Source organism: Rosa rugosa, chromosome 2 (genome assembly GCF_958449725.1).
Source record: "Rosa rugosa chromosome 2, drRosRugo1.1, whole genome shotgun sequence".
NCBI lineage: Eukaryota > Viridiplantae > Streptophyta > Magnoliopsida > Rosales > Rosaceae > Rosa > Rosa rugosa.
In genome coordinates, this window is record NC_084821.1 from 68,050,983 (window position 1) to 68,121,205 (window position 70,223).

The 70,223-nt window shown below is 39.2% G+C and overlaps 9 protein-coding genes and 1 non-coding gene across 10 annotated transcripts; 6 read left to right on the plus strand and 4 right to left on the minus strand.

Annotated features, from left to right (window-relative positions):
* Positions 1-659: 659 nt before the first annotated feature.
* LOC133729611 (UDP-glycosyltransferase 76B1-like) lies at positions 660-3,285 on the minus strand. The gene is made up of 2 exons (XM_062157168.1): positions 2,736-3,285; positions 660-1,815 (listed from the first exon to the last, which is right to left on the minus strand). Exons 1-2 carry the CDS (start codon positions 3,202-3,204, stop codon positions 932-934), a joined length of 1,353 nt encoding a protein of 450 aa, XP_062013152.1. The 5' UTR covers positions 3,205-3,285; the 3' UTR covers positions 660-931.
* Positions 3,286-12,078: 8,793 nt separating this feature from the next.
* On the plus strand, positions 12,079-14,986 carry LOC133729612 (large ribosomal subunit protein bL21m). The gene is made up of 5 exons (XM_062157169.1): positions 12,079-12,579; positions 12,676-12,756; positions 13,886-13,987; positions 14,394-14,468; positions 14,555-14,986. Exons 1-5 carry the CDS (start codon positions 12,163-12,165, stop codon positions 14,672-14,674), a joined length of 795 nt encoding a protein of 264 aa, XP_062013153.1. The 5' UTR covers positions 12,079-12,162; the 3' UTR covers positions 14,675-14,986.
* A 5,268-nt stretch (positions 14,987-20,254) lies between these two features.
* Positions 20,255-26,625, plus strand: LOC133729613 (probable ubiquitin-conjugating enzyme E2 24). Its single transcript, XM_062157170.1, has 10 exons — positions 20,255-20,708; positions 21,548-22,523; positions 22,648-22,749; positions 22,923-24,391; positions 24,518-24,649; positions 24,763-25,200; positions 25,303-25,366; positions 25,476-25,615; positions 25,710-26,021; positions 26,113-26,625. Exons 4-10 carry the CDS (start codon positions 22,934-22,936, stop codon positions 26,350-26,352), a joined length of 2,784 nt encoding a protein of 927 aa, XP_062013154.1. The 5' UTR covers positions 20,255-20,708; positions 21,548-22,523; positions 22,648-22,749; positions 22,923-22,933; the 3' UTR covers positions 26,353-26,625.
* Positions 26,626-27,978: 1,353 nt separating this feature from the next.
* LOC133731368 (uncharacterized) lies at positions 27,979-30,264 on the plus strand. The gene has a single exon (XM_062158757.1). It carries the CDS (start codon positions 27,979-27,981, stop codon positions 30,262-30,264), a length of 2,286 nt encoding a protein of 761 aa, XP_062014741.1.
* Positions 30,265-31,096: 832 nt separating this feature from the next.
* Positions 31,097-34,080, plus strand: LOC133729615 (uncharacterized). The gene has a single exon (XM_062157172.1). It carries the CDS (start codon positions 31,138-31,140, stop codon positions 33,994-33,996), a length of 2,859 nt encoding a protein of 952 aa, XP_062013156.1. The 5' UTR covers positions 31,097-31,137; the 3' UTR covers positions 33,997-34,080.
* Positions 34,081-34,293: 213 nt separating this feature from the next.
* On the minus strand, positions 34,294-40,728 carry LOC133729614 (callose synthase 11-like). The gene is made up of 3 exons (XM_062157171.1): positions 35,227-40,728; positions 34,662-34,724; positions 34,294-34,570 (listed from the first exon to the last, which is right to left on the minus strand). Exon 1 carries the CDS (start codon positions 40,532-40,534, stop codon positions 35,240-35,242), a length of 5,295 nt encoding a protein of 1,764 aa, XP_062013155.1. The 5' UTR covers positions 40,535-40,728; the 3' UTR covers positions 34,294-34,570; positions 34,662-34,724; positions 35,227-35,239.
* Positions 37,511-37,590, minus strand: LOC133734917 (small nucleolar RNA J33). The gene has a single exon (XR_009858662.1). It is a non-coding gene; the product is annotated as a small nucleolar RNA J33 (small nucleolar RNA).
* Positions 40,729-44,517: 3,789 nt separating the features above from the next.
* On the minus strand, positions 44,518-46,986 carry LOC133729616 (pentatricopeptide repeat-containing protein At2g33760). The gene has a single exon (XM_062157173.1). It carries the CDS (start codon positions 46,965-46,967, stop codon positions 45,216-45,218), a length of 1,752 nt encoding a protein of 583 aa, XP_062013157.1. The 5' UTR covers positions 46,968-46,986; the 3' UTR covers positions 44,518-45,215.
* Positions 46,987-47,820: 834 nt separating this feature from the next.
* LOC133733321 (3-deoxy-manno-octulosonate cytidylyltransferase, mitochondrial-like) lies at positions 47,821-50,372 on the plus strand. Its single transcript, XM_062160966.1, has 8 exons — positions 47,821-48,138; positions 48,878-48,923; positions 49,021-49,107; positions 49,186-49,310; positions 49,417-49,556; positions 49,646-49,697; positions 49,802-49,912; positions 50,113-50,372. Exons 1-8 carry the CDS (start codon positions 47,914-47,916, stop codon positions 50,203-50,205), a joined length of 879 nt encoding a protein of 292 aa, XP_062016950.1. The 5' UTR covers positions 47,821-47,913; the 3' UTR covers positions 50,206-50,372.
* A 6,643-nt stretch (positions 50,373-57,015) lies between these two features.
* LOC133731369 (uncharacterized) lies at positions 57,016-58,320 on the plus strand. Its single transcript, XM_062158758.1, has 3 exons — positions 57,016-57,024; positions 57,199-57,331; positions 58,037-58,320. The coding sequence occupies exons 1-3, from the start codon at positions 57,016-57,018 to the stop codon at positions 58,318-58,320; spliced, it is 426 nt and encodes a 141-aa protein (XP_062014742.1).
* The last annotated feature ends 11,903 nt before the right edge of the window (positions 58,321-70,223 follow it).

Here is a 70,223-nt window from a genome sequence, read left to right on the forward strand (position 1 = left end):
AAGGTCTGGTGTTGTGCAAATGGTTAAGCTGGCTGAGAAAGAAAGATATGCCTTGGAGGAGAAAGAAAGAGATGCCTTGGAGGTATGTATGTGCAGCATTGATAGCCTAGCTTTTAATATGATTCCGTGTGGGTGTTTTAAGAATGGGAGAAGCTTTTGTTTAACAGAGAAGGAAGGAGCTTTGAGGCCATGTTTGTTTCCCAGAATCTGGGTATTGGGAAAGGAAAGTGTTTCCTTTCCTGCGTTTGGAACAGCCAAGGAAGGGAAATTGGTTTCCAAATGAAAGGAAAAAGTGGAGGAAATTGGTTCCTCCCCCCTCCCCTCAGGATTCACTTTCCCAATGGAAAGGAAAATGATTCCTTTCCTTTCCACCAACCAAACAGGGCCTGAATGTAAAGCCTTTTATGCGGGTCCAGAACAACACAGCCCAAAAGGGCCCAAACACCTGATCATCTCTGCTTTTGCCTTCTGTATGATGCAAACCCTCCAATGAGGCGTAGACATGTGTCATGCAAAGATTACATGTGGAAGTGTACCAATGGCTAGTCGCAGAAATTGAATATAAACATTTTTTTTTAAATAAATAATTTGATGACTCAACTCTGAAATAAGTTTATGTAATAGTGTTTACATTATTGGCTTGAAGAGGAAGACATAGATAATGAATCAAAGTTTTTGTTTATTTGATCAAACGCTTGAATATGGAGAAATTCTATATAGAGTATAGATTAACATTGCACAAAAACAACCACCAATTTCTATATCTGGAGATTGTAGAGATTTGTCGGCATTGCTTGATGCAAGTGTCTTTACAATTTCGGTAGGAATAATTCGACAACAAATCATATTCTTTTAAAAACAAAAAATAAAATAAAAACTTTCTAAAACCAACTTGGGACTTGCTATCTGTGAGTTAATTTTGGAGAACAAATTATTCAAATGATAAAATATGTTTGACCAAGTCATCCAAGCATTGGCATGAAGATCCACCTGGTTTGAAGCAAACATTTGCTTTCTCCATTAGCTTCAAGCTTCTGTCTCTGATTTCTTCTCCTTCTTTCTCCTCCATTAATTTCCTAATTGTGCCTTCAATCTCACCTCTCTCAATTCCATTCTCAAACTGCAACCCAATTTTCCAAACCTCACTCACATACCTTGCAAGCACCAGTTGATCATTGAAACAAGGCATACAAATCATGGGGACACCTTCACAAACACTCTCCAATGTAGAATTCCAACCATTGTGAGTCCAAAAAGCTCCAATTGATGGATGTGCCAACACTTCTTTTTGGGGTGCCCATTTCACAATGTGACCCCTCCCATTCAAATTCTCAAGAAACCCACTAGGCAATTGTTCGAGCCAATTATCCGACCCGTGGACTAATCCGGGTCGAACCACCCACAAGAAAGGTTGGTTGCTATTGGCTAGTCCCCAAGCTATCTCCCAAAACTGAGCTTCAGTTATTGCTGCAATGGTCCCAAAGCTAACATAGATAACAGAGTTTGGTGCTCGGGTGTTCAGCCAAGAAATGCAACTTTGGTCGCTAATTGAAGAAGAGGCTTCCTCAGGGACACACTTGTGAAATGGGCCTATTGGGAAAACTAGAAGATTAGGGTATTGTTTGTGCAATGTTGCCAGTCCTTGCTCTTCAAGGTCTCTAAAAGTGTTAAAAATGACTCCATCAGAGGCTGCAATTTTGGTAACGATAACTACACATAGTTCAAAATATTTCTCCGGGTCACCTTTTGGGGTCACCGGAAGGTCTTTGATTCTGAGAGGTGGAAGCTCCGTCACCACCTTTTCTAGTTGAGAATCTAATGTCAACAATGATAGTACTATTAGGGTTCTCAAATTTGAATACCAAAACACGAGTGATAGTGTCTCATTTATTTTAAGGTCAAATCCAAATTTTAGTGATTTCTAATAATATGCAACCAATACATGAAACCCTGATAGGATCCGGCTCCTCTAAAATGAGCAAGTCATGATGTTCATGAATTTCATAAAATCTCCGACCTCCATTTAATTTAATGGCCCAAAAAATTTTCACGTCAATTAACAAGATTTTAGAAATTTCTTTTCCATATTAACTTTTATTCTATTTTTTTTCTCTTTTTTTCTTTATTCAGTCTTCACCTTCATAATTCTCTGCTTCAAAAACCCAGGCTTTCATGGATCTCTTAGAAAAACAAAGTTGCGAAGATTCATGTGGTGCATGCATGAGTGCTTCAGTCCTTCATAATCCATATAAATAAGATTATTACAGTTCATGAACGATTGAGATTTACTCCAACGAATTTATAAACCAAAAGCTAGAAAATAGCCAATTGGAAACCCATCATCTCCAGTAATCAATATAGGATATAAATTACAAAGCCCAAAAATGAATGGTAGAGGAAACTGCAAAATCTCTTTAGCTAAGAAAATTAGCATCAAGTTTAAACTTATGAATTCAGATATGAAAATTCGTTTGATCCTAGTTTCATGAAGATAGGCAACATTTTTTTTTTTTTCCTATTGTTAGAGAAAAACATGACTTATATATAAATAAATAAATAAATAATTCAAATAGTTGGTATTTTTTAACATGGATATGTTTGAGCCATTAGATTAAATAGAGATAAATAACTTGCTCACTTTAGAGGAGCCGGATCCACCGCGATATTACTTGGTAAACAAATTTGATACGCAAAACTGAAATCCGTAGAAGAAAAAGTTAAGGAAGAAAACTCACCTTGCGTGACCGGAAGGTAGCCCTTTTCTCTTAATAGTGGAAACTGAGTAAAAACAGCATAAGAAGTCATACCCCCGGTCTCAAAGACAATCCTAGGGAGCTTAAAGCTCTCAGCAACAGATTGAGTGAAATGGAATATAGAGTCAGAGATCAAACAAGCAACAGGCTCCTCTGATAACAAGCTAGACAAGCATAACGTGAAGGGTTCAACACATTTAGTATTGAAAAGAGAGAAGAGAAGGATGATATCTTTGGGGGAAGCCTCAGTTTCAGACAACCCATCTGGGATTGAGCGAAAGGTGAAGTGTGGATGGAGTGAAGGGTTTGGGGAGTTGAACTGGGTGTGGATGATGGTTATGGAGAAGCCTTTGGAGTGTAGAAGATTAGCCAGCTGTAGCATGGGGTTTATATGGCCTTCAAGGGGAAGTGGGAACAAGATCAACCTCTTTCCCTTTGTAATTTGCTCCATTGTTTGATAAATTTAATTGGAGGGGCTCTGTTTGATTGGATTCTCAACCGACTTCTTTATACTGCTCATCTTTTTGGTCAACTTCTTCAGAATTGGAAAGTTAGATGCCTTGGTCAGAAGCCTAGCTACCAGCCTACTATCGAGCATTTGGTCAAGGATGACATTTACTTAAAAGGAGTTAAAGGACCAAGTATTAATGATTTAATCGTTAATGAGCGATAAGATAATGAGTTGGCAATCAGTGAGCAATACAGTAAGCACCAAGGAAATTATGTTTTCCATGTTAAGTTTTATTTACAAGCATTGCTTCCTGGCAATATACAGATCAGTCTCACTCTATAACACCAATTTGCGGCATAAATTAATTAAGGCATGAGAACCATCAGCTCCAGCTGAATAACAGCTACAGCCTCTTTGGATCCTTCTCGAGTCAATGGAATGCTATGAATTTAATTGCGCAATGAACAAAAAGGGTTTGTCAATTACCTCAACCACCATAACCTACTAGTTACTGATGGAACATGCTTTGAACATGTTAGAGCAAGCGCGCATATATACGTTTGTCTCCTCCAACTAATAAATGCAAAGGAAGAAATGTGGATTTCATACAAGGATGCAATACGATTCAGAAACAATACTAGAAAGAAGTCACGTACTCTAGATCTTTGCCCAATTTGGGTTGCCATTTTCTTCTGGCATGTACCCGAAAGATGCTTTTACAAACAAGTGCCTTAATTGTTTTAGTGGTTTACCTCTTCGATGGAGGAAAACAATTTGTTGCCAACTTCTGTCAGGGCCTTCTTCTCATCCTTTGGGACATTAGAGATCAACTGACTAAGATCACAATATATACAAGAACATCGATTTGAGGCGTATATATAGTCCCACGAGTAAGCGTCGTCCATCAGATCACTCCCAATCGACAGCAATTCATAGGCACACTTCTTAATCCTACAAGCAATTCCTTTTGATTGCATATATATCCACCATTTTATCATGACCTACATATAATGACATTGACAAAGATGATGAATACAAATTTGAGCACAATAGAAAGGTGCTAGTCCCATAAGCAGTAATTCCCTCATTGCACAACAAAAGCATATGCCTTGATTGCAAAATGGTGGTGGCAAAAAGACTCTAAAAAGATGCTTCTTTTACTGTAATGCTCTTTGTATTTGGAAAACGAGCTAAGCAGGTATACTGATGTTCCTTCCATTTTTTTTTTTTTTTTTTTTTTTTGCATTCTGTTACATAATTGCTTTGGCTTTTTGAAAGCAACAGAGACTTTTTCTTGAAATTTTGTTTTACTTGGTTTTCGGATCCTAATATTGTGCATGTAATTGTCTAGATGCGACTCAAAAAGTTTCGGAGCTTATACATAACTCCACTAATCACCAGAATCTGGATAGTGCTGAAGTTTCTGTTCATTTCCAAGAGATCTTTTATCTGATAAATTACTGTTTTTCACGTTTTGGTTTTTAGTAATGATAATATGGTGATTTACAGTCTTGGCTTGCCTCTCCTGGCCTATTCTCCTCTTTATCAGGTGGGAGCTTAAGATATCAAAATTTAATGATTTTTTCAAACTAAATTTGCAATTATTACAGGATGATGGAGAATTGAAAGTTGTTCCAGGAAGTGATTTTGTAATTACAAGAATAGCATATCGGAATAACACCTCCATATATTACATCAATGACCATGCAAGTAATTTCACCCTAGCTAGTTACCAAGAAACTGGAAGGGAAAGGAGTCGACTTAGACAACAATCCTTTTTTGATTCTTCAGGTTCGTTATTAGACATTCTGCTGTTCTAGTTTGTCTAAGGTTGCCATATTAATAGTTTACTTATGATTACTATCAGAGTGAAGTTGAGCAGATTTCACTTACTAGCAGATCTCATAGCTAGGCTAGACACCCTCAATGAGAAAAGGTCTGGTGTTGTGCAAATGGTTAAGTTGGCTGAGAAAGAAAGATATGCCTTGGAGGAGAAAGAAAGAGATGCCTTGGAGGTATGTATGTGCAGCATTGATAGCCTAGCTTTTAATATGTTTCATTCAATTTTTGGTTGAGTTTACTGGTGGGGTGAAATCACTACTCCCTGGTTCAGTCTGATTTCGAAAGTACTGCCCTTGAGATTTCTAGTTTCTAATGTGTGCTGTTTCTGATTCTAATATTTTTTTTTATCATTTCTTTGAAACAAAAAAGTGAATCCAGTTCAGAGTTGGGCTTTGGCTGGTTTGGATGCACAGCATTTAACAATCTTTGCACTGATTTGATTGATTTGTCATTTTCTCTTCAAAAAAATTTTTAAGTTAGAAATGCATTTTTTTAGTGTTCCGTTTAAATAAATATACCCTCAATTTTAACGGTTTCTAACGGTAGAATTAACGACAGTGAGTTAAGTGAACGACGGATGTAAAAGTGAGTGAATTAAGTGATATTATTGAAAATACGATCAGTTAAATGTCGAACGTGTATAATTCAGTGACCATTTGTGATATTTTCCCTACTTTGATTGCAAAGCATGTACATTTTTTGTCCCATTTTCAAAAAAAAAAAAAAAAAAAAATGTACATGCTTTGCAATCAAAGTAGGAAAAATATCACAAATAGTCATTGAGTTATGACACGTTCGACACTTAATTAACTCACCGTACATTTTTTGTTAGTTTGCTAGAAAATGAAAGACTATGGAAACTTTGTTATATATGCATATGCCCATTTTACAAAAACAAATGGATATCTCTAGAATTTTCAATTGAATTAGCATCAGACGCTAAGATGAAAGTGCATATAATCCCATGTGATACTTAATTATGTCATCTAATCTAAAGACTCTACACCTTTCCTTTCCTTCACATAATTTCGTGGCTTTACAAACTTGTGGTAGCTGATAAGAAAACTTTTTCCCACTTTTCTGCCAAGATATTTAAAAGACAATTAAATATTCTTTAGCTGATGCAAAATTCTCATGTTTCTAACCGTGCATTGTGTTTTTTGAGCTCATAGGCTAGAATCCCTCAATGAGAAAATGTGTGGTATCACAATCATCTCTTTCAAGCTGAATGGTATGACATATGTAGTATCCGATGGTAGGAGCACCAAGAGATCTTTGGTAGTGAAAGGAAATATTTCGAAAATATACCAAATATGTGACAAAATATTAGCTACAACAGCAGGTGTTAAAGTCTATCTAGAGAGATGATTCAGATACTATACAAGACACATGGGGAGCAAGAGAATGTTTACCAAATGAAGAAAGGACTTCGAAAGTTTGTGTCTAACTGGTTGAAGTGAAAAGAAAATAGGAAGAAGACATTTCGGTCAACGGTGAGTCTGCATTTAAGGGATGGTGCACAACTCATAACTTCAGTTGGGGTTACGTTTGGGGATATAAATCAGAACTTAGATATTGTGTTTTTTTGAGAAAGGAGGAGAACATGCTCAAAGACATTTGTGCAAATTGTTTAAGGATAGGATTCCCCGAACACATAGAATGCATATTTTATTTGAAGGAATCTACGGTTGCTGGAATTAGTGATCAATCCACAAGTGGTTTCATAACAGGTGCAATGTTGTCACAGGATGCTGTGGAATTTGTACAGGAGAAGTGGCATATCATAAGACATTTGGCACACGAAATATGAAAATAAGGGACTCCGTTCGTAAAATTTGTGAAAAATATCGATTGATCCGTAGGCGAGGATGAATTATAGTAATTTGTTCCAACCTGAGACATAAACAAAGACAATGATAATCTTTTTAAACCAAAAAGGTCTCCCGACAATGAATTATAGATGTACAAAAAAATCAGTAAAAAACCTAGGATCTGTTTTGACATGCAATGGATATATCCATATATCTCTGACTTATATTTATGAGATGATAAAATATGGCAAAACCTATACCAAAAGTTGTGATCACATCAAACATCACAATATACTAGACCTTTTAATTCTTTAAGAGGCTTATCTAAAGATTCACGATTTTTTTTTTTTTTTTAACTTGCAGCTAGAATTTCAATTAGAAATTTACATCAAAGGGCACCAGGGAAACAAAAAGAAACCACTTAAATTAAAGATCAAAACGCTTAAAGAGTGATGAAACAAAACTTCTTAGACTATGCGAGGAGTGTCCTTGTGATTGTTCAAGGAGTTATAGAAAGCGGTGAAACCCACTTTCAGTTCCCAGTAAGTGATAGTTAAAATACCATACGTGGATTATTAGGCATGTCAGTTTGATGTAGCCCATTTGATATCTTCGTATCTGAGAATCAACAAATTCAACTTCACATTGTTCACAAAATCTCAGATCTTTTTTTTTCATCTTCGATAAGCTATTCTTTCTTTTCCATCACATGTATAAAAAAAATATTGTAACATTTCAATTCTTACAACATTTTCAAATAGATTGTTTTTCATATATCGAAAGGGATGATTCTATCGTTTAGAGTCGAAAATAATAGTTACAACCTATTTTTCAAATCGGAAGAGATCTTTTTTTTTTCTTTAAATATTTGTAACTTCGAATTTTCTTGTTCTTGATTCCCATCCAGATAATAAGTTTCATGAACGGGTCTATTTTTATAGCGTGTCTCTTTAAATATTTTGTATTTTTTTATTCCCATCCAGATAATTAGAGGATAGGAAGTCTTCATTCAAATATTTTTTATTTTTTTATTTATTCCTATAAAAAATAAACATAGTAAAAGGGCGTTTGTTTTTATAATGAATCCGTTTTTACGTTATTTTGTACTGTACAATTCCTTTGTTTGTGAGATCATTTTCTCACGAAAGGAAATTTAAAAAAAAATTATAGAATGGATCAATACAACTATGTCTAGATTTGCGATAAATTCACGTCAGGTTTATAGAGAAATTAAACAATAGACTGTTGTGTATAACTAATGATTTACCATACACTGCAGCTAATGAGGAGTTGGTGAAGCTGATCTTAGATGACTTGTTGCCAACTGATGACGAACATTTCCTACTTAGAGTTAGAGGAAAATTGATTGTCAGACTTATAGAATTTTCTGATGAGAGGGCAGTAAACATATCTTTTCAAAGCACTCGTGATTATCCTTTCAGGCTGCGAGCGGAAATACGGATTACACGTACACTTCATTTCAAAGAGCCAACCGAGACATAATTCAACTTTAAATAGTTCAATAATCTGAAATTAAGTTGACAAGTCCCTGACAAGTTCATCCTCGATAATTTCAAGCTAGCACCCTGAACATGGTGTTATGCCCGCAAAACTGTTTGTAAATAAATTTTTGCCCTCTCCAAACTCACCGGAAGTGTCAATCCTAACAGTAACCTTCTCTAGCACTTTACCATTCAGTAAAAAATATTTTATCCCAGATATCTCATCACATAACCTTGCATATACATCATCATAGACAATATACTTGTTCGAAAAGAAATGTTGACTCCCTTCACGAGTATGGTCTTCAAGCACGAAGAAATAGACACAGACACAGATGTTGGGGCATTCCATCTCTCATCAATTCACTTTTTAGCTAGAGGGAGCTTGTCTTCATATGGATGACCTCGCTCCAATGCAAGGCATTCCACCTCATGTGTCTCAATGATTTTTATTAATGTACTCCAATCATTTGAGTATTCATAAACAAAAAGTGTTAACTTGCGCAACTCCTTGAAAGTAGCAAAATGACAAGCCTAAATGAAAAATAGGCATTAATAACCCATGCATAGATTAAAAATAAGTACTAAAATTTGCAACATCTTGTTGATCAGCTATATATAAAGTGTTACTTCCAAAGAACATGAAAAGTTGCCAGTAACAAAAAGGGAAGTAAGAGAAAGATTAAAAGCATTGCAATGGCTTGCTCACGAATTTGCAGAAGTTCGAGATGATATACTTTAAGATGGTTGTGATGGCTTTCAACGACGTTTGGCTTTTAACATCCCAATTGCGTTGACTCCTAAATCCTTAGCTGTTCATTTCCCTTTGTCATTAGGAGCAATGACAAAGAGAAAACCATTAGGATCAATGAGAAAGAGAAAACTCTCTGAGCTTGTTTAACTAGCCCTTTCGATTGTTACTAGCTAGCTAGAGAGACTGAGAGAGTTGCTTATCAAGCAGTGTTTTTTTTTTTCTCCGGACTCTTTGTTCATATTCTTTTGTTCGTTTCTTTGAATCGCCATAACTTTTCCAGTATAATTTGATATTAGGTTTTCTAATTCTAACTCATATGATCGTTTCTAGTCTTTTAATTTGTTGATGAAAGATGAACGCTTGAATGTTTAATATACGACTAAGATTAGGGCAAGTAGTAAAAAACAAGCGTAACGCTATGAGTAAAGCAAAACACTACTGTAATTGAAATATTATTGCACAAATTAATGGCATGTCTTGAGCAGATTGCTCAAGTGCTCAACACTCAAGAGACTCAAATGTCATCACCTTATATCTCTATTTTTCGCAATGACTAAAATATCCTCGATATTTCCTCTAAATTTCTGTTTTTTTACAAGCACCGATATTACCTCAAAATTTTTGTTTTTTACAAGCACTGATATTAATTTTAATATCTTTCTGATATTTTATTTTTAGTACATTTTTAACTGATCATGCAACTTTTAACCAAAATTTTGGTAAAATTTCCATCGATATCCGATATTTTCTCAATATTTCCATTGAATTTTTTTTTTTTAACTATTGATATTTCCATGATTTTCGATATTTTAGTCATTGATTTTTCGTTTCCCAAGTGTCATTTAAGCTTCACTCTTTCTAATATATATTTTGTCTCATAAAAGTTAACACCTACATGATATAATGGTGAAGAACTTCTAGTCTCTTAATTTAGATTGAACTAAAACTTTCTCTCCTGAAACTCCAACCTAGATTCTTACAGGATAGGGATTCTTATAAGATGCAATTAACAAACTACTGTAATTGAAAACCTTATTGCTACAACACATTCTCTTTCATGACAATGTGGCTAAGCTCAATTTTAGTGGTTCAATCAACAGCTGCTACATGTTATTTTTTTTTTTTTTTTAGGACAACGAAATCAGGTTCCATTAATATTATCAACGACCTCACTCGGTTGATTTATCATAAGACATTAAAATTATGCCCTAATAATTGTTGGTGGTGGAAAACTATTTATGACTATATAAATACTTTTCAAGCAAAAGGTCTATGTTTTAAAATGGATCAATGTTGGAAGCTACAAAAACTATATTGAGAGGGAGATCCCAAACTTCTTATTAAGACTACATTATAGATAACTCCCCCTCCCCTCCAGCACCATTAATTTTGTTGGGTCTTTCTAAATGTACCCAATAAATTATTTATATCAAATAATATTTAGTTAAACCCAGCTAAATTCTCTAAAATACCCTCATCTTACTTTTTGTCTCTCTGCCTTCAATTTATCCTCCAATGCTTCTGTTCTCTCTCCAATGCTTCATTCTCTCTCTTCAAATTATCATTTTCAGCTCTGAGAAAAACAGAAAAAGAGAAGAAAAGGTCCAGAATGTAATGAAAAGCTCAAAATTTCATGTACACTCACATTGGAATATGTTCACTGGGGTTAACAGAAAGGAACTATCACAGAGAGAGAGAGAGAGAGCTTATAAGCTTCTTTTCTTGCAACTGCCCAAGAAATCCATGCTGATTCATTGCCCGAAATACTAGAAAGTCTGCCCTTCCCACATATTGCCTGAAATAATATAATAACTCGGAATAATCAGGAAAACTCATAGACAAACACCTCGACTGGATGATATATATAGATAAAATACAAGAGGGAAAGTTTCACTGAACCAAAATCACTTACTTGTTATTCATGTGATCCTGAGATATGAGCCTGACTATTTGCATTGTCAGTGGCCAGTTTGCCGCAAGCCTGAGAAGTGCAAAGACATATGTCAACTAAAATAGCTAAGATGCCCTAAATATGTTATTGACATTGCACTAAGGCCATTTAATATAGGACCAGCATACTACGTTACTTGAGAAAACACATTCACCATATCTTTCAACTTCTCCAGTGTCCTCAAGAAGAAGTGCTTCCTTATTGCTTTCATATTCAGCTGTTGTGGTCTCCATCGGATCACTGCTACCATTGCCATTGACAGTATCAATTTGATCGGCCATCACCAATTGTTTTCCCCAGTTATCATCAACTTTATCCATGCCTTTATATGTAGCAAAATAATCCCAAGGACTTGGAAGATATGACGGCATATCATCAAACAATTTCCATTTGTAACATCGTGCGTTGCCCTTATCCAATGATTTGTTGTTTTGCTCTGAACATCAAAGTTGTTTAGAATTAAGTTATTCAATTCATATAAAACTACGAGAAGTATATTACTGAGGAATATAACTTCCAAATCCTCTTCCCTTGGCCATCTGTAATTCTCTTCTATTGGTGGTTCTTCTTCAATTTCAGAAGTTCCCAGAAAACACACCCAGCAACATCTTCCTCTCTTCTATTGGTGGTTCTTCTTTGCTGGGTACAAGATAAGAGCAGTTTGGGAAATTAGGTGGTTTAATTAAAAATATTTATAAACAAATAAATTTGCTGGGTCTAGATAGAAATTTACTGGGTACATTTAGAAAGACCCATTTTGTTTAATAAACATCATGCAGTTCAATTATCGCTTTAGTAACATTTATTTCAACAATATGCAATTGATTTTGGTCACTATCGATCAACAACTAAATCAGTATCCAAAGTTAATTTTCTTATGTAATCCCAAACTTTATTCATTACTTAAATTCTAAAAGTAATTTTTTTTTAATTAACCAAAAAAACGAGCGAGTAGAAATGTAGAATTTACTGAAGTTCCCTTTCAAGAAAGATAATAGCAAAAAAACCCCAAACCAAAATCAAGAGCTAAAACCCTACCCCCACCTAAACCCACCTCAAAACGCCCCAAAATTTCAAAACCCAAAACCACCACCACCCATGGCGAATCGACGGTGCCTCCAACTCCTGACCCGCCGCGTCTCCGCCTTATTCTCAGCCAACCCTCCATTCCACACCCTCTCAACCCCACCTCCTCCCCTCTCTACCCATCAACCCCTCATCTCCAACTCCCCACTCGTTTTCACCCCCCATTGGTCCGCCCACACCCGCCATTTCTCGTCGGACCGAAACGACGACGTAAATGAGGACAGTCAAGACGACGACGACGACGATGATGAAATTGGGTACAGTAGTGACGACGGGAGTTTATCCAAGGGTGGTGGGTCGAAAAGAGAGTACACGGCGGAGGAGATGGAGGCGGAGGCGGCGGGTATTGGGTACAAAGTGGTTGGGCCGCTTGAGAAGACTGATGATGGGGTTTTCAAGCCCTATGAACCCGTTTTCGCGGTCATTCAGGTTCGGATCTTATGTTTAATCACTACAGGATCAAATTGTTAAGATGGTAATGTGGGGTTGTGATTGGATTTTTTATCATTGTTGTTTGTTGTGTAGATTGGTTCGCATCAGTTCAAAGTTAGTAATGGGGACTCCATTTTCACTGAAAGATTGAAATTTTGCGAGGTCAATGATAAGGTATGTGCATTTAGCATTGTGTGTTTTAGCTGCTACGAGATCATTGATTGGTATATGGGTAAATTTTGTGCATTTGCCGAAAGAAATGAATGTTCAGTGGATGAGGTTTGCAGATCTCGAATTAGAATATGCATTTGAGGTCTTGTAGCTTACAATGTATCCGTGTTGGGTTCAGAGGAAGTGTGAAGGTTGGCTTTCTAGCTACTGCTGTTTGTTATTGATTGGTGCCGTGTCAGCTTATATGGTATTGCATCTGTATCAGTGTAATGCTGGTACCGTTTAGTCAAGATTGGAATTAGTATATGTGGTTGTTCAGTTTACAGTCAGATTAGTTTTTCTCTTGTTCTGTTCTACTTTTCTGGAAAGCGAAGAAACTATGTTTGTCTTTATAGTCAGAAGCTTAAGTGTTCTGCTCTGTTTGTATTAATGATGGTCCATTTGCCTTCCAATGGTCCACTACTGCACTTGGAGGTGTGGACTTACATCAAAAGAGTTACTTTTAGAGTGTTAATTAACTTAATTTAGACTACTGCTCTTATACATTGCCTTAATATAAGCTCCGATTCATTTCATTTATTCATTTGTTTTTGCCATGTATCTCACATTCATGTGGCATTCTCAAAACTAGTTGGTCAGAGAGAATTTGTGATTTTCAACGTTGTGAGATCTTGCTTAGGCTTAAAATTAGCTCACTATTTGGAAGCAATGGTCTAAGCTATAGGATATTTATTTTTGTATATTGATCTATAAGATTTATGTAGAAGGAGAGACTGGAAGATGATGGGTTTAGAGTACGATATGCACAAAAGTAATTCATGGATTTATAATTGGTGAATAAAGTGAAGATCGTAAGCCAAACTAGTGAACTTACATTTGGTGTTTCAGGCTTTTTTTGTTATAGCTAATATGATGTCTGTTTAGCTAAATGAATAAACAAACCCATTTTTTTGTTTTGGGGAGTTTGACTAGACAATGTTGCCATTGGTGTCAGATTGTTTGAGATCTAATTTTTGCATTGAAGTTTGCTGGTAGAAGATCTCGTTTACTTGCATGGGAATAGTTAAGCTTTTGCACTTTAAACTTTACATGGGAGCTTAGTTTTGATGCTTGGTTTGCTTGTCTATTGCAGTTGATATTGAATAAGGTTCTCTTGGTGGGCACAAGTAGTCAGACAATGATCGGCAGGCCAATAGTTCCCGATGCAGCAGTTCATGCAGTTGTTGAAGAGCATGTAAGTGTGCCTCGTTTTCTTTCTCTTATGACTCGTGTGTGAGTGTGAGTAGTACTAACTGTGAATTTTTCGCACAACCAAATGGGATTAGAAGAGCAAAAGAATAAAGTTTCGGTATGAAGAGGAGGGTTCTTGTAGCCAACTTTAGAGAAGAGTATCTAATTCCTTCTTAGTCTTTCTCTAAAGCTCAGGGAAAAACTAATGGAATCTGGCTTTATATATGTATGAAACATCATGTGATTCCGTCCTAAATATTATCAATGTGACTAAATACTTGATGATTGAAGTGGGATAACAATTTGACTGGACTAGACTAAAGATTTGTAACTCATTATTAGGTGTCTATCTATTCTTTGCTCCCTACAAATTTGGAATATATATTATCATTTATTCCTTTTTAATGCAGGCATTAGATGCAAAGGTACTTATTTTTAAGAAAAAGAGGAGGAAGAATTACCGTCGGACCAAAGGTCATCGCCAAGTATGTTCAGAAATCCCTTGTCTAAACAGTTGTAATGCATTTGTGTTGGTACAGCGATAGTCATTTTTCTTGGAATTATTTTGCAGGAATTAACCAAGTTGAGGATTATTGATATTCAAGGGATTCAGAAACCAGAACCTGTAGTCACCGAAAAACCTTCAAAGGCACCTGGTAAGAAGCCAGAAAAGGTTGCAGTTGCTGCATAGGAGGAATATTCTATACGGTTGTTTATTGGTAATAATGGCACTCTGATCATGGTGTTGTGCCTAACGGTGAGCATGATAAGATTCCTGAATTGCTCCAGGTACATCTTGGGATGTCATATGAAATAGAAAGCTTACGATGGAACCGGATAGATGTAGGATTGGTGACATAGATTTTGCCCATTTGTATTTTCTGTATTTTGTAGTGCAAGTTATGAAACCTTGAGCTGAATGAATCGGTTTTGTTCCCTAATAGATAATTTCATTGCCCTGATTTTCAAAAAAAAAAAAAAAACAATTCATTGTCCTGAGGAATCTTTTTGCTTTGCTTTTGATGCTTTAGTTTTGTCGAAGTCAATTTATTATCATGCAAGCATTGTAACATGAGTGAAATTCTTGTGTCTCCAATCGATTTGCAGATTCAAGTTGCATCTATTTATCATATCTAATAGATCACACAAATTTATTGTGCTGGATCAGGCTCTTTCTTTGCTTAAGCATAACCGGTGACGAGATCAGTTAATGTCTTATGCATGACCCATTGAATTTATCTTTCGCCTTCAATTTGTATGTGAAACATTGGGAAACCCATTTGCGTGGGGAAAGCATGAACCCTATGTCACCACGAAGAAGCTCTCTTTACAAGGTATTGATGTTTAGTCTGATGGGTTAGGAAGCTCAGGCGTGATCATTAACAGGAGTGTCAACGGGCTTGAGTGCAGCGCCAAATTGTTGGATTAACGTTTGGTGCGCAACTGGTACAGGCAAACTTTAGATGTTGGGTTTCGCTTTTTGTGATTTGTATGATTTGTTTTGGTCAACTTGCAGGAACTTTGAAAGTGGTTTATAAACCCCTAAGCTATGGACGAATCTGTTAGACAATGACTTACCCTCAGAAACTTAAATTGTCGAGAGGCATTGACGATCACTTGCCTTGAAAGCTCAAGCTGTCGAGAGGAGACACAGAGATCCGAATACTTCATGCAATCAGCTCAACTCTCAGATACCATATTAGACTTTATAACAAGAGGAAAATTGGAGGATACGAAAACTTCATCCAATGATCTTTTGTTCTAGGATACCACGTTAGACTATCATAAATGAGAAATTAGAGGATACGAAGTCTTCATCCAACAAGATACTATGTTATTCAATTATTATGTTTCAAGCTGAATGAACTAAGATGAGCATGGTGAAATTAACAAGCTCCTCTTAGATGTGAAACCCAACTAAGAAAGCTTTTAAGCTAGTCTGTATCTTTGGACAAGGACTGAGCAATCTTATCATTCCCTATTAACCACATTAGGATGCAGTCCCATCCATTCCCCACGTTAATTCATTATTCAAATAATGGGGTAAATCCAATCTGTTTCGTTGACCCAATGGCTAACCCAATACTTGATTAGGATGAAACTTTTTCCTTTCGGCCATAATACAACTCTCTCTCTCTTTTCTTATATACCCCTCAGTTCATTGGCTAAGGTCCACTAATCATCATCACTTTCAACAAAAGCCCTTCATATGCTAAGCCTGTTAAAGACTTAATCCCCACCATCAATAGCTGATTGTCCTCCCCTTCTCTCTTCTATAACATTCGAAATATTCTAAAGCTAGTCAGTTAGTTTTATAAAACGAAACTCAATAGTATTGTACGTTGTTCATCTGTTAAATTTTGCTTGAAAGATCATTTAAAAAAAATCAAACTAATAATTCAAAATTGCATAGCTATATATATACTACTCTAACGATCATTTCATGTTTTAAAGTTCATTTTGTACCTTCAAATGTTACTGTTATACTATAAAGTACCGAAGTTCTTGAATTTATAATACACAACCATTCGGATTGGAACAAACTCAAAATATTAGTCAAGTAAATGTGTTAAGTGAGACTGATGGAAGTGCAAGCACTAATATATATGCTCAAGGACAGCTGGAGCTTGTTTACTAAGTATTTGGTGACCCCAGCACATCCACTTCCATATGATTTCGTTTTCTGAAGCAGAAAGCTTTCTGTTCGTGTTCCTCTGGGTGGTTGAAGGGCCAGCTTAGGGATTTAGTAACAGAAAGATGAGAAGAATATCCCCTTCCATATATAAAAAATTAAAGTGCTTTTTAAGTGGATTCACTTTCTACTTTGCCCACCTATAAATCCTCTTTCAACTACAGACTTATTATATAGAAAGGGTTCGGCATTTTCCTACAGCACTTTGCATCCCACTTTCAGTTTTATATGATTATGCTAATGGAATTCATTGTCACATTAATAGTTGCTCCACTTTCATGGAGGCTTCTAATTAATCCACCATTACCATCTCAATCTACGTAAGGCATGTATAACCCTTTTGCTTTCTTCTATGTGATTGGAATATGGTCGGATTAGCATAATATATTTCCTAAAGAATTTGTTAATCAAGTCTCGGGCTATTGAAAACCACTAATTATTATAGAGGTTAAAGATCTGGATATGAAAAGTATATTCTACTTTGCTTCAAATCCACAATTAAAAACAGCCGAGGATTAGCATCATCGTCATCAGTCATTTGATTACGATGCTCGTTAATTACCATTGCCGCCATCATCACTTGGTTATTAGTGATATACAAACCGAACTACAAATTTACGCTATTCTTTAAAATCGGTCGGAGAACTGAATCTTCAATCCATAAACCTGTATTTACTCGATTATCATGTTGACTTAGGAAGGTTTACTGTATGTAATCCTTAGTGTTTTATACACTTGGTGCTGTGTGATGATTTTGAGTTTGGATCAATCATGTCTACCATTTTAGGGCACACTTTCTATAGTGCATGTGAATAAAAAAAGGAAGAAAAAACAGGAAAGAAAAGAAATATGGATCGATCTATATTTCTAAGGCATGTGAACTGCGCGCTGGTTGATGTGAAAAACAGCATAATTTGTCTCCAATTTGTATAAGCTTTCAGTGAATGCAAGAAGGTGATCTATTATATTCCACTTCTGTCTCTAATTATATTATATGTAAAACGATGGAATTGTTTTGTATCCACGTTCAACGGTGAAGATACACAACTGGTCTACTGCTATAGCTGGGAACCAACTTTATTAGTGGCCATCGTTAATATAATCTGTATAACTAATCAGGGAAATGGTGGGGAAATCATACACATGCTTTGGAAAAGTCTAAATGTGCATCAATGCATGCATATATTTTTCCCATCGAGTCTTGTACTTTTTTTTTATGACCATCGAGTCTTGTACGTGAACAGTGCTGCTGGGGCTGAAATGATATTAATGCCCAAATGAAACTGCAGCAAACAACAATACTTGGTAGCATACCAGTATGCTAATATAGTGAGGAGTACAATCTCAACCAATGTGTCGAAAATGTCTAAACTCACTTCATTTGATTATCGTTTCAATATGTGTGTGTGTGTGTGAAATACTAAACCCTAACAGCAAAACGCTAATCCTAAATCCTAAACGAGGTGCTGATGGATGCAACCGATCGTCGACGTAGAAAAACCCTCGGAAACATGAAGAGAGGATCCTACATATCTGCATTAATTATGGCAAAAAGAAAAATCTGTTGCAGGTGGGATTTAATGCTCATTAAGAATATTCCATGTACTCGAAAGCAGGATCGTTTGCTCGTCCATGCTGCTGCACATGTTATGTAGTATAAGTATATAGTACTCTAGTGTAGTGGTGGGTATCTCATACCCACATTTACAAAAGTGAGAACAAATTTTGTTGTTAAAGTTGTAATTTGAGTCCTACTTTGTGTAATTTTAGTTCTAATAATGGTAATTACACATCTTACGACATTTTACAAGTTTTTAAACAAATTCGTTGTCAATGTTGTAATCTTAGTTCTAATAATGGTAATTACACCTCTTACGATATTTTTACAAGCCTTTGAACAAATTCGTTGTTAATGTTGTAATTTTTGTTTAACTATATGTAAATAGTGTAAATGAATATGGTAACTTTTGTTCTCAATGTTGTAATTTTGGTTCAAATACTTGTAAATTTTTGTTAAAATAATTGTAAATGAGGGTATCTCATACCTACCAGTACACTAGCCTGTCTCGTACTACTAGTGCTTTTCTCAACTCAACACTAATACTACTAGTGCTTTTCTCAACTCAACACTAATAATATTCCGTCTGGGCCAGAGAGCAAAATCCGCAGGTCAAAACCAGCATGCACAAAAGCTTTCAGTACAGCAACAGCAAAGCATATATATATGATTGATATATATCAGGTTGATGGGGACCCATAAACTGAGATCTATACCTAAAATCATATCTATGTGTACCAAGACTATCTTAAGAGAAAAGGAACAGTGCGTATATGCCGGTATATCCACTCTAGCTAACAACATTGTACTACTTAACATCAGCACGCACATACTAAGATGATACTCGGAATATTATCTTCTTTAATTTAAAGAACCATTAAGTGTAAACCGACCTTTCCACCTACAATTTGGTCACTGATTTTGATCAGCTTCAACCAGAATCACCAGAGATGATTAACTTGGAGTCATATTGAGGGCACATACATTGATATCGATCACATGCAGTAGTGTAGGCAGTTAGCTAGCAAATTTCACTTTGTCCACAAAAAAGGTACATATACTGCTACAATAGAGCAAAAAATCAAAAAGGAAAAAGCATATACATATAAGAAACAATTACATGCATGTGCTTATCTAAGTAGGATAAAGGTCCATAGTTAGGAATAAGTCATTTTCATAGCCAAGGTCTTTTAAGCCTTTCCAATAGGCACTATCTAATTGAACACTTGTTATATATTAGATATATATGTTAGCTAGAAATATTTAGTTCTGTATCCGATAAATTGTTACTTGACATATAACTAATATGAAGATTTTATAAATAATTATTTTAGAATTCAATATAAAATTGCTATAGCATGAATTCTAGCAGCTTTCATGACTTTGGGTCGAGTATTGGAATTTAATAGGTACCTCTAAACCCTAAAACACATGAAGATCTGCAGGCTGTATATGCGAAGCAACATGCAATTTGTACAGACTATAAGATATTAAATATTTTCATGAGTGTATTTGATTTATGCGATTACCAACTTTTCTTATAAATTAGACAATTTTTGCATTGTCTTTGTGAATTTCTCACCCCTACTTTGTTTAAAGAAGAATAAAACTTTTAATTTGGACTGTCATCACTTCTTTCTAAAGAAGGGAAATTTGAATTCGACCACTTGAGATAGGACCATATGCTTATACTCAAGGTGCATGTATTATGTGTGTTTAAAAGTTGCATTATGAACTTCATATTCAGAAATTAGTTAAACAAAAGTCTAAAATTCAACATATTTAGCAAAACGTACGTAAAAGAAATACGACAAACACGAACACCAATGACTTTATAAGCATTAGCATGTTACGTTGTTACCAAACAAAGTATATCATTGTGTATGACTTACCTTGATCAATAAAGTTTTACAACATTGTTTAGTTCTTGTGATGTAGATCGGAGTCGATGGACTTTAGAGCGATCCAATAATATGTCAAGAAAAGGGTAGAACAGTCCTTGGAAATAAGCTGCACTTTGTATCTGGATACTGTTGGTATATTTCTTATAATCTAATTGGCGTGACAGAAACACACGCACTCAAAACCTCCGACGTCTCAGGCACAAGAAGTCGTGCCAAACTCAACAAATCAAAAACAGAGAGCTCGCACTTGGTTTTGGTCTTTGCGCGCGTGTCACTGTGATATGGTTTCGAGCTTTGTTTATGGCCTAAGAGACGCGTTTGAGCAACTGGACCTCTTTGTTTCTGAAAACCCAGCAGCCTTTTCTTAAGAAAAAAGATGAAACAGTGAGAAAAAGGATAGCACCCAGAAGCTGAAGAAGGAGAATGAGAAGGTTGGTGTTGTTTAGAGGAGCTGTGTTGTGGGTTGACTTCCTATTGTCAGCTTTTGGTGGCTTTCTCATGTTTTCTGGGTTCTTTCGTGTCTATTCATGACTTTTGTAACGGTCACTTTGCTTCCTGGAGGCAGCAAATGGTACGCTTCCTCACTAGAGTTTCTGCTTTTTTGTTAATTCTCGTATATTATGCATATGTATCAGGGATTTTGATGGGTTTTAGTTGGAATTTTCTTGTGTGTCAGTGTTATTGATGATCAAATTGGACTGTTTTTCATATTGTCTGCAACAAGTTTTGAACTTTGAGCAAAGAAATTGATGGGTTCTGGAAATTATATATCTTTTGGAATGTTACGTTTTCAAGCGGTACATACAGAAAGTATGGATTTTTGAGAATTTGTGAAATTTGTAATTGGCTTGGAGATTGATTTATTAACGAATTTGAAATTTTTAGTTGGAACATAAGCTGTTTGATTCATGTCCCAGATGATTTAATTGGAGTGAGAGTTTTATTTCTGGTTTTAGTTGTTGCTCAACTCTGCAGCTCTTACTGGGGTTGTATTTCTGAAATGCTTCTCAAGGAGTATATAATACATATTTCATAATCTTTATGCAATCTCGAGCAATTTTCAAGCTCCACTTTTTAAGATTGTAGCATCCTATGATTCTCTCTCTCTCTCTCTCTCTCTCTCTCTCTCTCTCTGTGGATTAGTATTTCTACATTTCAAATGAAATCGCATAGAAGATAGCTATAAGATGTCTTAAATTTTTTTTTAGTTGTTAAAAAGCATCCATTGTGGCCAATCCTTTCATGTACATGTAAATCACATGTTCTGTTTCTACATCTTCTTTATGCATCTTCCTGTATGGCCCTTCTATATTCTTTCTGTTCCCTTAATTCTGGATTGGACTCTATGGTTTACTTCTTTGTTTCTATATTCTCGTCTCTCTGAAATTTGACAAGGCGGTACTTTTGCAGGTTCCCAGGAAATATTCAGCTGTTTAAAGAAGCTCTTATGACCTTTGGCATTGAGAAGTGGATATTTGATAGATTTCTTAGCGTTTTCATGCAATATTAAAGCGGTGTTGTTGCTGGGTGTATGTAGTATTCTACCTGTTAGAGAAGCTCTCTAGATCTTTCACAGTTACACGTGCTTGTTCAGCTACGTCTGTTAGTAATTTAGGGATTAGTTTTTCTGTCGGGTGGATTGAACTTTGGTAATCTCATTCTGCAATCTGGTGGTTGGTTGAACTCTTTATGAGGCTAACCTCCTTTGGCAGGATAAACCCTTACAGATACTTAGGCATCATTTTGGGGCAAATCTCCTTTGGCAAAAGAGTTTGGTTCTTACAGAAGCAAACTCTTCACTTTAGTTTGTTGTAGGTATTTATCTTTGAGAAGTCAAAAACAACCAAAAAAAAAAAAAAATATTCAGCTCTGTTGGGCAAATCTCCTTTGGCAAAGTTACTGAAGTTCCGTCTGGTTGGCTTTCCTGTGTAGTGGATGAGAAGTGTTCATCTTTGTTGGACTTGTAATCACTTTATATCACCGTGGCATTCTGCTTGCTAGTTGCTACTTCAGGAAGCTTCAGCTCAACTTCTAGGAAAGATCTCATCGCCGATCGGGCAAATCTCGTTTGGCATTTCGAGTCCTCTGTTGACTCTTGTTAGCCTTTTAGGGCAAATCTCCTTTGGCATTTTGAGTCCTTAGTTGACTCTTGTTACCGCCCTCGGGCAAATCTCCTTTGGCATTAGATCTCCAGTTTTAGTGGTGAAAATACCCTACTGGAGATACTGGCACATTATCCTTGATAATATCCAGGAACTTCTGGTAAACTATCATTCTATCCTTTGAAGGCTACACAAACTATCTGATCCTTGTAGCAGTGCATACTAAGGGTTTCAACAGAAGATTAAGATCAGCCGGTGCTAATTGATATATTTCGTGGTAGAAGGTGTGTAGATGACATTACTATTCTGTACTCAGTTTTATGTTTTTAGTTCTTCCCACATATCTCTATCTTAGCACTACAGTTAAACAAATCCTAAGTTGCTCAACTATACATGTATTTTGTTCAGGTTTGTGTCCTTTCTTCGACAGCACTCATATCTTGCAACTCATTAAAGGTTATCCGAGTTTCTCTGGAGAACTGATTATTTTGTTCTCATTTTGCAACTTAGGTGAGGAATATAGCAAGGAATTGTTACTCTTTCCATTAATTTTCTTTTTGGTTGTTTTGTTATCCTGTAATTATGTATACATGCACGTATACATGCTGTAAATGCATATGCATAGATACTTTTAGTTATATGATCGAATTAACTTAAAATTGTACATGGGTATCTTCTGATAGGCATCTGAACGATGGATATGGTTCTTAGTGACTCTGATTGGGACAGTTACAGTGAGACTGGTAGCAATGAGGATCAAGAGGGAAACGAATATTTCTATGGTGGGCATGCCAGCAGCCTATTGTCTAGCCTCGAGGCTAGCATTGGGAAAATTGATGACTTTCTCTCATTCGAGAGGGGATTTATATATGGGGACATAGTAAGCTCCGTAAGAGATCCATCTGGACAGATGGGAAAAGTTGTTGGCATTAAGATGTCAGTTGATTTGGAGAGTGTGAATGGAAATATGATCAAAAATGTAAACCCGAAGAATCTGTCAAAGATCCGTCCCATTTCGGTGGGGGATTATGTTGTTTGTGGGCCTTGGCTTGGAAGGGTGGATAGAGTAGTTGACTGTGTAGCTGTTGTCTTTGACGATGGCACAGAGTGTGTGGTGACTGCTGTGGATCCAGAGAAGCTCGTACCCGTCTCCCCAAACATACTTGAAGACCCACAGTACCCATATTATCCAGGACAGAGAGTAAAGGTTAGGCTCTCAACTGTTTCCAAATCAAGTAGATGGTTTTGTGGTAACTGGAGGGAAAATCAAGATGAAGGAACTGTTTGTTCTTTGGAAGGAGGTTTAATGTATGTTGATTGGCTTGCCTCTGTTCTCGTAGGTTGTGGTTCGAATTTTCGTGCTCCTCCACATCTGCTGGATTCAAAGAAATTGACTTTGGTATCATGTTTCTCTCATGCCAATTGGCAGCTTGGTGACTGGTGTATGCTTGCAATTGCTGAGTGTAAAGGTTTTTCGGAGCAGGCTTTTCATAGAACTTCTACTTGTGAGCTCACTAACAAGCAAAACAATTCAGAAAGAGGATTTAAGAGAAGAAATCCCAAGTCAAAAATTGAGGAAATCTTTGTAATCTCAAAGACAAAGACCAAAGTTGATGTTCTGTGGCAAGATGGTAGCCAGTCTTTGGAAGTGGATTCACAGACATTAGTTCCGGTCAGTGTTGTAAATGATCATGAATTTTGGCCTGAACAGTTTGTCCTTGAAAAGGGAACTTATGATGATCCAAACTTGTTTAGCAGTCAAAGGTGGGGTGTTGTGCGTGGTGTGGATGCAAAGGAACGAACAGTAAAGGTGCAATGGAAAACTATAACTGCACCCGAAACAAATAATTTAGAGGAAGAGCAGATGGAGGAAGTTGTAAGTGCTTATGAACTTGTTGAGCACCCGGATTACTCCTACTGTTTTGGAGATTATGTGTTCAGGATGGTCCAGAATCAGTTTGATGAACAAGCTGATAAAAACTATCCGAACACAAGGTCTGACATGACTGAGGAGGTAGCTCTGGAAGAGAAGAACTTCAGTGGGGATCAAGCTGACTTCACAGATAAAAGTTACCTACCTTGCATTGGCAATGTTTTGGGCTTCATAGATGGTGCTGTAGAAGTGAGATGGGCAACTGGTATTACAAACAAGGTATCATTTTTAAGTCTATCCTTAGCTGATGTTGGTTTCCCATTTGATCTTCATAATCCTAATTTAAGTTCCCTGTTGGTATTTGATCTTCATAATCCTAATTTAAGTTCTCTGTTGGTCTTACAGGTGGCCCCATGTGAAATTTTCCGGTTTGATAAACATGAAGGTTCAGCTGCAATCCCCGTAGAAGATGACACTGAGGAATTGAACAAAGAGATAATTCAACATGAAAAACAACCTAATAACGAAGAAGGAAAGGTATATCCATCTCTCCCTTTCTCTCTATGACAAAGACTCTGAAAATATGTGGTCAGAGCCTGTATCATCTTGACTTTCCTCACAACAAGCTGAATAAGTTTTTATGTGTTCAGGATTCCTTGAATTTAGATGATGCTGCTAAAAGTTGTAAACCGTACACAAGCGAGTCTAGTTCCTATTTCCTTCCTCAAGCTGCCATTGGATTTTTCTCGAGCATCGCTGTGAGTCTCTTTGGATCCCATAGTTACACATCACTTTCAGGTCCTTCCCCATCAGTCTGTACTTCTGAAGTTGGAAAGGAATCCGGGATCTCCCATGAGAAAGGAATAGTAGAAACTCGTGATGTCTGCACTGAGCCACATTCAACATCTGAGTCTGACATTATTGGCAATGAAAATTTGAATCATGAAGGCGAAGACATTGAGGGGAACAGATATCTTCCATGTTTGAAAGACAAAGAGAATGCAGATCAGTTCAGGCAATTTGACATGCTTGCTGATTGTGCAGATCACCATTTTCATAGTGCCAGCAAGGAGTTGGCATTATCTCAGGTTAGAAGCTTGATGCGATATTCTTCAAAACACCATTTATATATTCATAGTATCATACAGTCATGATAGTCATTGTATTTCTTTCTATTTTTTCCCTCACAGGTAAAAAGAGGTTGGATGAAGAAGGTTCAGCAAGAGTGGAGCATCTTAGAGAAAGATCTTCCTGGTTAGCACTTCATCTTTTTGAACTTTAACGTGTCCATCTTTCTTTAGTTAAGTAAGCACTTAATAGCCAACTTATAGATTGTGTAACTAAACTCTGCTGTTATGAACAGAACAAATCTATGTCCGTGCGTTTGAGGAAAGGATGGATCTACTGCGGGCAGCCATTGTTGGTACACCAGGAACTCCATATCATGATGGGCTTTTCTTCTTTGACATTTATCTTCCACCAGAGTATCCTCATGAGCCACCTGTAAGTGTTACATATGACTAGTTGTGCTGTTCTTATTTTACAGTGATGTTTGTTAAGTTCTAACTGAGATAGTCCAACCTGAAATTCTATGCAGATGGTACACTACATTTCTGGTGGGCTACGTGTGAACCCGAACTTGTATGAGTCTGGAAAGGTCTGTCTCAGTCTGCTTAACACGTGGACTGGTACGGGCAGTGAAGTTTGGAATCCTGGGAGCTCCACCATTCTTCAAGTTCTTCTCTCCCTTCAGGCCCTTGTGCTTAATGACAGGCCATATTTCAATGAAGCTGGATATGATCAGCAGGTGGGAAGAACTGAGGGAGAGAAAAACTCAGTGAGCTATAATGAAAATGCATTCCTTATGACTTGCAAGTCCATGCTGTTTTCTCTCCAAAAGCCGCCTAAGGTACATTGCTTTATTCATCTCATTTACCAATGTACGTACTACTTTGACTTCCAATTTTTTTGTACGCATTCTAACTATGATGTTGGTGCAGCATTTTGAGGGGCTTGTGATGGAACACTTCACTCAGCGCTCTGAAAATATTCTAATGGCTTGTAAGGCATATATGGAGGGGGTTCCAATAGGGTGTGCTGTTGATTTTCAGAAAACCGATGATAAAGAGGGAAGCTCTACTGGGTTCAAAATTATGCTTGCTAAGCTCTTTCAGAAACTAATGGAGGCATTTTCTGCTAAGGGAATCGACTGCAACCAGTTCATCGCGCCAGGGAAATGAGAACGATGCAAAAGGTGCAAGCTTGTAATATACTAGGTACTCAAGGAAGAATTCCTGCTTTGTGTATAAATAAATCCATACAGTGTCAATGTGTGTTCAGTGTAAGATTGGTCATGTATGTTTCTGAATTTGTGATTGCTCTTTACCAGATAAGAGAAAACGATTCCCACACAGTTGTCGATATCTGTAAAAATAAATTGTCATGTTGTATCTGTTACATGCAAGAGCATGTAAAATTTGTGAATAAAAAGCAAGAGTTGAGTTGGTGTGTTAGATGATGCTTTCATACAACCCTCCATACAACCCTCTGTTATGGGAAAGATGAACCCATGAACTAAAATCTCATAATGCTCAAGGCTCTATGCGGATGCAGTTATTATTATTATTATTATTTTTTGGTTAGCGGATGCAGTTATTATTATTATTATTATTTTTTGGTTAACGGATGCAGTTATTTTTAGGCAAAGATATTTATGTGAAATGTGACAGTAGGGCTAAATTTGTTAAAAGACTGCAAAATGTACTAAATGCAATGAGTCATCTGAATTTCATTATTGACTGTAATAGGAAACGTATATACAGAGGAGAAAACCTTGCTAAAGAAAAAGACAAAACAGCGAAAGCTAATCCTGCTGCAATTACTAATTACAGATTTTCTGCATAATTGATCATTATTTGCTTAAAACTTACCCCAATGGTACATAAAAACAATTTGAATATGGGGACATGTTGAGAGGCGTTATGGGGGCTAACTATGATTTGGCAGAATAAGCCACACTGTTAGCTAGCTATAAGCCAGATCACAGCTCACTAGCAGAATTTTTGAGTTTCTTTCCTTAATAATTATAGGCGGTGATTTTTTCAAACATTTGTATTTATTGAATTTTAAAATGATTACACGAGTCAAAACAGCTTACATCTCAACTAAATATTCATGCTAAAGCTTATCTCTAAATACATTTTGTCATTCAGATTTTGTATTGATTGTACTCATAATGACTCATTAATTGCGAATTAGAAAAAAAAAAAAAACTATTTGATAGAAAATAATATATATATATATGTTATAAAATTTTATTTGAATAAAAAAGGAAAATTGTTTTTAAAGAAATAAAAAATAAATAAAGATACCCGCCCATTTAAGGGCCATCACCTTCTCCCTCAGCTTTCCCCTCTCCCCTCCACTTGACATCAATGGAACCCAATTCTTCTTCTTCATCTCCATTCCACCAATCTAGGGTTAGGGTTAGGGTTAGGGTTCCCTTCCTCTTCTTCTTGTTCATCTTCATCTTCATCTTCATCACCATCACTACACCATCAGCCCATGCAACTCCCTCCAATTTTCACTCCTTATACACCCAACACTGCAACGACGTCGTTCCAAACTCCCACCCCTTCCCCTCAAAACCGCTCCTCCACGACATCGGCACCGGTTACTTCACCGGCGGCGGCAGGCTTTTCACTCAAACCCACAACACAACCGCCTTGAATTTCCGGAAAGGCGTCAGCTTTCATGTCCAACATGGCGGCCCAGTCGTCAGAGGGAGCTTGGCTCTTAAAGTTGAATCTGCTCCGGTGATCTCACGGCTCAATGGGTACTATTCAGATTCCGGTGACAAGCTCTGTATGGTTGGTACTGTTTCTCACATCAGTTCCGAGTCTCTGGTTGTTCTGAAGCTTAATTATCCCAAAAATACTAGTATTTTCGATATTTTAGTGACCGGGACTTTGGAGAGTGTTTCTGATGAGATAGATTTTGAACCCATTTCGATACTGGGGTTATCTCGGAAATCTGGTTATCAGCCCACATTCATTGGGAATGGTCGTCTGAATGGCTCTTTGGTTGGTTATGATAGAGGGGAGCGTTTAGGTATGGATAGTTTAGCTCTAGAGAAATTTGGTCGTTCGAGCCGCAGTGTATGTAGCGTTGTTGGTGGTTTTGGTTTTAGAGTAGAAAGATATGAATTGGAATATGAGAGTGGTAATGGCAATCCTCTTGGTGGAGATGTTGGATATGTACCTAAGTTCTTTGTTTTTCGTAGGACTCGGTGTGAAGATGGGAAGATGCAGCTGTTGTTGGGGTTTCCCAACTCGAGTTTTCATGGACGGGGTAGTACTTTTCCCTTTGAACCTAGGACAAGTTTGATTGCTGAAGGGGAATGGATTGAGAAGGAGAATCGTGTGTTAGCTGTTGCGTGCCGGATTTTGAATTTTACGGAGTCATTGACTAATGCTTTTGTGGGAGATTGTTCGACTAGACTCAGCTTTAGGTTACCTGCACGGGTGTCTTTAAGAAATAGGTCTAGTATTGTGGGGCAAATTTGGAGCAACAGAACGGTGAATGACTCTGGTTACTTTGGTAAAATTGGGTTTCACAGAGTGTCGGAGCAGTTGATGAAATTCTTACCAGGTTACAAATACGAATTCACTGAGTATGACACGGTGAGGAAAACTTGTGATGAAAAGAAGACCAATGAAGGAAAAGGAAAGAAATACCCTGATGAGCATTTGTTGGAAATGAGACTTCAAATGGCAGTGAGAAACAGTACAGGGCAAACTGAATGGGTTCATGTATCCCCATTGTTTGTGGATGGTGATCGAAGTCATGCTGGGCTTTGGGATAAACAGCTGAAGAAAAGCCATAGTAGTGTGGTGAATATGAGCTATGATTTAACCTTCAGTTTCGTACATGGATATAATTTCTTTGATTATGGTACCTCAGTTTCAACAAAAGTATATGCTGAAGGAATATATGATAGGGATAATGGTAATCTATGCATGATAGCATGTAGGCATGTATTGTCAAAAGATCAAGAATTGATGGAAAAGGATATGCTAGACTGTGCTATCAAAATTAATCTCCAGTTTTCTCCATTGGATGCCAAGAATCGTAGAATTGTCAATGGGACTATTGAAAGCACAAGGAGAAAGTCAGACCCTCTTTATTTTGAGCCTATGGAGTTATTATACTCGGGTTCCATTACCGAAAGGCAAGCTGCAAAGTCCATTTCAAGAATGGACTTGGAGAATGTTATGGTTCTAATTTCCAACATCCTTGCATGTGTCTTTGTTGGCTGGCAGCTCTATTATGTGAAGAAACACCCAGATGTACTCCCATTCATCTCCATTGTGATGCTTGTTGTTCTCATTCTGGGGTACACGATTCCTCTTCTGTCCAACTTTGAAGCAATGTTTATGCGAAATGGTAACAACTGGCAGGATAAGTTTCTTGGCAGTGGTGAATGGCACAAGGTGAATGAAGTAATTGTCAGCGTGATGATGTTGGTAGTTTTCCTGCTGCAGCTACGGCTTCTCCAGCTGACCTGGTGCTCGAGACAAGGTAATGGAAGCCAGAAGTGCTTGAGGGATTCCGAGAGAAAGGTTCTTTTTACCACTTTACCACTATACATAGCTGGTGCATTGATTTCTTGTTTCGACCACCAGTGGATCCATACTCACCACACCTCATACATACCACTACGCATCCATTTGCCTCTTCATCTTGTTCGCCAGCGACACAATCTCTGGGATGACCTCAAGCCTTACAGTGGCTTTGTCCTGGACGGTTTCCTGCTCCCACAGATACTGTTCAACTTGTTCTTCAATTCAGGAGAAAAGGCTCTCACCTGTGCATTCTATTTCGGAACTACCATAATCCGTCTGTTGCCTCATGCATATGATCTTTACAGGGCTCATACATTTCCTCGGCTCCCTGCTCTCTATTTCTTTTATGCAAACCCGGCATCGGATTTTTTCTCCACTGCCTGGAACATCATCATTCCTTGCTGTGGTCTGTTGTTTGTCACCATTGTTTTCTTGCAGCAAAGGCTTGGTGGCCGTTGCATTCTTCCCATTAAATTTAGACAGACTTCTTGTGTATATGAGAAAGTCTCTGTCATCAGCAATGCCTAATTGTGAGGGACTATAAGTACCTTGAAACAAGTTTTGGTAATCTAACCGTGATTTTTTTTTTAGTCTCATTACCTTAGCCTAGTAATTATATGATGCCTCCACAAGTCTCTTTGAGTCGCAATATTACTTTATATATATTATTAGTATATTACCATGAATTACTGGTTTTTCTTTGACTGCTCGATATAGTTTGAGTTCAACTTGTTTTTGGCACATTTTTTTTTTCCCGAAAGAATTGACATAGCTTGAACTCAATATTGAAGTTCATAAGAAAAACCATCCAATTTTGAACACTGTATACATGCGGTTTACAAAACTCATGAACTTATCAAATATCCTTAAAAACCAGTTTGAACATGTTCATATCGAACTTATTTGTTAAATTTCGATTTGAGCTCATGTGTACCGAGCTTGATCACCTTTGTATTTGACTCGGCTCGTGTATTTTTACCATAATATTAACCTCAAGCTATTAAAGTTAAAAATAAATAAAATAAAAAATGGAACACATATAGTGAAAAACTACTGGAATTTGAACACTGATTTATGCAACTTATAAAGCTCATGAACAGTTTGTATCTTTTTATACTTAAAACTCGACTGGTAATAGTAAGATATATATTATTTATTTTTGATGAAGATCAAGTTGAGCCGGGCTTCAAATTTAAAATTTCGTATGTACTGAGCTTGATCACCTTTGCATTCGGCTCGACTCACCCATTTTTACCACAGTATTACCCTCAAGCTATTAAAGTTAGAGAGTTAAAAAAAAAAAAAAAAAAAAAAAAAAGAGGAAATGGAATACCTATATATTCTTGCTCAAGTTCCTGCGCTTCTTCTTCTCTAGCTCTCTCCTTCATTGCTAGCAGAGCTATGGAGACCAATTTAAAATCTAGGGTTGGGGCTCTTCCAATTTCCCCAACCACTCCTCTACAAACCCATAAATCCCTACTCACTCCCCTCCTCCTCCTCCTCTTCTTCTTCTTCATCAATTTCACCCCCACAGCTTCAACCCTGAACCAAATCCCCAATCTTGATCAACTATACTCCAGACACTGCAACGACGTCGTTCCCAAATCGGAGACGCACCCCAAGTGGTTCCTCACCACCCTCTCCAGCCAAGACCTCGGATTCCACAGCAGTTACTTCACCGGCGGCGATCGGCTTTTCAATCAGAGCTCCGGCGGCCGCAAAGCTCTCATCTTCCGGCCCAACTACGTAGCTCGAACCCTAGCCGATGGAATTTTCCATGTCAAAGGAAGTATGGATCTTCAATCTCTTCTGGGCTATTCGACTCGCCGGAATCTGAAGTTGGTTAAGCCCAGAATTCCGGTCCGGCGGGGCGTAGTGAGGTTTAGGCTTGATGGGTATTATTCAGAATCGTCAAAGAAGCTGTGTATGATTGGGAAAGTTATGTCCATGTATAATGCAGGTAAGTTTGAGGCTAGTGTTGTTCTTAAGCTTAATTATCCGAAATGGTCTAGTGTTTATGATAGTTTGATTACTGGGAGTTTAGAGAGCGTTGTTATTGCTGAGGGCGATGATGGTAAGAATTATTTTGATCCCGTTTTGATGTTGGGTTTGTCTGTGAAACGTAATTATGAGTATACATTTGTTGGGAAAGATAGGCTGAGTAGTTTTCCGAGTAGTGTTGATAGAGGAGAGAGTATAGCTTTGGAGAATTTGAATGATTCGAGACGTGATTTGTGTAGGTTGCTTGGCAACCGTCTTGAGAGATATGAATTGGTGTATGGGAGTGAGTGTGGGGGTGTGAATTGCAATCCTGTTGGTGGGGATGTTGGATATGTACCTGGCTCGTTGGTTTTTTATGGGACTCGGTGTACAGAAGGGAGGAAAGTGCAGATGTTGTTGGGGTTTTCCAACTCCAGTGTAGATGAATACATAAGATTTCCATTTGTGCCTAGCACGACGTTCATTGCTGAAGGGGAATGGGATGAGAAGGGGAATCGTCTATGCGCGGTTGCGTGTAGGATTTTGAATTTTACAGAATCTTTGACTAGTGCTCGTGTTGGAGACTGCTCAACTAAACTCAGCTTGAGATTTCCAGTAAAGTTGTCTTTACAAAATAGGTCTGCTGTTGTGGGGCAAATTTGGAGCGACAAAAAAGCGAGTGATCCAGGTTACTTCAGTAAAATTGGGTTCCAAGGTTTGTCGGGATGGTTAGTGAAACTCTTAGGATACAAATATGAATATTCTGTGAACGACAACCTGAGAAAAACATGTGCGGAAAAGAGGGCTGGGAGAGGCAAAGGAAAGCGATATCCTGAGGAGTATTCATCAGATCTGAAATTTGACATGAGAGTGAGCAACAGCAAAGGACAAGTTGCATGGGGTTATTCATCCCCGTTATTTGTTGATGATGACCGGATTTATGGACGCCGGTTTTGGGATAAACCACAGGAAACAGAAGTACCAAGTCGTCGGAAGAAAAGCCATAGCAGTCCGATGAACATTACCTATAAGTTGAGCTTCACACGTGGTGTTCAATTTTTTCATGATGTCTTCCCATCTAAAGCAGAACTAGCTGCTGAAGGAATATATGATAGAGATTATGGAAACCTATGCATGATAGGATGTAGGCATGTACCATCCAAGGAACAAAATTCGATTAAAAAGGATATGTTAGACTGTTCTGTTAAAATTGATGTACACTTTCCTCCATTGGATACCAAGGATGGCCAGAATGTCAAGGGAACTATTGAAAGCACGAGGAATAAGTCAGACCCTCTTTATTTTGAACGTATTGACTTCTCTTCGACTTCAATTTACCATAATCAAGCTGCTGCATCCATTACGAGAATTGATTTTGAGATTGTTATGGTTTTGATTTCCAATACACTTGCATGTGCTTTTGTCGGATGGCAGCTCTATTTTGTGAAGAAAAACCCAGATGTGCTCCCATTCACTTCAATTGTCATGCTCATTGTTCTTACTCTGGGATACGTGATTCCTCTTCTGTTCAACTTTGAAGCAATGCTTGCACCAAACCAAAGCAAGCAGAGTACTTTTCTTGGGATTGGTGGATGGCTTCAGGTTAATGAAGTAATGGTCAGGGTGATAATGTTGGTAACTTTCATTTTGCAGCTGCTTCTTGTCCAACTGACCTGGTCATCGAGACAAGGTGATAATAGCCAGAAGAGCTTGATGGATTCTGAGAGGAAGGTTCTTTATGCCACCTTACTATTGTACATAGCTGGTGCACTGATTACTTGCTCTGTCCACCAGTGGATGAGTACTCACCAGACCTCATACAGGCCATTTCATCGCAAGCTTCGGCGAGTGGCTAACCTATGGCATCTTGTTCACCCGCAACGCTCTCTCTGGGACGACCTCAAGTCTTATGCTGGATTCATCCTGGACGGTTTTCTACTCCCGCAAATATTGTTCAACTTATTCATCAATTCAGGTGAAAAGGCTCTGTCCTGTGCCTTTTACTTTGGAACCACCATGATTCGTCTGCTGCCTCATGCTTATGATCTGTACAGAGCTCGCGCTTACACATGGTTACTTGCTTTCTCATATATTTATGGAAACCCCAAAACCGATTTTTTCTCCACTGCCTGGAACATAATCATACCCTGTTGTTGTCTGCTGCTTGCTGCCATTATTTTCTTGCAGCAAAGGTTTGGCGGCCGTTGCATCCTTCCCAAAATATTTGGGCATTCCACTGTATATGAAAAGGTCCCTGTCATCAGCAATGAGGAATTGTGAGGGAATACCTTGAAATAATTTTTTGATAATTGAATTTATTCATATACCATTCAATTTTTAGTCAAAGATCTAGTACTTTCTCCATTTGTGCCTTTTAGATTACAAGCAAGCTGTAAGTAGTAATATGATCAGGTATTTTTTCCATTGTCAATGGTTGCTTTTTGTGATTGATTTTCATTTCTTCGTGTAATTTTCTGGTGAGAGAGTATCAGATCTTCCCATGAAATTGTGATGGCACTGTGTAAAATCAACTGAATCAAAATAGTGGGAGCAATATGCTCAAAAGAAAACTGGAAATGAGGGCAAATCCACAAATGCCATTAATACGCTCTGAAAAACCTAGCATAGAAGCTACACTAGATATGAACAATATGTACAAAACCAGATCCTGAATAAACCACTCTACCAATAACTTGAGATGCACCCTGTTTCATTTTCATTACAAGATCTCTACTCTAACCTAGCCGGAATCAGAATTGTGAACACCCAATCGATTGAGGAAGATGTTGCTGATTAACTACGAACCAGAAGCCGAATTCACCAATTAAAGAATCAGGTGAGCAACAGCACATACCTGAAACAGAAGTAATACGGTTAAGATTATTTGGTCACAAGACTGATATGATTCAATATACAGTATTACTAATATAAATACATGCAGCTACCTTGGTCAGTAAAATACGAGTACAGCCTACTTGGGTTTTTTACACCTAGACCCCCATCAGGACCTGAAACATAAAACGATCTGGTTAGATTATTGTAATTGGCTAAAGACTACAAGAAAGTGAACCCAAGTACAAGTGATCGATGAGTATAACCACATTCCGTCTCCTAATATTCAGCAATAACTACAACTTAAACAGATTTTCAAACCCAGAACCAAAAAGTGAGCCTAGATCTAACAATAAAACGGCTTTGCAGTTCAATGTTTAAAGAGACGACAAATCCTTCCACCCTATAGTATTCATCAAGTAATCTAAGCCTATGATATGATTTAATGAACTCAGACTATACAAGTAGTCCAAGGGTGGGTTTATCCACCCAATACAAAAACCTAGAACCAAATTAATCGTATCAATTTTTGTTGTTTGAATTCAAAACGAATCCATAGGACGGACTCTGAAAAAAAAAAAAACATGATGATCGACACATATCCCTAGTACCGATCAAAAATAAAAGTTGGTTGAACACGTGATGGAGGATTACAGAAGTTTTGAATGGCTTGAGTACCTCCAAATACAGCTCAGTTAGACTTTTTGCCAGTAAGGATACGAGATATCTGGAGACCTCTGCTGAATGCTTCATTGAACAAGATCCTGGTCTGCATTGACTGAAATCCAGGTAACCATGACAGCAGCGCCACAGGAGCCATAACAGTTACTCCAAAAAGCATATCATAAATTCGAGCCAAGGAAACCACAGTATCCCACACCACTGTGGTCTGCAGAAAAGGTCTAAGCACTTGAGCTATTAAAATTATACCCCAGCCAGTAGGGATGAATGCCAAGAGACTTGAGAGAATGTCAAGGAACTTGAATCTAGTGAACTCCAGCAGTAAAACAATAAAGAGTACCATAACCTTTATGACACAAAGCTGAACTAGCCGGTAGTATATATGTTTCTTCGCTGCATATTTGTTCTGAGCCCAGGATATGGTCATATAAATCCCAACAGCTACAACCATGTATATCCAAGACAGCAAGTAAACACCTATACTTTTGTTTCCATGGACAATACGTAGTTGATACACAACACCATACTGGAAGAAGAAGAAACGAAGATCCAAAATAATTTCCAATAGCTTTCCCCAAAGCCCAGTTGTTCTCAAATGGTCCTGTTCCTCATACCACCATGTTTCCCAGCTCAGTTCAGCTTTTGTAAACACCCCTCCAGAATACCATAACCAACTTATAAAATCATCAAAGTCATAGACAGTTTTCAGCCAATCAAATCCAGAAGGGTTAAAAATAAAGGGAGCCAGCATCCATGACACTACCAGAAACCAGCTTGAGATACTCATGCCAATGTAAACAAAGGTATCTCGAGCCACGCTGGTATGAGCAGCATACACTACTAAAATAATCCCAAGCTCAATTGCCTTCACAAAATGGCTGCGAGAGTAGAGTCGATAGTTCTCAGCAAAGCTCTTGTGCTGGACCACAAAGCCACGTCCAGTTGCTCGGTACTTTGCACCCCCATGAAGAATAGTACGACCAAAGTAATGGGTACGGGTTCCCATGGAGAATGTGTAAAAGACTGAAGCAAGCTGCAACTGCATTGTTAAGAACTCCCAAACTGCTGTAAGGAAACCCTGTTCGAGAGAGTTCTCAACAATCATTGGAAGGGCGGTGAACAGCCCTAGCTGGATAATGAACTGCTGATTTAACATCACACCAACTGCTTTATTGTTGCTTGTGTCAAGATCGTCCTCGACACCACTGAGAGCAAGAAAAAGGCGGCCCCACAAGAATGAATAAACAGTCAGTACCACTATCATCGTGTTAAAGTAGAACCCAACAGTTGAATAGAAAAATGAAAGCATCCGAAAGAAGTCCAATCTATGACCCAATCGATACACATCTCTGCTCAAAGCCTGCTCACCGTTGCCACTAGCAACCTTGGCCTCAAACATGGAGATCTGATTCAACCCAACATCCCTTCCCTTGCCCACCTGTATATATTCATGGTGAGTCACATTGCCACCTCGCAGTGTGCAATTGAAGCCAGCAAATATGTCCTCACTGATATTGATAACTTTAGAAGCCTTGCTGATTCCACCCCGCTGCAAGAACCAGAACCTGTCAAACACATCTGGGTGACCATAGTGCATTCGCACCTTCAAAGGGTTTGCCAGAACACGCTGGTTCAGGGTCACAAAACTCATCTCCTGAGCAGACATGAACCAAGCAAGGGATGATACAGAACCTGTGAAGATATCCTCACGGACACCCAAGATAGTTGGCTTTCTGAGGCCATAAAAGCTCTTGAATTCCTCCAGCAAATTCCGCATTTTGAGTGCCTCCTCAAAAGAATTGTCTTGGTTCATGTCAATTGTCTGAATTGCATCACCCCTGGTAAAGATTATGGCATGGTTTTGATTCTCTGGTTTGCCTTCACCGAGCTTCAGGGGACCAGGCAACCTGATCCGATAGATCTCTACCTCCCTTTGGATCTGCTGATCAAATTTAACAAGCACAGAGTAATACTCAACCTCATCTCTCCCCAACACAACCTCATCAACATAGGCCACTCGAAGGGCCTCATTGTTTTTCATCAGAAATAATATCTCCTCAGCACGGGGATCTCCCTTAGCCTTATGCTGCCCATATAGTTGGCAGGCAACCACATACGTGAATTTCAACATAGCAATGCCATGTTCATGGCCCTTGAATAAGTAAGCCACACTGGCTGTTCTTCCGAGTTTTCGTGAAGCTGGTTGCAAACCTGACTGTACACCATCCGTAATGTTATTTTGGGTCATCAAACCATGAGAGGCAACTTGCTGTGATCCATCCCTTATATCCATCTCAGATGCAGAATCAAGAAAGGCAAGCATCTTCAGTGCCCTATAGTAGTACATCATTCCTCTCACAGTACGCGATAATGTCTGGCCCCTGTATGATGCCCAAACGCGGAGATCCCTTGCCTTCGTAGTAAAGAGTTCCTCGTCATTCTTCATGCCCTCTCTGTACATCCGTTCCAGAAAGTTTGTCCACTCACCTTCATAAATCTTCTGCAGATAAAACAAGGTGGAAATCCCATCTTCGTTCTCAGATCGAAGAGATTCTTTGCCATACAACACTTCCTCATCATAATATGGAGTCAGGACACTGAAAGCCATCATTTTCTCAACATAGGGAGCACGGGGCATATTCATGAAAAGTGAATTGCTAAAGAAAGCAATGCGCTTTCTTGCATCAATATTCACTGGGACATTCTGCATCGAGTCTCTAGAAGTGAGAATTGTATGCAGACGTCGCAGATGCCTAAAGAAGGTTGCATCCTCATCATCAGGAAACTGAATCGCATTTTCAAAAAGCAAGCCTTCTTCAGTGGATCTACTACGAGTTGCCAGGCCTTCCACCCTCAATGTCTGCATGGACCTCATTACCCTTGGGAATTCACGAACAGAGAGTTCATACAGGGCCTGCAATATATCCACTATCTTACTTGTATCTTTCTTTAATTGCAGCAGAAGGTCAATAAGAGAAATTAACTTGGCATGAATTTGCGGAAGCAGAGACATCCTGTACGTAACCACGAACTTCTGATTCTCAATACATTGATCCATCTCCCTGAAAAAATGGTCAACGATGGAATTTTCTTCTGTGCCATCTCTAACAACCGTAAGAAGCAGATACCTTATGCTATCATAAGCTTCAATGATAGCACAGCGCCGATACTCACTCTTGCATATCCTCAACCAAAGCAACTGATCAGGTTCGTCTGGCAGCTCCGTTGCCTGACGTAGAGCAAGCAATAGCTCATTTGCAAGGAGGAAACACGGCCAGCGAATAACTCTAATGTGCCAACAATTAGGTGGCAGTTCCATGAGCTCAAGTTCTCCATCACTGATAAGATCTTCCTCCCTGAAAGTTGTCATGATTTCATTCCATATCAAGGCAAACCTGGTAGCTTCTATTTGGCTTGATTCAGTCTTCTTGTAGTCTTGACCAAGTCCATACCGCAACCTCAGCCTGTGTATGGCATCGCGGAGTTTCTTCACCATTGTCAGCTCAGGACGTAATGGCTGCTCCTCTGGCATGAGATTAAATTGCAATGCACTAGCAAAAAACTGAAACCTAAGCCTCAGCTGTTTGATATTCCTTATCTCCCCCAAATGTGAAAACAGCCCAATTGTTGCACCAATAAAGGATGAGTGAACGGCATACCATATCTGCAGATCCATCAGGTAAATCAACACAACCGGAATCCACAACAACACAACTGCTATTACATTAGTCCCCTCAAAAAAAACATGCATCTTGTATGTGTGAACCTTAATCTTCATGAGAGTCTTTGTCGTGTTAACAAGCGGCTTGATCTGAAGGAAATAACTGAAAGCAAACTTTGAAGCCAACACGATAATCCAGAACACTGTGTATTTGACATTACTGACAAGCCCTTCCCTCAGTGCGCGACCAACAAAAATCCGGGTGTGAAACCACCACGTAAACACATAAATTGCATTACAATTTAACTCTTCAATGAAGTTCCTCACCCAAGGAACTATAAACAGAACCAATGCCAGCAATTCTGGAATAACAAAAAACAGTACAGCCCAACAAAAATCAACAATCTTGCTATTTGCTTCAGCAGACCACCTCCCATCGGAATTCTTCTGAGCCCAAATGCCCGCATAAAACACCGCAAATAGAATAGTCCACGTTATTGCAACCGCCACCTTTAGCACCATTCTCACCCCAAGCAACATAGTCTCCCTCGTCACCAAACTATACTGAGTCCCAGCATCAAGCACTGCCTGAAGCACCCTAAGACCCCCCCAAGTAATAAACACAGTCAACAACCGCGCCTGCACGTCCCTACTCTCCAATGCCGTCCACGGATACTCTTTCCCCTCCCAAGCCACAATAAGAGCAGCTTGCAAAAACAAGATCAACAACACCCACAGCTTGTCGAAGCTCCTAAACAGATTCCAAAACGACCTCTGCTCCACAAACCCAGTCTTCCCCACCCTCCTCTCCTTCGGAGTTGTACTGAAAAAATTACTCCTGTAATCAATAGGCCATTTGAGACTCTTGAAACACCTCCTGGACCAAAAGTACTCATTGATATCATCATAGTTGCGCCAGGCCGAGTGCGGCCTGGTGCCATTTCTACTGTCCTCAACCTCATCCTTAATAGTAACGTAAATCGGCATAATCACACTCTTCAAAAAAGCATTTTCACCGGAGACAGAGGGGACAAAGGGCCGACCCGTCTCGGGGTCAATGTCCTCGTCAAGGACCTGATTGAGCTCCATAGCCATATGATGGTAAATGTAACAAATACACTCGGGAGTAAATCTCAGGTTACCGGACTCACCCCAGACGAGCAGGTACAGCGCCACGTAGAGCAGCTCGCGGCGGAGATCGGGGCGGCGACGGGAAACGACGGCGTTTGATCTGCGGCCGAGGTAGGCGCACCAGGAGGTGTAGTTTTCGAGCAATTTGCGGCGGAAGCGGCGGAGGACGCCGGGCTCGAGGACGTCGGCGAGGTTGGGCGGAGGCTGGAGCTGCATTTGGGAGTTGGCGAGGTGGAGGACCAGGTGCTCCCGCTGGTTCCGAACGTTGTCGGTTTGGAAACCGAAGAAGATTCCGAGCCAGTTCATCAGGTCGTAGTCGCTTTTCCAAGGCACGAACGGCGGCTTCCGGAGGTCCCCGACGGCGCGAAGGGCGGCCGCCGCGGCGCGTATCTCCGGGTAGCGGAGGGAGGGGTGGTCGGCGAGGAGGTTGTGGATGGGGATTATGTTGAAGGCCTCTTGCATCTCCGGCAGCGCGTAGGCGCGCGTGGCCGGCATACGTTGCCGGAGATTCATTGCTGAGAGCTTTTCAGGTTCCCACAGGGAAAGTGCTTGGGTTTTAAAGTGTTGCGGTTTTCAGGTTCATTTCTCGGTGTGGGAGTGGAAACGTGGTCTGTGGGTTTAAGGGCTTTAAAGAATCGTGCACGCATAAGATTGAAAGGTTTCGAATTTTGATTGGATCAGAGGGAGGAGTGTAACAGTCTTACAGAGTAATGTGTCCGTTGCGGAGTGTGGAGTTTACGCGCCAGATGGAGCGTTGTGGGGGCGCGACGAGGGGATATCTTTTGGTGGGAAAGTGGGGGCCCTGGTGGGTCCTACCTGGAATATCTGAATGTCTTGCATTATTTATCCGAATCAAGCAGCCCACGTGGAGGGAAACGACGACGTATGGTGGAGATTATGAACTTGAAATTGGACCCAATCCAATGGGCTGTGCCCTACTGCACATGAGTAATGAGGAGAGTCTGCGGAAAAAGGGATTTAGTAACAAAAAGAGAGCAAGCAAAAGAAAATGACTTTTGAAAAGTGGATTTATTCCTGGAAATAATGATGTAAAGGAAAGAAAAGTTACACACGATAAGGACGGCGGTAAGGATACAAAAAAATTACCAGAAAGAGAAGGGAAATTTGTAGTCGCAATCTAGTAAATAAGTTGATCATTACGTAAGTCGGATTTGTGTTGTTGAGAAAAGTTGTTGACTAATGAGGTTGAGGACTTGTTGAACCTAAAAAAATCTACCTACCCATTGTGGGTAGGGATGCCCCTCTCACCCTCGGGGCTAGGGCTCGAGTTTTGAGCTTGGTTCGGGCTCCAGCATCTGATCCTGCGTCAGAAGCAAGTAGAATGCAGTTGCATAATCTCATTTCAACAAAGTGATTTGCTACCTACTCATAGTGAGTAGGGTGCCCTTTACCCTTCGTGTAATTAGTTATAAACATTTATACAATTTACTTCTCTTCCGATGTGGGATACTACAGTTATAATCCTTTTAGGAGAGACCTTATAATTGACCTTTAATATTTCGATTGCTGGAAGAAAATATTATATTCATTGGTCCATGCTGAAACGTTTCAGTGTATAGTAATAGCTGTTCATTCTGACAAACCCAGAAGAGAACAAAGTAATGGTTAATTCATAGTGGGCTCTGCCCTGTGTATTTGTCTCGTTTGGCCGTTTTCGGGCTCCCTCGTGGGTTATAAATCTTAGAAGGCAGAGAATCTCTTGGACCAAATTATTAATTACTTTCTTTAATACTATTTAATGTAGAATGTTTAGTCGCTATGAAATCTGCTGTCCCCAAAAATTACTGCACTGTGTTAACATCAGCAGATTAATGAGTCATAAATTTAAGATTAGACAGCATAGGAGAGGTTTATCACATGCTCATATAATATTGAATTCTCATTCCTAAACAACCCAGATTATATCAAGAGAGTATCCCGAATAATGACGGGAGTCTCGAATACGTAGCTGGGGTTTATTGGGAAGTAAAATGATTTAATCCCTATGTATGTCCAATGTACTAACAGTAAATTTTCTGCATGCTGAATATTCATCGCGAACAATAGTAAAGTTACCTTTATTCTAAATATACGAAAGCTAAACTACAGTTTTCCTGTTCATTTCGCAAGCGACAAAAGGAATGAATCCACTATTCTTTCTTTCTGCTGTTTTACAGAATTGCCTGGGCACCTGTCGTGCTGCTCAGTGCTACGTGTGTTTGCTTTACGCAACGACAGCACGGGTGAGATAGAGATTCAGGTCAACCAGCTGGATAGAGAGTGAGATTTAGTTCTGAATCTGAGAGAGGTTTTGATCAACAGTTGTGGTTGTTGATTGACAGAGAAAAAAAGGTGCTTCGTTCAAATATTTGGTCCGCCATGTAAGTCTCTGGCACCGCTTCGTTCTTTCCAATTTGTTGATCGATAGAGAGAGGAAGAAAGGATAGGAGCAGGGTATTTTGCATGTTTTCGTTCTTCTAAACTCTGCTAAATCCGACTCCTACGCATCTTCCAGCTCCGGCTAAGGTAAACTATTTCAATTTTTTTGGCAATTGATTGTTGGGTTCTTCAAAATTGAATCTTCCATGTACCAATTGGTCTATAAAATCTTGATGATTGCTCAAGTGGTTTGTTTCGGTGTGGTGGTCCTTCCGAAATTCAATTCTCTTATTCTAGGATCCTTGGTGTTTCAATTTCTATGCGTACAAGGCCACATTCAGACAAAGTGCTTTTGGTTTGCTGCTACTGAAGTTCAGATCAGTTTTCTAGGTCTGTTGACCTAAATTTCCAAGAACCTTACGTTTCAGTTGTATTTGTTACTTTAATAAAGAATAACCTTATCTGTCTCATGATATGTCTTTCAGGGGAAAGCTAATAGATGCATACCGATTTTTACACAAAGAGAAGGACATGGAGCGTGGCTTCTCCTGGTCAGGAAATCCCATTGGAAAGTAAGACCATATGGTTCATGCATAAATTGGATTACTGTTGTGTTGGTCGAGTTGAAGTGATTCCATCTGAATGTATGTGCAATCATTAGATGTACGTACATAGGAAGTTAGGAACTGTATTATAATCATATATTGTTATTATACAGTTTGCACCACATAATAAACATACCGGGTGGCTTTCTGGCAGGTATAGAGGCAAAAGGATGAGGATAGACTACTTCATAGCTGCAGAGCAACTCAAAGATAGGATTGTTTCACGTGAGATGCACGGGCAAGGGATGAATTACAAGGTATGACTTTTTCCATTTCAAATATTACCTCTGCTGGCTGTGTATTTTCTTGCAGTAGTCGGAACTGGCATAATATATACGAATTACAGAAATAGAATATATAGTTTAAAATAGGAACAGATTCTCATTTCCAACTTAATAGGCCAGTATTACTCATCCATAAGCTCTGGTTGGTGGAGATCATAGCATGTATAAAGGCATAGTCTTCTTCTGATGGCTGATCAAATCATGTAATTTTGGTTTTCTGACATTATTAGCACATTGATTACATCCTTAAACTAAAATATAGTATTCATTGAAACAAGCTAAAGAATCAGAACACAAAGAAAATATCTCTATATTGTGTTGGTAAAAAAAGTATAGCTGAGCAATAAAAGATATTTGTTCTTTGTACAATATTGAAAAGAATATCATGAAAGTTTTACTGCTTAATTAGTGATGTTTTCGGTGTTTATCTTCTAAGCTTGAACTTTTTTACTTTCTGTAGTAGGTTCTTGAACTATAATCATGATTGTCGAAGGTTTTGCAATACACTCATTTGAATTTGTGGTTTCAGGCATCATTTTGTGATTTCAATTAGTATAATATTTATGCTTTGTCACTGAAAGATTATTAAGGTTCCTCAGTTCCTCACAAGTTAGCAAGATCTGCAGTTACTGAATTTTATTCAGACATTATCTCCTTCATGTCATGTACAGATAATGGAGATAATGAGCTGGGTATTATGTTCAAAAAGAAAATTGATCTTCTGCATATAGTTTTTCATATCGATGGAGATTTGACCAAGTCTTCAGCTTGAATAATACAAGAATGCTTTAAGTCGGTGGTTGGTAATAGGTGTTAAAAAGATGTTTGTATCATGCCAATGAGACATGTAGCATGTATACTTGCTTTCAAGGTAGATAATGACTTTCAATGGTTGGAATTTCTTTCAGTTTGCTAATGTAAAAGTGAAGCAAAGTGTGTAGAATGATCAAGAGAGATCAATGTCTGCATTAGGCTTCATTTCCTGTTCTTCGTTTCCGTCAAGTGTTTTATAAATGGAAGAATCAGAGATGACATTTGTGCACGTATAAAGAAATTGAAATTGTTAATGGACGCCAAAATTGCTATGCTGTGATGGAAATAAAATTGTTGACATTTCCTTGATCAAATGAAAAGAAAAGAAAAATAGATTAAGACAAATGTACTGCAATAGCCTTTGAAGCAGCCCCATTATACATTAGCTTAAGTTTTCTTCCACTGCACTGTACAGGTTTGCCGACTGCGGTGCAGAAGGACTACTTTAGACTTCTACATTATCAAGAGTTGCATTTCGATGATTGTGGAGATCGTGTTTCTCAGTTGTTACATGTTGAATTAGCTGCCCCAGCTTCACAGTTTCAAAACAATGATATTCTAGAAGACCTCATGATTCAAATTTGTGTATAGTAATTAGCTAAAGTACCAGATTTTGGATCATGTAAAACAATGTTTGATGTGTATATACAACGCATTTATATAGTGTACCTAATATTTGTAAATTCAATACTGTTGAATTCAATAATGTCCATGATATACCCGCAGCATCGCGCGGGCTATCTCGCTAGTATTTACTAGTTGAGTAATATTTCGTTGACCAACGGAAGTGTTTCTGGCATCTTCAAGTTCCAGTTGTTGCTTCTCCAATTCGAGGACATCACTATTTTGGTTCCTCGGTTCAGCTTGATCTGGTATCTCATCCTTCTAGCGGAGGTTTTACTAGAACCAATTGGTAATTGTCAATCCACAGATGAACCAGAAAGTCATGACATTGCATTGGATGTCCTGCACTGCACCTAACAGTCTGCAATGCATTTGTGCTTCTTGTTCAAGCATTCTAGCAATGCAATACACCCTCCTTATGGTGTCATCTTTCTTGCAAAGACGGCTGAAATTCTCTAAACTCACAAGTCAGTGAGTCACCAAGCATTCTTACCAATAATCCAGGCATGAACAGGAGCCATATTTGAAATGGTGGAAGCGAAGCTTATCCCGAACAATAATCTCTCTTTTGGTAACAACTGATATAAACTTAATAGCCGAGTGGCAGTCCTCACACATTCGGAGGTTCTTTACAATCCTAATGGCCTCACCATCCTTGGTTTTCATTAGCCCATATGCAATTGCAAGCTTCTCACTGTGATACCTAAGGGCATATTCCCTCTCTTCTTCTTCCACTTCATGCATCACTAACTCCGGTGCTGGTGCATACCCTGCTTCACTGCACCACCGCATCAATTCATCTAAATACTGATAAATTTCATTTGTCTCTGGGTGGGACTTGTCGCCCATGCTAAACAAATAGGTTTTCTGATTCACATGTATTGTACTATAGCCAACTTGCTTTCTCAAGCTTCTTCCTTTCATCATGTTTCTAACCATTTCCACTCTATCCATCCTACCTGCCACTGCATATATGTTCGAAAGCATCACATAATGGCCTGGATTTTCTGGCTCAATCTCCAAAAGATGCTCAGCCACTGTGACTCCGAGATCGGTATTCTTATGCATCTTGCAAGCCCCAAGCATGGCAGTCCAAAGAGGTGGAGCTGCCTCTCCCGGGCTAAGCTCTTTGATGAACTGATATGCTTCATCGAGAAGCCCAGAACGCCCAAGCATATCAACCAGGCAAACACGGTGCTCCACTCCCGGCACTAATCCATACTCTTGCCTCATGCTCGCATATGCCTGCCTCCCTTCTTTCACTAGCCCGGCATGAGCACAAGCCGCCAAGACTGCAACAAATGTCACGGTGTTAGGACTAGGACCACGAGCTCTCATTTCGCCAAAAAGCTCCATAGCTTGACTACCATAACCATTCGTTGCGTACCCCGAAATCATAGCAGTCCAAGTAATAACATTCCTTTCATCCATACAATCGAAAACTTCTCGCGCTTTGCTCACATCCCCACACCTAGCATACATGTTGATCAGCGAAGTCCCTAGAGCCACATTCACTTCTATCCCCTTCCTGACAACCTCATCATGCACCGAACACCCTAAACCAACATCTCCCAACTGAGAACACGCCGCCAAAACATTCACAAAACCAGTCGAATCCGGCTCAACACCCGCCTCCCTCATCTCCTTAAACACCTCAATCGCCTCTCTCGAAAACCCGTTCTGCTCGTACCCCGAAATCATCGAGTTCCAACCCACAACACTCCTCTCAGGCATTTCATCGAACACCTTCCTTGCAACCCCAAACTCCCCACATTTCGAATACAAGCTAACAAGAGCCGCCTGAACAAACGGCTCCGACCCACACCCACACACCACTACATGTGAATGCACACCCCTACCGAGTCTCAGAGCCCTTAGATCGGCGCAGGCCTTGATCACAGAGGTGAAGGTGTAACTACTCGGCGGGGTTCGAAAGCCGAGCATGGAGTGATAGAAGAAGAGAGTGTGTTGCGGGAAGCCGAACTTAGAGGATGACTTGATTATGGAATTGAAGAGGAAGGAGTCGGGGTGAGGGACGGAGAGGAAGAGGTTGTGGGTGTAGAGAATCGAGCCGGCTTCGCAAGCCAGAGTGATGAGCTTGGTGAGGAGTGATCGGCTGCGGTGAGATCCAGAGACGATAATGTGGGCGTGGACTTGTTGAAGAGGCTTCAGATTTGGACCGGCTTTGAGTAGAGCTTTGTAGGCTGGAGATTTTGGCGGGGAGCTGTGTTTGGTTTCCATGAAAATATGAATTTGAAAAATCTGGAAGGTCCTGTTACTTAAACGCACCGTTTTTGCCACCTACCCGTCACCATAGAATTTGAAATTCTGCCGATTTACTTAAACGGACCGTTTTGCACACCTAAATATGACGTGTATAATACAAGAAAAATACGTACATATATTATTTCCTCAAAAATATCGACAAAAAAAGCATTCATTAATAAATTCTTGGACAATACATCTCAATGGTAATTTTTGGCCTCATTAAAAAACCCTATTTCAAATCGAAATAAGTAAAAAAAAGTACAACACTTCTACATTAACTAGAAGACTCTTCTATTACAATTGTATTAAGTAAAGGGGGACCAATTTCCTTCCATAACTTTATTTCAGTTTCCAGTGGAAGGGTAGCTCGGTTGTTAGTTCTAGGTATCTTCCTCTAAAAAATAGTCTCAAAGTTATGTTGCAAAGCTCTAATCTCATCCAACACAAATCCTTCCAAACTAAAATCAAAATCCATATCATTAATGGCTATCACCACTTTAATAGCATCACTTTCAAGCTCTATCCTCCTAAAACTCATCATGAAGCAAAATCTCATTTCATACAAAACAGCCATAACCTAAGCAGAATGAGGAGAAAGGTTATTAGTATAAGAATTATTATTATTTTTTTAATTTTAAATATAAAATAATATATTTTTTCAATACAATGTATAAAATATGAAAAGAATATAAAAATATGTACAATACATGTTTTTTAATTTTTTTTTTAAAAGGAAAATTCTAAAATATGAATTACAAAAACATTTTAAAAAAAAACATCAATAGGTGTGTATTATTTGCGTATTATACGAAAGTAGTCTGTCACAAGTCACAACTCACAAACTAACTGTTCGCGCCGAGATTTAAAAGACCGCAACCTCACGCGCCACCGCTCACTGAAAACGTAGATCTGCTGAACCATGAGAGGCTCATCTTCCACACCATCTAGCTCGGATGGTACCACCCGTTCATGGATAATAGCCGGAGCGGCTGTGGCCGCAGCGACGGCAGCGTACGCGGTGGTTTCAAGGCGGCGATCGGCGAGGTTTCGGAGCCGGGTGGTCGGAATCATACCTGCGCGTTTTGCTTCCTCCAGATTTCCCGGCAAACCTCTGGTTCCGATACTCGGAAAGCCCATGATCCAGGTGCTTATATCTTTCTTCTTCAAAGTTAGATTGTTTCGAATTTATTTATTTGTTAGGAATTTTATTCATCAGAGATTAATTGATTAATCATTTCACCAAGGATTTAGAGGTGGTGGAATTGTGTGGTTGGCACCAATTGGAAATTGGGCTTATCAATTTTAAGGTTAATGTGAAGTTTGAAATTTTGAGAATGAGAAGCCGCTAAGGCAATATTTAATGGAGATTTGAAGTGTTGATAATCAGAGATTAGATGACTGTTTCATGAGGATGTTAATCAGCACAGTTATATTCAGGTGACCATTTTACTGAAACTGTAGTTACTCAGGTGCAAAAAAATTGAATAGCAGTAGGGTTTCCTTGCTTTTTTTTACAAAGATTGTGTGGTTACTTCTGCATTATCGGAGCTAATTCTCGCAGATATTTGCTTTGGTTGTAAATGTGAGGAAACAAACCTCTTTGCATTATCACCACAGCGAACTGCTGGTTGAATCTCGTTGATTCGTTTGGGTCCTATTCAGCAAAATATGTGAAGGATGAGTGATCTCATATGGAAGGTCGAACATAATGTTCTCCTGGATTTCTGTAAAATGCCTAAATTTGTAGATGTGATCCATGATTAAGCTATGTTTCTTTGCTCTCTGTTGTGTTTGCTAGTATGTTGTATTTACTGTGTGCCATCATACATTATAGCGGAAAAGATGCTACCATCATATGCTTAAGTACTTTGTTGTGATTCTAGAGGACATGGGAAAGAGCAAAACTTGCAAACAAGCTGGATCAACTTGGTATGTCCAGCAGTCAAGCTCAAAGCATGTACATGTTTTCTTTAATACATTTCCATAGTCAAAATGGTTGGCTAACTTAATATATTCTTTGTACTAGTTGTGGCTACTGATGATAAGAAAATAGCAGCATGCTGTTCAGATTTTGGAGCTAATGTCATAATGACATCAGAAACTTGCAGAAATGGTAAGCAGCTTGGTTTTACATTTCTAATTTTCCAACTGTTAGAGAGATTGCGTTAAGAGTTTAAATTGTGGTCTGAAGGAACTGAACGCTGCACTGAGGCGCTCCAAAAGCTTACGAAGAAGTTTGACATCGTTGTTAACATTCAGGGTGATGAACCTCTAATAGAGCCCGAGATAATCGATGGGGTTGTCATGGCCCTGCAGGTAACTTGTTTTGGCCAATCATGTTACTTTACCCCATTTTCTCTTCAACATGAATCAAATAATAATGCTTAACAGTCGTGATTGAATTTTGTTTGATTACTGTTAGGCTGCCCCTGATGCTGTGTTTAGCACTGCAGTTACCTCATTGAAACCTGAAGATACCTCTGATCCAAATCGGGTGAAGTGTGTGGTGGACAATCATGGTTATGCAATCTATTTCTCAAGGGGTTTAATCCCCTACAACAAGTGCGTGTTAAATTTGCTATACATACGTTACATAATACTCTTGAGTTAATTGATAAAAAAAAAAATTTGTGCTCGTGTACACAAAACAGGTCAGGCAAGGTCAATCCACATTTTCCGTATTTACTTCATCTTGGTATTCAGGTACTAGCATTTTAGTATGTTACAGGACTTTCGAGCCATAATAACTCTGACTCTATACACATCTAGAAGTTGTTAACCAATGTCGTCATTTTGCTACTTGCCAGAGCTATGATACAAAGTTCTTAAAGATATATCCAGAGCTTCCGCCTACTCCATTACAACTAGAAGAAGATTTGGAGCAGCTTAAGGTCCTTGAGAATGGATATAAGATGAAGGTATAGCATTGTTTTACCTTCTATGTCTTTGGATCAATTTCGTTTTTATTGATTAATCTTTTTCGCTTATTTCCCAGTGAACTTAATAAGACACTTTACTGGTTAATTGTAATGCTGTGTTGGGTGGTTTTACTTTCTCGCGTATCAATAATTTTATTTTATTTTCTTCATTTAAGTATTTTTCAAAACTTTTCTCGCAGGTAATAAAGGTTGATCATGAGGCTCACGGTGTTGATACTCCACAAGATGTAGAGAAGATAGAACGTTTCATGCGGGAAAGAAATTTGTCTTAGTTCCTTTATGAACAGAGCAAGAGAGGTTTTACAGTTTCTCTTAGCATAGAACTCTTTTACTAAGATTTTGTTTGCTGCTATTCATAATTGTTAGCTGGCATTGCCTGAGTTCTATCATGAATTTTTACTTCTTCCTCTGCCAATTGATATACAAGGCAAGTTTTCCATGCAAAAGCCCCAAATTTGATTACTATGGGTTCTCAATTAGGTTACTTGATCATCTCCGGCCAGGTTACATTGGAGTGGAAATATATTAAATTACCGGTCCTATTTCATCAACCAACTATTACACCACATTTGGTGAAAGGCCCCTGGAAACTATACCAAATGTTGGATTTAGTAAATACATACACTGATACGCACATTTGCAAGATTCTAAAATGAAACGCAGCTGAAATATTTTACAAAATTGACCACATGCTCTATCTCCTCTGATCTGAATTCAGATTGCAGCTTCTTTGCCATAGAGGCTCCTTTGCTGGCGCCAACTTGTCTTCTTTGTTGGCTGGCAAGACATGGTACACCGTACACGGTGGTGATTGGGCTACTTGGTTAAGTATTTGAGGGTAATTTGAAATTTAATAGTATTCTACATTTCAAGTGGTAAATTGCCAATGCTTGGAGATACAGCACAAATAGTGTTGGAAACAAGTTGACAGAGAGGATGGAATGGAAAAAGGAGGATCGATACAACAGTGCATCATTCTACTGCAGACTAAAGCTTCAGGCTTTCTTGTTAATTTAGCAAGACTGCGAGACAAACATTTTTATAAAATATGAAGCAGTTTTCCCAAAGACCTAAATCTTCCTTCATACTCTGTAACATTGCCTTTTTCTCGAGTTACTTCAACGCGGTATTAGATAAGGCGGAGCACAAGAGATTTCACAGAAGTATGAACCTTAAAATTATGTTTAGTCCCTATCTCTTATCTGTCTATGAAAATAGATAACACTTTTGTCTTCTATCATAATCAATTTTTCGACTAGAAGAAAGCTTAGATGCAGAAAAAGTTAAATAACTCAGGCAATGCCAGCTAACAATTATTCATCCCACCTTTCTTATAACGTGGGTTCGATTTTTGAAAAGCGGAATTGTGGGGATTCATGCTATTAACGAACTAAGAGAGTTCGTAAGACTTCGGACTAAGAGCGTCCGTAAGCATCGATTTATGACCATATAAACATCATTGTTTCGGTCTAATCCAATCATTCTTGGAAATCGATTTATTGGTAGCATAGCTTGGCAATCTTATTATTTAGTTGTCGTGGAAGTTTTTAACTTCGAAACTAATATATTTCTTCTTCTTATTTCAGGATGTCGAAGCCGAAGCTTGACTTTCCTATACTTGACTCAACTAGATCGAAATATCATAGTTGGGTCACGGATGTTGAGAACCACCTCACTTCAAAATGGATCCTTCCCGTAATTCAGGCACCAAATCCCGAGCTCATATTTGAGCGTACGGCTACAAATAATGCCACCGCTCTCATCTTGATGAGACGCCACATGGATAAATCACTCCGATTGGAGTACATGGCAATCAAGGATGCTAGAGAATTATGGGTTGCGCAAGAAGAGCGTTTTGGTAATGTCAAGGACACCCTCCTCCCCGACTTGAAAGTTCAATGGAGCAATCTACGATTCGCCGACTTCAAGTTTGTAGCTGAATATAATTCAGAAGTTCTACGCCTCAAAAACATGTTGGGGTTCTGTGGACAACCCGTCACAGAGCAAGAGCTAATTGAGAAAACTCTCTCCACCTTCCCCGTCTCAACTATTTTGCTATCAAAGCAATATCGAACCGAATACAATACTGGACGGATCACGAGGTTTCATCAGCTAATTAATGTTACGTTTGTAGCTGAAAAACATGATAATATCCTCGTGAAGAATTATAATTCAAGGCCTATCAGAACTAAGAGCGTTCAAGAGGCGAATTATAATAATGCACCCAAAAGAGGGCGCAAGGAGCGGAACCCTAAAAAGAAGGGACACAACGGACGTTTTAGTCCATATAACCGCCCTACAAAGGAAGGTAATCGTCAGAATGAAGGACGAACACGTGGCAATACATGGCAACGTGGGAGAGGAGGCCGTGGGGCTCCAGGACGTGGAGGAGCCGCCCAAGGCCGTGGGAATGGCGCCAACTCTTCTAGGGGACGCCACCCAAGTGAACCTAATGCACCTCAATTAAGGGGAGGAAATCACAATGACATGTGTCATCGATGTGGATCAAGTGAGCATTGGTTCAAGCAATCAATTGGCTATGCATTATAAGGCATATAGAGACTTTAGAGAGCATGAAGCCTATCTTGCCAAAGAAGAAGATGGTGATGATGCCAATGTCAATCTCACCATAGCGGACTTCAAATCTGACAAGGAATTGCACAAGGATGCTGCAGATTTTGATTAGTATAGTCCTTATTTTATTTTCCAAGAATTATGTAATGGCAATATGCCTTAGTCAATAAATGACATTTTGTATTAACTATTTCTTATGTGGCGCATCCAATAAAGTATGATGTCTAGGAAAGTAATTGAGATTAGTGGTACTTAAGAGAGCCTCGCTCTACCGACATCTCTCTCTACTTCCCTGGTCATATTTGCTTGGAGTTACCAAACGGATAGAGCGACTACGATTTGTCTAAATTTGATTTTTATTTTGGATTAGATAAATGGTCACGAAACTTTGATGTAATCATTGGCTATTATTAATAAAGTATCAATTTATTTTATTCAATGTCTTGGACATATTTTTAATTTTGAACTTTATTATTTTTCAGTATGTTTCCCGGAGAGCTAGAATGCCTCGTGGATAGTGCCACTACACATACCATCCTTCGAAATAGGTAACTATTTCTATGGATGACGCCTTCTCGATCTTCCGTGACTACGATGGCTGGATCATCTCAATTGATTCATGGTAGAGGACCAGCCCAATTTATGTTGCCAAATAGCACAACTTTAAATGTCACTGAAGCTCTTTATGCTCCTAGGGCAGGAAGAACCCTATTGAGCTTCAAAGATATAAGAGCCAATGGTTTTCATGTGGAAACACATTGTGAGAATGGACAAGAGTTCCTTTGCATCACCTCTAATGACTACGGACATAAAAAAGTCTTAGAGAAACTTATGTGTCGATCTAGTGGGTTGTATGCAACCACTATTCAAATAATTGAATCTAATCATGTTATGAGAGATAATTTATGGGATTCAGACACATATAGGCTTTGGCACGACCGTTTGGGACATCCAAGTTGTGATATGATGATCCATATATTAAAGACTTCGCACGGACAACCATTTTTCAGAACGAAAAGAAGTGAAAATCGGATTTTGGACCCCGAAAGAGCCCCTGCGCCTCACGGCGCCGTTCACCTCCAAAACCGGCCATCTTTGGCCTGCGCCGTCATCCCCCTGCAGCCTCAGGGTGGCATTGACGCCACCAATGCTCTTTTGTCTCCAACGTTCACTTCTAAAGTCTATTGTGACTTCGTGGCTCAACAAAAATCATCATTGGTTGTTTCTAAAGCTCATCATTCGTTCTGCAAAGTATGCACTTTAGCAAAATTAGGATCGAAATCATCCTATGCAAAGGACACTAAAGAAAATATACAATTCTTGCAATGAATCCAAGGTGATATTTGTGGACCTATTCAACCACCATGCGGACCATTTCGATATTTTATGGTGTTGGTTGATGCATCGACACGCTAGTCACATGTCATGCTTTTGTCCACAAGGAACGCTGCCTTTACTAAACTCCTAGCACAAATTATTAAGTTACGGGCTCACCACCCTGATCATCCTATTAAGTCTATAAGGTTAGATAATGCTGGGGAGTTTACATCAAAAACTTTTGATGATTATTGCATGTCCATTGGGATTGAAGTTGAACATCCAGTTCCTCATGTTCACACCGAAAATAGTCTCGCAGAAGCCACCATTAAACGACTACAAATGGTCGCTAGAGCATTGGTAATGCGCACCAATCTCCCTATTTCTGCTTGGGGCTATGCAATATTGCATGCAGCTGTGCTTATTCGTCTGAGGCCTACTGCCACTCAACCCTTTTCTGCGTCCCAGATGGTGACTGGGTATGAGCCTAATGTCTCACACTTACGCATATTTGGGTGTGCAGTTTATCTGCCAATTGCGCCACCACAACGCACCAAAATGGGTCCTCAAAGACGCTTAGGCATTTATGTTGACAGGCAATTTCTTTACCGCTAGATTTGTGGATTGTCACTTTGATGAGATAGTCTTCCCGTCATTAGGGGGAGATAAGAACAATAATGTTAGAACCAATTCCAGAAAATAGAGAGATCTCCATGAATTACACTAGTGTACATGAGATGATGGATAGAAATTCTATGGCTATTGATGATGCATTTGCATATCATGTTGCAAAAGGAATTATAGAATATGATGATATCGAACCTCGCTCTGTCGAAGAATGTCAACGAAGAGCGGATTGGCCTAAATGGAAAGATGTGATCCAGGCTGAATTGGATTCACTAGCAAAGAGACAGGTATTTCGGCCTATAACGCAGACACCCCCAGATGTTAAACCTGTTGGCCATAGATAGGTCTTTGTTAGAAAGCGAAATGAGAAAAATGAGGTGGTTAGATATAAAGCCCGCCTCGTGGCACAAGGTTTCTCACAACGCCCTGGGATCGACTACGAGGAGACATATTCTCCCGTAATGGACGTTATAACGTTCCGCTACCTTGTCACTTTGGTAGTTTCCTAAAAACTTGACATGCAGCTTATGGATGTGGTTACAACATATCTCTATGGGGATCTAGATTCAGAGATATATATGAAGGTTCCAGATGAACTTCAACTACCCAAATCAAGTGGCTATAAACCACGGAATGCGTTTTCAATAAGATTAAAACGCTCACTATGTGGATTAAAACAATCCCGACGGATGTGGTATAACCGTCTAAGTGACTACTTGATTGGGAAGGGATATATTAATAATGAAATATGCCCATGCGTGTTCATTAAAAGAACAAGTTCCGGATTTGCAATCGTAGCAGTTTATGTCGATGACATAAACCTAATTGGAACTCTAGATGAGTTGAAGGAAACTGCTAAATACTTGAAATCCGAATTTGAGATGAAAGATATTGGGAAAACACGGTTTTGTCTTGGTTTAGAACTCGAGCACCGTAGTGATGGAATTTTGATCCATCAGTCTGCATATACTAAGAAAATCTTTAGGCGCTTTGATGAAGATAAAGCAAAGTCTGTGAGTACTCCCATGATCGGCCGTAGTCTTGAGCCCAGAAAAGATCTGTTTCATCCAAAGGATGAGGACGAAGAATCATTAGAGGCCGAAGTGCCCTATTTAAGTGCAATAGGCGCATTATTGTACTTAGCTCAATGCACAAGACCGGACATCTCCTTCGCAGTGAACTTGTTAGCTCGACATAGCTCTGCGCCAACACGCCGCCATTGGATTGGTGTAAAGACAATCTTTCGATACTTAAGAGGTACGATTGATATGGACTTATTCTATCCCTACAGAGAGAAAAGGAATGACGGAAATTTGGGATCGGACCCCAAGAGGCAAAAGGCCACCGTCCAAGAGTTGGCCGCCGGCGCCACCGCCGTCCATGTTGGCCGGCATCCTCCCACTCCCCTCCATCAAAACGAAAATGATATTTTGATGGGTTTTGCTGATGCAGGGTACCTCTTTGACCCTCAAAAAGGTCGCTCCTAAACGGGTTATGTCTTTACCATGGGAAGCACTGCGATATCTTAGAGGTCTACAAAACAGACCCTTGTTGCTACTTCCTCGAATCATGCAGAGATTATTGCTCTACATGAAGCCGTGCATGAATGTATATGGCTAAGGTCTGTAATTAGACACATTCAAGGAAGTTGTGGTTTGAAGTCTACCACGGATGAACCTACATGCATTTATGAGGATAATGCAGCTTGTATTGAACAAATGAAGTTAGGTTTCATCAAGGGCGACAACACCAAGCATATATCACCTAAGTTCTTCTATAATCAGCAACAACAATCACTTCTAAAGATTGAAGTGAATCAAATCCGATCAGAGGATAATGTAGCGGACTTATTCACTAAGTCGTTACCTAAATCCACCTTCGAGAAACATGTGAAGAGCATCGGATTGAGAAAGTTATCCGAACTCCCATTACTGTAACAATCAGGGGGAGATATCGACATCAGGGGGAGTTATGATGTCTACATGTTCGATCTCGAAGAGTAGAGGACGTGTTGTACTCTTTTTCTCCTCCTCGAGCGTATTTTTGTCCCACAGGGTTTTTCACTCGAGCAAGGTTTTTAACGAGGCAACGGATGAAGTGTCATCACCAAGTTTGAGCGGCACAAGGGGGAGTGTTGAAGGAAAATCAGTTTTGTGTGTGCCTAATCAAACTAGGAGTAGTAATAGGAGAGAAGGTTCTAGAATTCCTAGTTCTACATGGATTAAGTTTCCTTGTAACATTAGAACATGTACTTTGTAATCCCTATATATAGGGCTCCTATTCTCAATAATGATATACAATTCTCTCTTCAATCTCTCTCGAATTCTCTTTTACTTAAACACTCTTAACATTTTTCCAGAACCTGAAAACAAACTAGAGCTCCTTTTTTCAATCTCCAACCACCATTTTTCTGAGGAATATATTGAAAAGCTAGCTCAAGCTGTGGTTGGTTTGCTGTATAAAGATGAGCTCCTTGTTTCTTAAGAACAGAAGCTGTTAGAATGTGATTAGTACTGAATTTGCTATTAGAATGAGCCCTTTTGTGATAGAAATACCAGCTTAGGATGGTTGTTGTATGCAAAAAGCTGAAAGCTTTCAACACTTTGATAATCCAATCTGCATCAGCCAGCTTTTATTTGTTCGACATTTTTAAACTAGCAATCATACTATCTCGTTGTACGTTCGTGCACTTTTCGTTCTTTGTGAGATTTATGTATTTATTTTTGTTTGGCTACTATTCATTGCAGAGGAGACTAGAAAAGGAATTGGCTCTCTTTGGTGGAGCTCCCCCAGCTGCTGAGGGAGAAGCTAACGAGAATGATGAGGGAGATGTGATCCAGGGGGAAGATGAAGAAAGTGAGCCAGACGCACCAATTTCTGGTATTTTCAAAAACATTATAATGCAAACACGAATTTTTTTTTTTTTTTTGTCAGTACTTGAAGCTCATGGCTGACTATCTTGGTTACTCTAGTGCTGCTAAACCTTGTTGCCTATCACTGTAGTCTTAATTATTTGGTTGTTGGTTTCTGGGCTAGTAAATCTCAATAATAATAGACACTGGAACTGAGAAAGTATATGAATTGAAATGCACCTATCTTGGTTACTCTAGTGCTGCTAAACCTTGTTGCCTATCACTGTAGTCTTAATTATTTGGTTGTTGGTTTCTGGGCTAGTAAATCTCAATAATAATAGACACTGGAACTGAGAAAGTATATGAATTGAAATGCACTTTAATCACATCCTTGTTATTGAACAGATTATTTGATCATATTGTGGCTAGATATGAGTTGCATATGCTTTTGTATAAAGCATTAGTGAAGTAATAGATTTTCCTTCCATAGTTGGGGAAGATGCAAAAGTTTCGATACTACTGATGGCAAAAAGACTTAATCCCCTTTAAATGCTCTAGCTTAAACAAACATAAAAATAAGAGTCATAACAATGCCCTTTTGCATCTGTGCCATGAACTTAATTGTTTCTACCTTCTGGTTTTGTATGTTTAGATTTGGATTTTGGTATATCATACCGATTCATTTTATGCTCCTCAATATGCATTGGAGTTGACCTATTTCATGTGTTCAAATGTACAACAACTTATGACAATGGAGACATAAAAGTCACAGTGACAACAAGCGAGATCTCTCAGGAAGAGGAAATACATCCAGTTAGAAAGACAGTGGCTGTAGTGCCCGAAACAGTTGGAGCTAATAAAAAGAATAGTGTTCTTGTGAGCAAAAAGAAACCATTTAAAAAAGTTGGAAAGCGCAAATCAGGGCCAAAGATGCAAAAGAAAACAGATAAAAGGAAAGGAAAGGAAAATAACTCGAAGAGGCTTACTCTACCCTTAGCCAGTTCTTTGAAGTTTTAGGATCTACCATGTGTCCATGTGTCCTTGCTTTGGAGATCTATGAAGTACATGAGTTCAGCTGACCAGAACTTTCATTTGGATTTCATTTTTGGTTTAACTTTGAACAATTTATGAGCATGTGGAACTGGCTTTTAAGTAAGATCATGCTTCAGATGTATACTAAAATTATCTGTACTTGACTCTTGAATGAAATCAATTCAGTGTTACATTGTTCTGCATAATCATATCCAAGAACTTTTGCGCATGTTGTGGCATCTTGCCGTTTTTGCTTGTGTAGTGGCAACTTTGTTAAAGACTTAAAAAGTGTAGTTACCCTTCTATTGTAAAAAGTTCGTTTGTCACCCAGTATTAAGGTTCAAATTTACTATATACGAAAGTTAAGTTTCACTGTGTCACTGTTCCTAAGGCAACAGTAGGAAACAGTGCCTGGGGTCAGAAAAGACCGTTCTGCCCTCCTTTTTAGATTTTTTGTTCTGCTATGTATCGATAAAAAAGGAGCAACAGAGAGAGAGTTGTGAGCAGCAAGAACAGTGTTGACGACCATAGCTTCCAAACCAAAGCCGACCCAGACGAGCACAAAGCCACCATCTTTGCTGCAGAACCAAGGTTAGCAATTGAATTTTCAGGATATTGACTCTTCAAGATGATCGGTTTTAGCTCTCGATAAAAACTGTTTTTGTTGAACACAGTCGTGAAGATTGACCTGGGATTGACGACGAAGAGACTCTTTGGTTTATCATGAACTTGACTTGGTTTGTTTAAATCTCGGACTATCTACTCCTCCTCTGCAAATCAGCTCAGGTTTCTGTTCTCTATCTTTTGTCTTTCTTCTGTGTTTTTACTGATTACCAAACACTGTGGTGAGAGGACAATGAGTATATACAATGATGTTTGTATTTTGACCATACTAGGACATTGGATGAAAATTTGTAGTTCATTGCTGGCGCATTGTTTTGATAGTAGGTTGGAATTGTTCCAAGTTCATTGACGTTGGGCAATTTGTGCAACGTCATCATTTCCATTCGGCTGTAGGTGAATTTGATGTGTTTTACATTTGTTTGCTTTGTCTATGTTATTTGTAGTCCTCTGTCTAAGTTGCTTAGTCTATGCTTACTGTTTGCTTTGTCTATGTTATTTGTGTTTCACATTATGGAATTGTTATTTGATAGTGGGTTGGAAGAGGTTGTTGTTGATTGTTTTGATACTATGATCATTGTTTTGGAGTCATTAGTTTTGTTTGATGACGTTGTTTACGATGATTGGTATAGTAAACTACTGGGTGTCATTGATTGCAGTTTTTGTTTATATTTTTCTGAATTTTTGCTCTTTTTAATTTTTGGGCAATGAAATTTGTGTTCTTCAGTCCAGAGAAAGAGGCGAGATAAAAGAAAGGGAGAAGAGAAAGGGGAAGAAGAAAATGAGAAGAGACAGACCGGAAGCTCTTGACTAAAACAACACAAGTGGAAGGTATTTGTGGTTTTGTGAGAATTTGATTTGAAATTTTTTCTGGGTTGTATATTTGATTGGTCAATGATTAGATGCTTGAAAACTGAATACTTGGATATTGGGTTGTTATTGATTTTGTTTGCAGGTTTTGCTTGTTGTTATTGTTATTGTGTTTCACTTTATGAGTATTGTTGTTTTCAGTTTTCCATTATTGAAAAGATTGAGGCTGAGTAACTTAAAGCTAAAAATGAAACGTTGAGAGAGAGCTAAAAGAAAAGCCGAGTGCGAACCCTCCGGCGGCACGCCCCAGTGGCGGCGTCGTCGGACTGGTTGAAGGGGACTTAGTGTCCGGTGTTAGTTGTCTGTGGAATAAACCCAACAGGAGTGGTGGCTGTGTGGTGTCTTCGCTCTCCAGAACGCAATCTGGTCTTACCGGGGACGAACGATGCAGGCTTGGCGGCTTGTGGATGGAGGTGGGGTCGTTCGCCCCACAAGAGGGAGATGGACAGCGGGAGGCGACGTCGTCTGGTGGTGCGAGGATGGGATCTGCGGGAATCAGATCAGATCGGAGTGTTTCGATTTGGTCTGATTTGATTCGAGCCGTCTGGTGGAGAGGGTTGGCTTGGGGCGGTGGTGATGCCTGCTGGCGTGTTGGGGAGGACGGAATGAGGGAGGGGCGACTTGAATCTGTTTGGTGCAGTGGGGTGGCAGTCGATGGTCCGACGTCGTGGCTCCGACTTGGGGGACGGGGGCGCGGTGCTTGCAGTCAACTACTTTCTTTGATTGGGCTAAGTGGATTTTGGGTCTGGACTAGGGATCTGGGCCCAATTTCCCTTTTTTATTGCTTTTTGTTACCATTAGTTAATTGTGGCTATATGCCGGCAATAAGTTCCTCCCATTTTAGGGTAGGGCGACGTGGGCGTTGTCCCGGTATGCACACTCTGTGTGCCTTGTCTGGCCTAGCGAGGCGGCGAGCTATTTGCTTGATCAAATGGACGCAACCTCCTAGTGGCAGGATGAAATTGAGTGCCTCCAGATTTATTTCTGTGCGACAACATAGTGGGAAAGCTGTGCTATTTGTAATGATGCTTCTTCGTTATAGAGTTATCTTTCCGATATGTCACCGCTTTGTCAAAGCAAATAGAGTAGCCATTCGTTCACTCTTTGCTAATTGGTGCTTGTTAGAATACATAGATTATGTGGAAAGTCCTGGTATTATTTCAGGATGTTCTCTTTATGCTTATTGTAATCTGGGGTTCAGGCTCTACGTCCTCCCCTTGTATTATGCAATTTCATTAATCAAGGCTTGAGGGCAGCCGCACCAGCCCCATTTCAAAAAAAAAAAAAAAAAAAAAAAGATTGAGGCTGAGTTAGTGTGGTGTTTCCAGTCAAAAACATAATTGTATCCTGCAAGTAGTTTCACAGTTGTTGACAATCGTTATCTACTCATCGGATTATGGCTCTTTCATGGAATTGTTTAGTTGGTTTTCTCGATTTGTGGATTCTGCAACTGATTTGCTTAATATCGGTAAAACAGTAAGCTTAGAAGTAATGTGGGGAAATTCCTCTTAGAGATCTGTAAAACAGTAAGCTTAGAATTTTCGCATGATCTCATCAATATTAGACAACTTTGATTGAGACCTTTGAGGAATGTGCAGTTGAAATGGCACATCTCAAAGGTTTATTTTATTTTATTTTATTTTTTAAATTTTTTTTTTGGGGGATGAAATTGCACTTTCATTTCACCCAAGGAGATGAGCGACAAAGCTAGGTTTTTTGACAGCTCCTGCGGTTTATGTTGCTGTTTTTAAAGAAAATCTGACACTACCCAATTGCCATTTCCGTGTATCATCTTAGCCAAAGCTAGCTTTCTCTTAAAATATGCAAAATGAAAGTTTTTATCTGCAAATATGAAAGTTCAGAACATTGATTTTTGAAAAATGAAATCTTTAAGCAAAGGCCTCCCATCTGGTTTCTTTTGACAGCTCTCTAGCTCTTGCCTTAGAGCGCCTACTAACTCCAATATGTAATCTACTCAAAAACGTCTTCTAGCTCATTTGTTTTGTGCGCGAGTCTTCAAGGTCTGTACTCTGCAAAGTTTAAGTTCTTTACCTTTCCATAGCAGTTTAAGTTTGATCACATTTGGCGGTTTGCTTTGGCTCTTGCTTTTGTCTAAAATGTCGTTATTAACGATTGTAACTAAAGGTTCTCATAATTAATATAATATCGGATATGATGGAAGAAGTTCAAAGTGAAACAATTTGAATTGTTTTGGATTACAAATATACTTCATTTCAAATTCATTGATATCACGTAGAGCCTGTGAGATGGCTGGACAGTTAGTTTATTGTTTGAATGCCTTTCTGCCTCAAAATGGAATATTTTCTCAAACTAAGGGGCAGAAAAAAGAGTTGCATTCTTGCCATAAATGCATTTTGGATTGCAGGACTCTTTGCTTTATGGTTAGTTAGGATATTTCTGCTCAGGTTTGTGATCACCTTTGAATTATGTTATCAATTGTTTTGAACCAAAGAACATGCACAGATATAGTTTGCATAAAATCTGACACTAAAACTATTGTATTATACTTTGGTTTGCGTGATTGTATACATCATTTCAAGGACTAGACATCTATTAAACAACACCAACAATCTGTATTAGTTGCTAGATAAGACTGAAGCATATTTCAAACTAAGAATCTATTAAAGGGATGCAAGTCTAGCTGGTTTTTTTTTTTCCTTCTTTTTAGAGTTATTTACTTTCAATTTGTGAAATTGGATGCTTCTCTTTTTTAGTTTCTCCTTCTTATGGAATTCAAAATTCAATATATCTGTGTGAACTTGAGTCAGAATAGGAAGATCATTTACTCTACCAAAACTTACAAACTCTGCCTACATTTTGTACCGTATGCTATTGAAGTATTGATTATTACTGGGATTTTAGTTTGCTTCTTAATGTCATTCTAAAAGGTCAACTATAGTACTCATCTCTTAAAATCTAATTTGAGTATCTCCTACACAACAGTTCATAGTACAAATCAAAATGAGAAAAAAAAAGCTAATTGTTGTAAATGATAATAGGTATTGCTTAACGTATGCGATTGACATACTTGTAATGTACGATTGACAGACTCGTAATGTATGCGATTGACAGACTCGTAATGTATGCGATTGACATACTTGTAATGTGCGATTGATTAGTATGGCTATTATGTATTGCCTTTTGTATACATGATGTAACCCTATATAAACTCATGATGAGATGAATACAATACAATACAATTTTTCCAATTCTCTAAAACACGTTATCAGCACGAGCTTTTTAACCTTAGCCTAAGAACAAACCAAAAACCAAAAACCCGAAAATCTTCTTCATCACCGCAGCTCCTAGCCCACGCTAGCCTCACCTATGCGCCCCTATGCACTCATCCATGCTGCCCCTGCAGCACCACTGCACGTCTGCTGCCCCTGCAGCACCAACGCACACCAACTGCATCCTTCTCTTTTCCTGTGCATGTCCGTCTGCTTGCAAGCCCCGAAACATCTAGTTCGGAACCTCAGATCAAAATACTTTATTCATCAAAGTTGTTCGTCTCTGTCTCTTCCATCTGACCTCCAAATTTCAGCCTTATCGGAGTTATTTTGAGACCTTTACACCAATCGAAGTGAAAGTTGTTCAGAAGAGAATCTGCTCTGAATTTCAACAGCCCGCCTGCAGCCCTACCTTGCTTTCTTGCTGCACACCAAAAGCCCTGCTGCACACCGAAAGCCTTGTTGCTGCTGAAAGCTTTGCTGCACACCAAAAACCTTGCTGCTGCTGCTGTCCCAACACGCCTACTCCAACACGCGCGTGTTCTCAAGCCTTGGACCATCACGTAAGTTTTTGTGATTAAAGTTGCAGCTTTCTTGTATTTTTAAAATTCTTTTATTTATTGTAGAATTGTGAAATATATGAACATTTAATTTTGAGTATTTAATAAAGCGGAATTGTGGGGATTCACGCTTAACGAACTAAGAGCGTTCGTATGAACTAAGAGTGTTCATAATGCTTGGACTAAGAGCGTCCGTAAGCATCAAATTGTGACCATATTAAAACATTATTGTTTGGTCTATTCCAAAAGAGATTCTTGGAAATTGATTTCTTGGTAGCATAGCTCGGAAATCTTATTCTTTTAGTTTTCGTGGAAGTTTAGCTCCGAAACTAATATATCTTCTCTTCTTATTTTCAGGATGTCGAATGAACCTAGACTCGACTTTCCCATGCTTGACTCAACAGACTCGGATTACCACAGTTGGGTAACCGATGTTGAGAACCGCCTCACTTCAAAGGGAATATTACCCATAATCCAGGCACCTAACCCGGATCGTGTGTTCATGCGAACACCTACAAAGCATGCTCAAAGCAGTTATCTTAATGTGACGCCATATGGACAAGGCACTCAGATTGGAGTATATGTCGATCAAGGATGCAAGAGAGCTATGGGTAGCGCTAGAAGAGCGCTTTGGCAATGTCCAAGATTTCCCTCCTCCCTGACATGAAGGTTCAATGGAACAATCTGCGCTTTGCTGATTTCAAGTCTGTTGCTGAATATAATTCAGAAGCTCTTCGCCTACAGTCCATGTTGAGGTTTTGTGGACAACATGTCACAAAGCAAGAGCTAATTGAGAAAACTCTCTCCACCTTCCCCGTTTCAGCCATTGTGGTATCAAAGCAATACCACACTGAAGTCAACGCTGGACGGATCACGAGGTTTCATCAGCTTATCAATCTCATATCTGTAGCAGGAAACATGATAACATACTCGTGAGGAATTATAATTCAAGGCCCATTGAAACTAAGAGCATTCATGAGGCGAATTATAATGCACCCAAAAGAGGGCGCGCGCAAGGAGCAGAACCCTAAGAATAAGGGATATGAGGGACGTATGGGTCCATATAACCGCCCTAACCAGGAAGGAAACGGCAAGTTTGGTGCGGATACACGTGGTGGCAATGCCACACGTGGGAGAGAGGGTCATGGCAACCCTGGCCGTGGTAGTGGTGTCATGGCCCGTGGTGGTGGCACCTACCCTCCTAGGGAACGCCCACAATGTGCACAACGTGCACCTCAATTAAAGGGAGGCAACCACAATGATGTGTGTCATCGATGTGGATCAAGTGAGCATTGGTTCAAGCAATGCAAGGCAAGCGAGCAACTAGCTGCAAGATACAGGGCATACAGGGACCTGAGGGAGCAAGAAGTGTACCTTGCAGCAGAAGAAGAAGAAAATGGTGGAGACGTTCATCTCACCATAGAGGACTTCAAAGCTGATAATGAAGTGCACAAGGATGTCGCAGACTTTGATTAGATTAGTCCTTTTATTTTCCAAGAATTTTTGTAATGGCAATATGCCTTAGTCAATAAATGACAATTGTATTAACTCTTTCTTATGTGGCGCACCCAATAAAATATGATGTCTAGGAAAGTCATTGAGATAATTGGTACTTAAGCGAGCCTCGCTCCACCAACATCTCTCTACTTTCCTGGTCATATTTGATTGGAGTTACCAAACGGATAGAGAGACTACAATGTGTCTTAGTTTGATTTTATTTTGGATTAGACTTTTTGGGACCTTTGATGTAATCATTGGCTATCTTTACTAATAAAGTATCGTATTATTATTCGATGTCATGGACATGTTTTAATTCCGAACTTTATTATTTTTCAGTATGTTTCCTGGAGAGTTGGAATGCCTTGTTGATAGTAGCACCACACATACTATATTGCCACATAGGCAACTATTTCTATGGATGACGCCTAGTCGATCTTCTGTGACTACGATGGCTGGATCATCACAATTGATTCATGGTCGGGGACCAGCTCAATTTATGTTGCCAAATGACACAAGTATTAATGTCACCGAAGCTCTATAAGCTCCTAGGGCTGGAAGGACCCTATTAAGTTTTAAAGATATAAGAGCCAATGATTTTCATGTGGAAACACATTGTGAGAATGCACAAGAGTTCCTTTGCATCACCTCTAATGACTACAGACATAAACGGGTATTAGAGAAACTTATGTGTCTCTCTAGTGGGTTGTATGCAACCACTATTCGAGTCATTGAGTCCAACCATGTCATGAGAGATGACTTATGGGATTTTGACACATATAGGCTTTGGCACGATCGTCTGGGACACCCAAGTCGTGATATGATGATCCGTATACTAAAGACTTCATACGGACATCCATTTTTCAAAACAAAAAGAAGTCAGAACTAAAATTCGGTCCAAGATAGGGCTGGCGCCGCCTACCCCCTGCGTCCCAAAAGTGGTATTGACGCCTCCTTGGTTCCTTTTTCTACTTCTAAAGTCCATTGTGACTTCGTGGCTCAACCGGATTCTTCCCTGGTTGCTTCTAAAGCCCATCTTTCATTTTGCAAAGCCTGCTCTTTAGCAAAATTATGATCGAGACCATCCTATGCAAAGGACACTAAAGAAAATATTCCATTCTTACAAAGAATCCAAGGTGATATTTGTGGACCTATTCAACCAACTTGCGGACCATTTAGATATTTTATGGTGTTGGTTGATGCATCGACACGATGGTCACATATCATGCTATTGTCCACAAGAAATGCTGCATTTGCTAAACTCCTAGCACAAATCATTAAATTAAGGGCTCACCACCCTGATCATCCCATTAAGTCAATTCGTCTTGACAATGCTGGAGAGTTTACATCAAAAACGTTTGATGACTATCGCATGTCCATTGGGATTGAGGTTGAACACCATGTTCCTCATCTTCACACCCAAAATGGTCTCGCAGAAGCTGCCATTAAAAGACTTCAAATGGTCGCTAGAGCATTAGTTATGCGTACCAATCTTCCTGTTTCTGCTTAGGGCTATGCAATATCGCATGCAGCTGTGCTCATTCGTCTGAGGCCTACTGCTACTCAACCCTTTTCTGCGTCCCAGATGGTTACCAGATATGAGCCTGATGTCACACACTTACGCATATTTGGGTGTACAGTTTATGTGCCAATTGCGCCGCCACAGCGCACTAAAATGGGTCCTCAAAGATGATTAGGCATTTATGTTGGATATGACTCTCCAACCATTATCCGCTACTTAGAACCCTTGACAAGCGATCTATTTACCGCTAGATTTGCGGATTGTCACTTTGATGAGACAGTCTTCCCGTCGTTAGGGGGAGATAAGAACAATAATGTTCAACAGGAACGACAGGAATTGTCGTGGTCTGTCCCCACTTTGTCTCATCTTGATCCCCGAACCGCACAGTCTGAAATTGAAGTGCGGAGAATTCTCGATCTTCAGAACATAGCAGACTCTATGCCTGATGCGTTTTCTGATATCGCTAAAGTGACAAGATCACATATACCTGCTGCAAATGTGCCTGCAAGGATTGATGTCCCTAAAAATCATGGACATGGCGCCGCCACCACTAATAGTGATGGCAATGTGGCTCAGGCCGGGCTCCCAGCAAGGAAACGTGGGAGGCCCAAAGGTTCGACGGATTCTCGCCCGAGAAAGAAAGCTAGTTTGACACAGAAAGATCCATTAATCATCGACATAAATAACCCGTCTCATGAAAATATTCCGGATTATGGTTATGTCCAAGAGACATCATTGGGGGACGCTCCAATGTTAGAACAAATTCCAGGGAATAGGGAGATCTCCATGAATTACACTAGTGTACATGAGACGTTGAATCGAGATTCTATTATCCTTGATGATGTGTTTGCATATTCTATTGCTCAAGAAATTATAGAACACGATGATATCGAACCTCGCTCCGTTGAAGAATGTCAACGAAGAGCAGACTGGCCTAAATGGAAAGATGCAATCCAGGTTGAATTGGATTCACTAACAAAGAGACAGGTATTTGGGCCTATAACGCTGACACCCCCAAGTATAAAGCCTGTTGACCATAAATGGGTCTTTCTTAGGAAGCGTAATGAGAAAAATGAGGTTGTTAGATACAAAGCGCCCGCCTTGTGGCGCAAGGTTTCTCACAACGCCCTGGAATCGACTACGAGAAGACATATTCTCCCGTAATGGACGTTATAACGTTCCGCTACCTTGTCAGTTTGGTAGTTTTCGAAAAACTTGACATGCAGCTTATGGATGTGGTTACAACATATCTCTATAGGGATCTAGATTCAGAGATATATATAAAGGTTCCAGATGGACTTCAATTACCCAAGTCAAGTGGCTCTAAACCACGGAGTGCGTTTTCAATAAGATTGAGACGCTCACTATATGGATTGAAACAATCCGAACGGATGTGGTATAACCGTCTAAGTGACTACTTGATTGGGAAGGGATATGAGAACAATGAAATATGCCCATGCGTGTTTATAAAAAGGACAACTTCCGGATTTGCAATTGTAGCAGTTTATGTCGATGACATGAACCTAATTGGAACTCTAGATGAGTTAAAGGAAACTGCTAAGTACTTCAAATCCGAATTTGAGATGAAAGATCTTGGGAAAACACGGTTTTGCCTCGGACTAGAAATCGAGCACCGTAGTGATGGGATTATGATCCATCAGTCAGCATATACTCAAAAATTATTAAGGCTCTTTAATGAAGATAAAGCAAAGCATGTGCGTACTCCCATGATCGGTCGTAGTCTTGAGCCTGAAAAAGATCCATTTCGTCCAAGGGATGAGGACGAAGACTTATTAGAGGTTGAAGTGCCCTATCTAAGTGCAATAGGAGCATTATTGTACTTAGCTCAATGCACACGACCGGATATCTCATTCGCAGTGAACTTGTTAGCTCGACACAGTTCTGCGCCAACACGCCGCCATTGGATTGGTGTAAAGACAATCTTTCGATACTTGCATGAGAGGTACGATTGATATGGGCTTGTTCTATCCTTACAGAGAGAAAAGAAATAACGGAAGTGTGGGATCGGACTCCACAAGGCAAAACGCCATCTTCCGTGCTCCTCCTCCCCTCCATCAAAATGACAACGATGTCTTGATGGGTTTTGCTGATGCAGGGTATCTCTCTGACCCTCACAAAGGTCACTCCCAAATGGGTTACGTCTTTACCATGGGAAGCACTGCGATATCTTGGAGGTCTACAAAGCAGACTCTTGTTGCTACTTCCTCAAATCATGCAGAGATTATCACTCTACATGAGGCCGTGCGAGAATGCATATGGCTCGCTAAGGTCTGTAGTTAGACACATTCGAGTAACTTGTGGTTTGAAGTCTACCACAGATGAACCTACATGCATTTATGAAGATAATGCAGCTTGTATTGAGCAAATGAAGTTAGGTTTCATCAAGGGCGACAACACCAAGCATATATCGCCTAAGTTCTTTTACAATCAGCAACAACAAACACTTCTAAATATTGAAGTGAATCAAATCCATTCAGAGGATAATGTAGCAGACTTGTTTACCAAGTCGTTACCTAAATCCACCTTCGAGAAACATGTGAAGAGCATTGGATTAAAAAAGTTATCCAAACTCCCATAATTGTAGAAATCAGGGGGAGACCTTGACATCAGGGGGAGGTATGATGTCTACATGTTCGATCTCGAAGAGTGAATGACGTGTTGTGCTCTTTTTGCCCTTCGACCAGGGTTATTTTTGTCCCACAGGGTTTTTGTTACCTGGTAAGGTTTTTAGTAAGGCAACGATCAAAGCGTCATCACCGAGTTTGAGCGGCACAAGGGGGAGTGTTGAAGGATGTCGACTACTCCACATTCACGCGCGTTGTGCTCTTTTTCTCCTTCGACCAAGGTTGTTTTTTCCCACAGGGTTTTTATTACTTGGCAAGGTTTTTGACGAGGTAACTTAGAATCGCATAGCAGAGGCAACACTATTATCATGGAATATCCAAGGGGGAGTGTTGTAAATGATAATGAATATTCATGCAATAGGTATTGCATACTTGTAATGTAATAGGTATTGCAATAGGTATTGACAGACTCGTAATGTATGCGATTGACAGACTCGTAATGTATGCGATTGACATACTTGTAATGTGCGATTGATTAGTATAGCTATTATGTATTGCCTTTTGTATACATGATGTAGAAGCCCGGCCCGGCGCGGATCAAGTGGGCCGATGGAGGCCCGCCGGCCCTGAGGGCTAAAAGCCCGGCCCGGCCCGTTAAAAAGCCCGCAAAAGCCCGCCTCGGGTGGGTAGTGGGCCGGCCCGCAAAATGCCCGCAAAAGCCCGGCCCGGCCCGCCAAAGGCCCGCTAGGCCCGGCCCGTAAAAGCCCGTAAAATATTATATATATATATATATATATATATATGTAGATATGTGTGTGTGTTTATAAATATATATACACACACATATAGATATATATTTGTGTGTGTTTATATATATATATATATGTGTGTATGTGTGTGTGTGTGTGTGTGTGTGTGTGTTATATATAGATTTATCTATATATGTGTGTGTGTTTATAAATATATATATATATATATATAT

What these genes read in the sequence shown, in the direction of transcription:
- LOC133729611 (XM_062157168.1), bottom strand. Translation starts at nt 3,204, where the DNA reads ATGGAGCAAATTACAAAGGGAAAGAGGTTGATCTTGTTCCCACTTCCC. An exon ending in CTACCTTCCGGTCACGCAAG is followed by an intron (nt 1,816 to 2,735) that starts GTGAGTTTTCTT and finishes TGTTGACATTAG; the next exon opens with ATTCTCAACTAGAAAAGGTG.
- LOC133729612 (XM_062157169.1), top strand. Translation starts at nt 12,163, where the DNA reads ATGGCGAATCGACGGTGCCTCCAACTCCTGACCCGCCGCGTCTCCGCC. An exon ending in CCGTTTTCGCGGTCATTCAG is followed by an intron (nt 12,580 to 12,675) that starts GTTCGGATCTTA and finishes TTTGTTGTGTAG; the next exon opens with ATTGGTTCGCATCAGTTCAA. An exon ending in TTTGCGAGGTCAATGATAAG is followed by an intron (nt 12,757 to 13,885) that starts GTATGTGCATTT and finishes TGTCTATTGCAG; the next exon opens with TTGATATTGAATAAGGTTCT.
- LOC133729613 (XM_062157170.1), top strand. Translation starts at nt 22,934, where the DNA reads ATGGATATGGTTCTTAGTGACTCTGATTGGGACAGTTACAGTGAGACT. An exon ending in CTAATAACGAAGAAGGAAAG is followed by an intron (nt 24,650 to 24,762) that starts GTATATCCATCT and finishes TTATGTGTTCAG; the next exon opens with GATTCCTTGAATTTAGATGA. An exon ending in CTTAGAGAAAGATCTTCCTG is followed by an intron (nt 25,367 to 25,475) that starts GTTAGCACTTCA and finishes TGTTATGAACAG; the next exon opens with AACAAATCTATGTCCGTGCG.
- LOC133731368 (XM_062158757.1), top strand. Translation starts at nt 27,979, where the DNA reads ATGGTTGGTACTGTTTCTCACATCAGTTCCGAGTCTCTGGTTGTTCTG.
- LOC133729615 (XM_062157172.1), top strand. Translation starts at nt 31,138, where the DNA reads ATGGAGACCAATTTAAAATCTAGGGTTGGGGCTCTTCCAATTTCCCCA.
- LOC133729614 (XM_062157171.1), bottom strand. Translation starts at nt 40,534, where the DNA reads ATGAATCTCCGGCAACGTATGCCGGCCACGCGCGCCTACGCGCTGCCG.
- LOC133729616 (XM_062157173.1), bottom strand. Translation starts at nt 46,967, where the DNA reads ATGGAAACCAAACACAGCTCCCCGCCAAAATCTCCAGCCTACAAAGCT.
- LOC133733321 (XM_062160966.1), top strand. Translation starts at nt 47,914, where the DNA reads ATGAGAGGCTCATCTTCCACACCATCTAGCTCGGATGGTACCACCCGT. An exon ending in GGTTTAATCCCCTACAACAA is followed by an intron (nt 49,557 to 49,645) that starts GTGCGTGTTAAA and finishes TACACAAAACAG; the next exon opens with GTCAGGCAAGGTCAATCCAC. An exon ending in TACTTCATCTTGGTATTCAG is followed by an intron (nt 49,698 to 49,801) that starts GTACTAGCATTT and finishes GCTACTTGCCAG; the next exon opens with AGCTATGATACAAAGTTCTT.
- LOC133731369 (XM_062158758.1), top strand. An exon ending in GCCAGACGCACCAATTTCTG is followed by an intron (nt 57,332 to 58,036) that starts GTATTTTCAAAA and finishes ATGTGTTCAAAT; the next exon opens with GTACAACAACTTATGACAAT.